Source organism: Mustelus asterias, chromosome 13 (genome assembly GCF_964213995.1).
Source record: "Mustelus asterias chromosome 13, sMusAst1.hap1.1, whole genome shotgun sequence".
Classification (NCBI taxonomy): domain Eukaryota; kingdom Metazoa; phylum Chordata; class Chondrichthyes; order Carcharhiniformes; family Triakidae; genus Mustelus; species Mustelus asterias.
Window position 1 is genome coordinate 2,828,271 of NC_135813.1, and position 69,690 is coordinate 2,897,960.

At 52.0% G+C, this 69,690-nt stretch overlaps 2 protein-coding genes across 3 annotated transcripts in view; both read right to left on the reverse strand.

Annotated features, from left to right (window-relative positions):
- Window positions 1–8,975: 8,975 nt before the first annotated feature.
- LOC144502361 (paired mesoderm homeobox protein 2-like) lies at window positions 8,976–36,099 on the reverse strand. The gene is made up of 4 exons (XM_078226202.1): window positions 35,658–36,099; window positions 14,165–14,349; window positions 11,237–11,415; window positions 8,976–9,669 (listed from the first exon to the last, which is right to left on the reverse strand). Exons 1-4 carry the CDS (start codon window positions 35,872–35,874, stop codon window positions 9,552–9,554), a joined length of 699 nt encoding a protein of 232 aa, XP_078082328.1. The 5' UTR covers window positions 35,875–36,099; the 3' UTR covers window positions 8,976–9,551.
- A 12,906-nt stretch (window positions 36,100–49,005) lies between these two features.
- Window positions 49,006–69,690, reverse strand: part of ntmt1 (N-terminal Xaa-Pro-Lys N-methyltransferase 1) — a 23,943-nt gene continuing 3,258 nt past the window's right edge. For both annotated transcript variants that reach the window (XM_078226177.1, XM_078226178.1), the window contains exons 3-5: window positions 57,527–57,739; window positions 54,870–55,122; window positions 49,006–50,227 (exon numbers count right to left, since the gene is read on the reverse strand). In XM_078226177.1, the coding sequence (XP_078082303.1) occupies window positions 49,971–50,227; window positions 54,870–55,122; window positions 57,527–57,739 (723 nt within the window). In that variant the 3' untranslated portion in view covers window positions 49,006–49,970. The remainder of the gene's footprint in view (window positions 50,228–54,869; window positions 55,123–57,526; window positions 57,740–69,690) is intronic.

The window sequence follows — 69,690 nt, forward strand, 5'->3', positions numbered from 1 at the left end:
GGGGGTTATAGTTTGAGGATAAGGGGTAAACCTTTTAGAACTGAGGTGAGGAGAAATTTCTTCACCTCGAGGGTGGTGAATGTGTGGAATTCACTCCCACAGAAAGTAGCTGAGGCCAAAATGTTGTCTGATTTCAAGAAGAAATTAGATATAGCTCTTGGGGCTAAAGGGATCAAGGGATATGGGTGGAGGGGGGGGGATGGCAGAGCAGGCTCAAAGGGCCGAATGGCCTCCTCCTGCTTCTAGTTTCTATGAATATAGACTGAATTTACTCAATCTCTCATCACAGGACAACCCCCTCCTCCCAGAGACCAATCAGGTGAACCTTTGCTCATTGCGCCGTCTCCATCGCAAGTTTATCCTTTCTGAAATGCGGAGATTAAAACTGGGCACAGTGTTCCAGCTGTGACTCTCACTGCAACACTGTGTAACTGCAGCAAGAACTCTTTATTAATGCACCCCAATGCCCTGGCAATGAAGGCTGCTGGGAGGATGTTGGTTACAGAACGGTGCCTCTTAAAGAAGACTCCATTCAGGTAAGTGTAAGTCTTCATTAACCAGCAGAAGTGTTGACACGTGGAGGGTTCAGGCTGGGATCCATTCTCCATGTCCAAGTCTTCACCCATCTCTGTCCAACACCTCACTGACCCTGGCTCTGGGTCATGTGACTCCTTACATCACGATGTGGTACTGTACCCGTTAACCCTCTGTGCGCCGGACCCTGACACCACAAAGATCACAATTCCGTTTACATTCTCTTCTTATTCCTGTCCATATATAATATACTATCCTTCACTATCCATGAGCCCTAGTTCCCTAATTAACTTTCTGTGGCTTCTTATCAAATTACTTCAGGAAATTGTCTGTCTTTCTCCATCTCTCTCTCTTTCCTTCTTTGCTTTTTATCCTTTCGTCTCAGTCTGATTTATTTTGGCTGGGACTTGTTCCTCACTCAGAATCCAGTGAGTAAACTCTGCAGGGCCGGTGCTGAGCAGCAGGTGGCAGTATTGTCAATGAAACGTTGCTGGCAGTGGGTAACTCAGAGTACCTCCTCCAGAAGCTCCCAGCCTCACAGAGTCTTCAGCCAATTCGATTCACTCCCTCTGATATCAAGAAACGGTTGGAGGCGCTGGATGCTGCAAAGGCAATGGGTCCTGATAACATTCCAGCAATAGTACTGAAGACTTGTGCTCCAGAACTTGCCGCTCTCCTCGCCAAGCTCTTCCAGTGCAGTTACAACACTGGCATCTACCCAACAATGTGGGAAATTGCCCAGGAATGTCCTGTACACAAAAAGCAGGACAAATCCAACCCGGCCAATTACCGCCCAGTCTACTCTCGATCATCAGTAAAGTGATGGAAGGGGTCATCGACAGCGCTATCAAGCAGCACCTGCTCAGCAATAACCTGCTCAGCGACGCCCAGTTTGGGTTCTGCCAGCGTCACTCAGCTCCTGACCTCGTTACAGCCTTGGTTCAAACATGGACAAAAGAGCTGAATTCCAGAGGTGAGGTGAGAGACAGTCCTCGACATCAAGGCCACATTCGACCGAGTGTGGCATCAAGGAGCCCGAGTGAAACTGGAATCAATGGGAATCAGGGGGAAAACTCTCCGCGGGTTGGAGTCACACTCGGCACAAAGGAAGGTGGTTGTGGTGGTTGGAGGGTCAAACATCTCAGCTCCAGGACATCACGGCCGGGGGCTGGAGTCACCTACAGTCCCAGACCCAGACAGACTGGACCAGGGCAGACCCAGACAGACCCAGAGCCAGACCAGACTGGGACCTGGACTCAGACCAGGACAGACTGGGCCTCGGACAAGAGGGCAGGTTCCTCCTCGAGGGGATTCACAGCCCAGCTGGATTTTTTAAGACAATTTGACAGATTCATTGTCACTTTGACTGAGGTTAAATTCTCGTGATCTCGGTTTCTGCTGTGTGGATTATTTATCCGAAACTCTCACTGATCCAGTCAGAAACCCACTGCCCTGTTTCCATTCGCCACTCGGGGCAGGATAGGCAGCTCGACTGTTAGATTGTGAGAAGATTAAATCCATGGGGGGAACAGAGATGGGAAACCTTTCATCCCAAAGAATAGAAATATCCAGGAATAGGAACTGGTTAATCAGGCAGGAGCAGCAGAGTTAGGAGGAAGAGGAGGAGAGGAGTGTGGGAATAAAGGAGGGAGTGAGGAGGGAGTGAGGAGGGGGAGGGAGTGAGGAGGGGGAGGGAGAGGAGGGGGAGGGATTGAGGAGGTGGAGGGAGAGGAGGGGGAGGGATTGAGGAGGTGGAGGGAGAGGAGGGGGAGGGAGAGGAGGGGGAGGGAGAGGGAGTGAGGAGGGGGAGGGAGAGGGAGTGAGGAGGGGGAGGGGGAGGGAGTGAGGAGGGAATGAGGAGGAGGAGGGAGTGAGGAAGGGGAGGGAGTGAGGAAGGGGAGGGAGTGAGGAAGGGGAGGGAGTGAGGAGAGGGAGGGAGTGAGGAGGGGAGGGAGTGAGGAGGGGAGGGAGTGAGGAGGGGAAGGAGTGAGGAGGGGAGGGAGTGAGGAGGGGAGGGAGTGAGGAGGGGAGGGAGTGAGGAGGGGAGGGAGGGAGGAGGGGAGGGAGGGAGCGAAATGGGGAGGGAGGGGAGGGAGTGAGGAGGGGGAGAGAGTGAGGAGGGGGAGGGAGTGAGGAGGAGGGGGAGGGAGAGGAGGGGGAGGGAGAGGAGGGGGAGGGAGTGAGGAGGGGGAGGGAGAGGAGGGGGAGGGAGAGGAGGGGGAGGGAGAGGAGGGGGAGGGAGAGAGGAGGGGGAGGGAGAGGAGGGGGAGGGAGAGGAGGGGGAGGGAGAGGAGGGGGAGGGAGTGAGGAGGGAGGAGGGGAGGAGGAGGGGGAGGGAGTGAGGAGGGGGAGGGAGTGAGGAGGGGGAGGGAGTGAGGAGGGGAAGGGAGAGGAGGGGAGGGAATGAGGAGGAGGAGGGAGTGAGGAGGGAGGGAGTGAGATGGGGAGGGAGTGAGGATGGGGAGGGAGTGAGGAGGGGGAGGGAGTGAGGAGGGGGAGGGAGTGCGGAGGGGAGGGAGTGAGGTGGGAGTGAGGAGGTGGAGGGAGGGGGAGGGAGGAGGGGAGGGGGAGGGAGGGGGAGGGGGAGGAGGGGGAGGGGGAGGGGGAGGAGGGGGAGGGGGAGGAGGGGGAGGAGGGGGAGGGGGAGGAGGGGGAGGGGGAGGAGGGGGAGGAGGGGGAGGGGGAGGGAGGCGGAGGGTGAGGAGGGGGGAAGGGGGGAGGGAGTGAGAGGGAGTGAGGGGGTGGAGGGAGGGGGAGGGAGGAGAGGGGGAGGGAGTGAGGAAGGGGGAGGGAGTGAGGATGGAGTGAGGGGGTGGAGGGAGGGGGAGGGAGAGGAGGGAACTAATCCATGAAACAGCTCTGGGAGAATGGGATTTATCTGCTTTCGTTGCTGTGAACACTGGCAGTCAGAGGGAGCAGAGCATTGGACGGGGTTAATGTCCCTCTCCTGTGGATTGGCTTTTGTTCTGCCCCCATGTGGTTCCGGGAAGTTGCTCTTATCCTTTACGCTTAGCTCCATTCTGGACATTTTCCCCCAATAATGATTTTTGAGAATTGTTTTGAGGGCCACGAGTTATTAAAATCTCAGTGCAAGGGAAGAGTGGCCAAATTAAACAGAGAGAGAGAGACAGTGAGGCCTACATCACAGGCTGAGGGACACGGAGAGAGAGCGAGAGAGCGAGGCCTACATCACAGGCTGAGGGACAGAGAGAGCGAGGCCTACATCACAGGCTGAGGGACAGAGAGAGAGCGAGGCCTACATCGCAGGCTGAGGGACAGAGAGAGAGCGAGGCCTACATCGCAGGCTGAGGGACACGGAGAGAGAGCGAGAGAGCGAGAGAGCGAGGCCTACATCACAGGCTGAGGGACAGAGAGAGAGAGCGAGAGAGCGAGGCCTACATCACAGGCTGAGGGACAGAGAGAGCGAGAGAGCGAGGCCTACATCACAGGCTGAGGGACACGGAGAGAGAGCGAGAGAGCGAGGCCTACATCACAGGCTGAGGGACAGAGAGAGCGAGGCCTACATCACAGGCTGAGGGACACGGAGAGAGAGCGAGAGAGCGAGGCCTACATCACAGGCTGAGGGACAGAGAGAGCGAGGCCTACATCACAGGCTGAGGGACACGGAGAGAGAGCGAGAGAGCGAGGCCTACATCACAGGCTGAGGGACACGGAGAGAGAGCGAGAGAGCGAGGCCTACATCACAGGCTGAGGGACAGAGAGAGAGAGCGAGAGAGCGAGGCCTACATCACAGGCTGAGGGACAGAGAGAGAGAGCGAGAGAGCGAGGCCTACATCACAGGCTGAGGGACAGAGAGAGCGAGGCCTACATCACAGGCTGAGGGACACGGAGAGAGAGCGAGAGAGCGAGGCCTACATCACAGGCTGAGGGACAGAGAGAGCGAGGCCTACATCACAGGCTGAGGGACACGGAGAGAGAGCGAGAGAGCGAGGCCTACATCACAGGCTGAGGGACACGGAGAGAGAGCGAGAGAGCGAGGCCTACATCACAGGCTGAGGGACAGAGCGAGAGAGCGAGGCCTACATCACAGGCTGAGGGACAGAGAGAGAGAGCGAGAGAGCGAGGCCTACATCACAGGCTGAGGGACAGAGAGAGCGAGGCCTACATCACAGGCTGAGGGACACGGAGAGAGAGCGAGAGAGCGAGGCCTACATCACAGGCTGAGGGACAGAGAGAGCGAGGCCTACATCACAGGCTGAGGGACACGGAGAGAGAGCGAGAGAGCGAGGCCTACATCACAGGCTGAGGGACACGGAGAGAGAGCGAGAGAGCGAGGCCTACATCACAGGCTGAGGGACAGAGAGAGAGAGCGAGAGAGCGAGGCCTACATCACAGGCTGAGGGACAGAGAGAGCGAGAAAGCGAGGCCTACATCACAGGCTGAGGGACAGAGAGAGCGAGAGAGCGAGGCCTACATCACAGGCTGAGGGACACGGAGAGAGAGCGAGAGAGCGAGGCCTACATCACAGGCTGAGGGACAGAGAGAGCGAGGCCTACATCACAGGCTGAGGGACAGAGAGAGCGAGGCCTACATCACAGGTTGAAGGACAGAGCGAGCAAGGCCTACATCACAGGTTGAGGGACCGAGAGAGCGAGGCCTACATCACAGGCTGAGGAACAGAGCGAGAGAGAATGAGGCCTACATCACAGGCTGAGGGACAGTGGGTGAAAGGGGAGGTGTACTCTCCAGCTGCTAGGTGTGTCTCAGCGATATAGCACAATAGGGAAGAATTCAATTAGTTTCTGATTTCAGGGAGATCCGTGCGCTGAACTGAGAGATTCTCATCCTTGTTTTCAAATCCCTCCAGGCTTCACCCCTCCCTATCTCTGTAACCTCCTCCAGCCCCCACACCCCTTCCCTATCTCTGTAACCTCCTCCAGCCGCTACAGCCCCTCCCTATCTCTGTAACCTCCTCCAGCCCCGACAGCCCCTCCCTATCTCTGTAACCTCCTCCAGCTCCTATACCTCTCCCTATCTCTGTAAACTCCTCCAGCCCCTCCCTATCTCTGTAATCTCCTCCAGCTCCTATACCTCTCCCTAACTCTGTAAACTCCTCCAGCCCCTACACCTTTCCCTATCTCTGTAACCTCCTCCAGCCCCTCCCTATCTCTGTAACCTCCTCCAGCTCCTATACCTCTCCCTATCTCTGTAAACTCCTCCAGCCCCGACACTTCTCCCTATCTCTGTAACCTCCTCCAGCCCCTGCACCCCCTCCCTATCTCTGTAACCTCCTCCAGTCCCTGCACCTCCCTTTCTATCTCTGTAACCTCCTCCAGCCCCTACACCCCCTCCCTATCTCTGTAACCTCCTCCAACTCCTACACCCCTGTGGGCAGCACGGTGGCACAGTGGTTAGCACTGCTGCCTCACAGCGCCAGGGACCCGAGTTCGATTCCCAGCTTGGGTCACTGTCTGTGCAGAGTCTGCATGTTCTCCTCGTGTCTGCGTGGGTTTCCTCCGGGTGCTCCAGTTTCCTCCCACATTCTGAAAGATGTGCTGGTTAGGGTGCATTGACCTGAACACGCACCGGAGTGTGGCGACTAGGGGAATTTCACAGTAACTTCATTGCAGTGTTAATGTAAGCCTTACTTGTGACTAATAAATAAAAACTTTCAACGTTCCTATCTCTGTAGCCCTCTCCAATCCTCTCAGATCTCTGCAATCCTCTAATTCCGGCCTCTTAAGCATCCCGATTTTATCACTGGCGGCCGTGCCTTCAGCTGTCTGGATCTTTCCGTTCTGGAATCCCCCCCCTCACCCACACACTATCTCGCTTAAAGACATAAGAAGCAGGGTCTGGAGGAGACTCCGCGCTTGCTTTCTGCGCTGTTTAATCCTCTCTCCGTGCTAATCTCTCACCCAATCCCGTCAGCCCCCTCCTATCTCTGCCTCCTTTAAAGTTCCCCTCAAAACCCGAGCTCGCTGCCCGACCTGACCCTGTCCCTCCTCACGTAGCTCAGGGTCAACACTCTTTGATAACTTCATTTCTGTAGCGCCCTGGGCCTTTCTATTGCATTGAAAGGCGCTATATAAATGCAAGTTGTTATAGTTGGTTTTGACAGATCGAGAATAGGGAACAATTATAGACCAATCAAATCTAAATACCGTGGATGCTGGAAATGTGAAATAAAAACAGAACGTTCTGGAAAGACTCCACAGTCGGCGTCTGTGGAGAGAGAAGCAGGGTTAATGTTTCCGGTCTGTAAGGCTCTCCTTCACAACACAATTACGGTCAGAAAGTTAAAAACAATGAACTGATTCCATCACAATGTCTTCAATCTGATATTTCACTTCAATTTATTTCATATTTTTCTTTGGAGAATTAAAAAAACAGAAGCAGCAAGTCGCTTTGTCCGAGAGTCAGACTTCCCGCACCATCCCAATCCAATAACTCCCAGAACACAAATTGCTATTTTTATTCTGGAACAGCCATGACCTTTCACCTGTGGGTTTGTGGATCCAACCTAAAGCTGCTGAATGGAGAGAATTATTTTTTTTATTCATTTGTGGGACATGGGTGTCGCTGGCTGGGCCAGCATTTATTGCCCATCCCTAGTTACCCTTGGAGGCAGTTGAGAGTCAACCACATTGCTGTGGCTCTGGAGTCACATGTAGGCCAGACCGGGTAAGGACGGCAGATTTCCTTCCCTAAAGGACATTAGTGAACCAGATGGGTTTTTCCGACAATCGATTCATGGTCATCAGTAGATTCTTAATTCCAGATGTTTTTTATAGAATTCAAATTCCACCATCTGCTGTGGCGGGATTCGAACCCGGGTCCCCAGAGCATTAGCTGCATTAATAGTCTAGCGATAATACCACTAGGCCATCGCCTTCCCTTGATGTAACAGAGGCCTGGAGAATCCGGTCTCAAATGGGATTGGGATAAAGTCACATCCCAGAAACTGAGAGATGGGAGTCTGATGGACAAAAGGTTTCGAAACAGGAAGTTGATGGAAACTGTCTCCAAACCTGAGGCAGGAACATTCAATGAAAGTTCTGTGCACAGGAGGATGATTAAAAACCAGGAAACATCATCAGGCAGAGTGGCAGAACCCGATTCAAGAGAAACCTCCAAAAACCAAAACAATGTGTATTCAGAGAGGTTTAATTTATGCATCAAATTCACCATCGGCCTTCTCCCTCTGACCCCTCCCAAAGGTCAAACTCACACCCAAAATAGAGGAGGAAAAAGGGTACAACACTCGCCGCACCGAACCCGTACCCCAGTGAGAGTCAGTGTGTGTGGGACCTGTACCCCAGTGAGAGTCAGTGTGTGTGGGACCCGTACCCCAGTGAGAGTCAGTGTGTGTGGGACCCGTACCCCAGTGAGAGTCAGTGTGTGTGGGACCCGTACCCCAGTGAGAGTCAGTGTGTGTGGGACCCGTACCCCAGTGAGAGTCAGTGTGTGTGGGACCCGTACCCCAGTGAGAGTCAGTGTGTGTGGAACCCGTACCCCAGTGAGAGTCAGTGTGTGTGGAACCCGTACCCCAGTGAGAGTCAGTGTGTGTGGGACCCGTACCCCAGTGAGAGTCAGTGTGTGTGGGACCCGTACCCCAGTGAGAGTCAGTGTGTGTGGAACCCGTACCCCAGTGAGAGTCAGTGTGTGGGACCCGTACCCCAGTGAGGGTCAGTGTGTATGGGACCCGTACCCCAGTGAGGGTCAGTGTGTGGGACCCGTACCCCAGTGAGAGTCAGTGTGTGTGGAACCCGTACCCCAGTGAGAGTCAGTGTGTGTGGGACCCGTACCCCAGTGAGAGTCACTGTGTGTGGGACCCGTACCCCAGTGAGAGTCAGTGTGTGTGGGACCCGTACCCCAGTGAGGGTCAGTGTGTGTGGGACCCGTACCCCAGTGAGAGTCAGTGTGTGTGGGACCCGTACCCCAGTGAGGGTCAGTGTGTGTGGAACCCGTACCCCAGTGAGAGTCAGTGTGTGTGGGACCCGTACCCCAGTGAGAGTCAGTGTGTGTGGGACCCGTACCCCAGTGAGAGTCACTGTGTGTGGGACCCGTACCCCAGTGAGAGTCAGTGTGTGTGGAACCCGTACCCCAGTGAGAGTCAGTGTGTGTGGGACCCGTACCCCAGTGACAGTCAGTGTGTGTGGGACCCGTACCCCAGTGAGAGTCACTGTGTGTGGGACCCGTACCCCAGTGAGAGTCAGTGTGTGTGGAACCCGTACCCCAGTGAGAGTCAGTGTGTGTGGGACCCGTACCCCAGTGAGAGTCAGTGTGTGTGGGACCCGTACCCCAGTGAGAGTCAGTGTGTGGGGGACCCGTACCCCAGTGAGAGTCAGTGTGTGTGGGACCCGTACCCCAGTGAGAGTCAGTGTGTGTGGAACCCATACCCCAGTGAGAGTCAGTGTGTGTGGGACCCGTACCCCAGTGAGAGTCAGTGTGTGTGAGACCCGTACCCCAGTGAGAGTCAGTGTGTGTGGGACCCGTACCCCAGTGAGAGTCAGTGTGTGTGTGGGACCCGTACCCCAGTGAGAGTCAGTGTGTGTGGAACCCGTACCCCAGTGAGAGTCAGTGTGTGTGGGACCTGTACCACAGTGAGAATTTCCATTTCTGCTTTGGTGAATTTGGGGTGTGTTGGTAAGTTTTCTTCTCCTCTGCCTCCAGGAACTCAATGTATCTTGGGACAGGATTCTGGTTTGCTAGAATTGGTGGTTGGGGTATTGGGGGGTGGGGGGGCGCGTGTCTATTACCGACCTCAGCTCTGCCGTAGACCGGTCCTGTATTGAACACCGAGTGCGCTGGTTGTAATGGATCTGTGTCCCACCGGTTAGCATTGAGCTTCATACATCTTCCTGCATTAGGCCAGGAAACGCCCTGAGAAGCACGAGGCCCAGGCGCAGCGAGCAGCGCCATTCCGGAGGCGGGTTGGTTCTGAGAGTGAGGCCGGCTCACCCACCGCATCCGGGTCAGACTGTCCTGCGCACTCAGCTTTGTCCCCGCGAGTCACCCCCAGGTCACCCTGGGCGGGTGCTGGGCCGGCCTGGTCAGTCAACAGGAGGCGCTTGGCTTCTCTGGAGGCTGAATTCCTTGGCTTTAAGCCGGAGCCTGGCGATACTGTTGGCCATTGTCACTCCAGGGCTGCTCGAGCTCGATCCAGTCGGGCTGGAAGGAGGCAATGAGCTATCAAAATGCAACTCACAGAATCTTCTTCACACAAATAGAAGCACAGTTATATTAAAAACAACCCCCCAGCAACCCCAACACACTCCCACACCATCCTGTTACACTGGGAAATCAAAACAGCCCATTTAAATCTCCCTGTACATCGTCCCATCAAACACTCCCAGGACAGGTACAGCACGGGGTTAGATACAGAGTAAAGCTCCCTCTACACTGTCCCCATCAAACACTCCCAGGACAGGTACAGCACGGGGTTAGATACAGAGTAAAGCTCCCTCTACACTGTCCCCCATCAAACACTCCCAGGACAGGTACAGCACGGGGTGAGATACAGAGTAAAGCTCCCTCTACACTGTCCCCCATCAAACACTCCCAGGACAGGTACAGCACGGCGTTAGATACAGAGTAAAACTCCCTCTACACTGTCCCCATCAAACACTCCCAGGACAGGTACAGCACGGGGTTAGATACAGAGTAAAGCTCCCTCTACACTGTCCCCCATCAAACTCTCCCAGGACAGGTACAGCACGGGGTTAGATACAGAGTAAAGCTCCCTCTACACTGTCCCCATCAAACACTCCCAGGACAGGTACAGCACGGGGTTAGATACAGAGTAAAGCTCCCTCTACACTGTCCCCCATCAAACACTCCCAGGACAGGTACAGCACGGGGTTAGATACAGAGTAAAGCTCCCTCTACACTGTCCCCCATCAAATACTCCCAGGACAGGTACAGCACGGGGTTAGATACAGAGTAAAGCTCCCTCTACACTGTCCCCCATCAAACACTCCCAGGACAGGTACAGCACGGGATTAGATACAGAGTAAAGCTCCCTCTACACTGTCCCCCATCAAACACTCCCAGGACAGGTACAGCACGGGGTTAGATACAGAGTAAAGCTCCCTCTACACTGTCCCCCATCAAACACTCCCAGGACAGGTACAGCACGGGGTTAGATACAGAGTAAAGCTCCCTCTACACTGTCCCCATCAAACACTCCCAGGACAGGTACAGCAACTGTGTGTGTATTAACCAGAAACACAGCGACTGTGTGTGTGTTACCCAGGGACACAGAGACTGTGTGTGTGTTACCCAGAGACACAGAGACTGTGCGTGTGTTACCCAGAGACACAGCGACTGTGTGTGTGTTACCCAGAGACAGAAAGACTGTGTGTGTGTTACCCAGGGACACAGAGACTGTGTGTGTTACCCAGGGACACAGAGACTGTGCGTGTGTTACCCAGAGACAGAAAGACTGTGTGTGTGTTACCCAGGGACACAGAGACTGTGTGTGTTACCCAGGGACACAGAGACTGTGTGTGTTACCCAGGGACACAGAGACTATGTGTGTGTTACCCAGGGACACGGAGACTGTGTGTGTGTTACCCAGGGACACAGAGACTCTCCCTGTTGCTCATCACTGGTTTACATTCAGTTGGATTCCAGTTTCAAAGCAGCTTCTATTGAAATTATTGCAACAAGAACATTGTGTGGGGAATTTCCACCTCACTGATAGTTAGTGTGAAGGGTTGGCTCTGGTGATGATTACCTGTAGGAGGGGTTTGTTGACCACGGGGGGTACTCTGTGCTGAGTGGGGTGTGTCGGGCAGCTACAGGCTGTTCGATGGCTGTTTCCACTCTGTACGATTTGAGGAGTGAGACTGTCCTCCCACTTAAAACCGCCCGTTCATTCCTGCGGAACTTGGCCCTCCGGTTCTGAAACCAGACCTGAGAGAGGGAGGGAGGTGAGGTTTTGAATGACATTGAAATTACAACACACAAACAGGCCATTCGGCCCAACTGCTGGTGTATATGCTCCACAGGGTCTCCTCGCAGCCCCCTCTTCATCTCATCCCATTAGCGTATCAAACAACAACTCATAGTCATCGAGTCACAGAGGTTTACAGCATGGAAACAGGCCCTTCGGCCCAACTTGTCCATGCCGCCTTTTTTTAAACCCCTAAGTTAATCCCAATTGCCCGCATTTGGCCCATATCCCTCTATACCCATCGTACCCATGTAACTATCTAAACGCTTTTTAAAAGACAAAATTGTACCCGCCTCTACTACTACCTCTGGCAGCTTGTTCCAGACACTCACCACCCTCTGTGTGAAAAAATTGCCCCTCTGGACACTATTATATCTCTCCCCTCTCACCTTAAACCTATGCCCTCTAGTTTTAGACACCCCTATATTTGGGAAAAGATATTGACTATCTCGCTGATCTATGCCCCTCATTATTTTATAGATCTCTATAAGATCACGCACCTGATGAAGGAGCAGCGCTCCGAAAGCTCGTGCTACCAAATAAACCTGTTGGACTTTAACTTGGTGTTGTGAGACTCCTTACTGTGCCCACCCCAGTCCAACGCCGGCAACTCCACATCACATTTATGTAGCACTTTTTATATAAGGGCAGCACGGTGGCACAGTGGTTAGCACTGCTGCCTCACAGTGCCAGAGACCCAGGTTCGATTCCCGGCTAGGGTCACTGTCTGTGCGGAGTCTGCACGTTCTCCCCGTGTCTGCGTGGGTTTCCTCCGGGTGCTCCGGTTTCCCCCCACAGTCCGAAAGACGTGCTGGTTCGGTGGATTGGCCGTGCTAAATTCTCCCTCAATGTACCCGAACAGGCGCCGCAGTGTGGCGACTAGGGGAATTTCATAGTAACTTCATTGCAGTGTTAATGTAAGCCGACTTGTGACACTAATAAATAAACTTGACTTTTCTTTAGTGGAGTGGAACACCTCAGGGTGCCTGATTGGAGCAATTATCAAATAAAGTTTGACATTGAATCACGAGAGGAGGCCATGGGTGACCAGGTGTTGGTCAGAGAGGTTGGTTTTATTTCCATTGTCCTGCGATGAGCATGTTCCTGGTCTGGGCTGTTCGCTGGGGTTAGAACAAAGAACAAAGAAGATTACAGAACAGGATCAGGCCCTATGGCCCTCCAAGCCTGCACCGACCATGCTGCCCGACTTAACTAAAATCCCTACCCTTCCGGGGACCATATCCCTCCATTCCCATCCTATTCATGTATTCGTCCAGACGCCCCTTAAAAGTCACTATCGTATCTACTTCCACTGCCTTCCCTGGCAGCGAGTTCATCCAGGCACAAATGGGACTCGTGCGGGATCTGTGTTGGTCTCTGTGGTGTCAGGGTCTGGTGGCTACCTGGTTGACTGTTAAATGAAACCTCCAAGTGGCTGGACAAACACTCCTCGGATGAGTGGGGGGTGTGGGGGAGAAGTGGGTGCTGTGCTGGAGGAGGAGATGGCGGTGTATCAGTAATGGCACTAGACTAGTAATCCCCACAGGCTAATGGATTGGGGACACGGGTTCAAATCCCACCCTGGCCCCTGGTGGAATTTAAATATCATCGATTGTTGTAAAACCCACCTGATTCACTAATGTCCTTTAGGGAAGGAAATCTGCCGTCCTTACCCGGTCTGGCCTACATGTGGCTCCAGAGCCACAGTTGACTCTAAAATGGCCGAGACATTCGGTTCAAGGGGCAATTGGGGATGGGAAATAAATGCTGGCCCAGCCCAATGGCACCCACATCCCATGGAAGAATTTTTAAACCTCTATCAGTCCTTCAGACACCCTGGGTAGAGTTTGCAGCTTCTCTCTCTGTCCAATTAGTGAACTGAAATCACCCAGGGAACGGGTTCAAGTTCACAGTTCAGATGTCTGAGGAAGGATGTTCTTGCTCTCGAGGGAGTGCAGTGAAGGTTTACCAGGCTGATTCCGGGGATTGCGGGACTGATGTACGAGGAGAGATTGACCAGGTTAGGATTGTTTTCGCTGGAGTTGAGATGAATGAGGGGGGATCTCACAGAGACTTATAAAATTCTAACAGGACTAGACAGGGTAGATGCAGGGAGGATGTTCCCGATGGTGGGGGGAGTCCAGAACCAGGGGGTCACAGTCTGAGGATTCGGGGTAGACCATTTAGGACGGAGATGAGGAGACATTTCTTCACCCAGAGAGTGGTGAGCCTGTGGAATTCATTACCACAGGAAGTAGTTGATGCCAAAACATTGAATGTATTCAAGAGGCGGCTGGATACAGCACTTGGGGCGAATGGGATCAAAGGTTATGGGGAGAAAGCAGGATTAGGCTACTGAGTTGGGCGATCAGCCATGATGGTGATGAATGGTGGAGCAGGCTCGAAGGGCCGAACGGCCTCCTCCTGCTCCTATGTTTCTATGTCAGGGAAAGGGTGAGTTGGCCAATCAGCTGATGAATGGCTGCAGTCGCTGGACGGAGTTGATGGGGGTGAGGGGGGTGTGGGGGAGGGGGGGGGGGTATTGATGTATTGAGGGGGGGGTGCAGTTGATGTGTGGATAGTGGGGAGGGTGGGAATCGGAGTGCGGGGAGGTTTATGTGAAGCTTAAAACATCGGCAATTCCCCATCCGAGACTCCGTGTGCACCCCACTCGCTGTCCCTGCCCGGATCGTGGCGGTTTGGACTGACCTGCACTCTGGCCTCGCTCAGGTTCACCCTCCTGGCCACTTCCTCACGCACGAATGCGTCTGGATAATGCGTCCTCTCAAACACCTTCTCCAGGGCCTGCAGCTGTGAGCTGTTAAAGGTAGTCCGATTTCGCCGCTGCTTCTGCCTTTGTTTCTGAAGGTTTGCAGACAGACCGTGTCCCAAAGCTAGAGCAGGGGAGAGGGAGAGAATCAGACAGCAGCAGCCTGACAGATCACTACATCCTCACCCGTAACAACACGAAAGAGCAGAGAAAGGGTGGCACGGTAGCACAGTGGTTAGCACTGCTGCTTCACAGCTCCAGGGACCTGGGTTCGATTCCCGGCTTGGGTCACTGTCTGTGTGGAGTTTGCACATTCTCCTCGTGTCTGCGTGGGTTTCCTCCCACAGTCCAAAGATGTGCGGGTTAGGTTGATTGGCCATGCTAAAAATTGCCCTTAGTGACCTGAGATGCGTAGGTTAGAGGGATTAGCGGGTAAATATGTAGGGATACGGGGATAGGGCCTGGGTGGGATTGTGGTCGGTGCAGACTCGATGGGCCGAATGGCCTCTTTCTGTGCTATAGTGTTTCTATGATAAAAATAATCAAAGCAAATTACTGCGGACCCTGCAATCTGAAACAGAAAATGCTGGGCAATCTCAGCGGGGCTGACAGCCTCTGGGGAGAATTGAGCCAACGAATCTGGACGACCCTTTGGGGGGGTACTGGGTAGATGGGGGGGGTGCTGGGGAGATGGGGGGGGTGCTGGGGAGATGGGGGGGGTGCTGGGGAGATGGGGGGTGCAGGGGAGATGGGGGGTGCTGGGGAGATGGGGGGGTGCTGGGGAGATGGGGGGGTGCTGGGGAGATGGGGGGGTGCTGGGGAGATGGGGGGGTGCTGGGGAGATGGGGGGGTGCTGGGGAGATGGGGGGGTGCTGGGGAGATGGGGGGGTGCTGGGGAGATGGGGGGGTGCTGGGGAGATGGGGGGGTGCTGGGGAGATGGGGGGGTACTGGGGAGATGGGGGGGTACTGGGTAGATGGGGGGGTGCTGGGGAGATGGGGGGGTGCTGCGGGGGTGGGGAGATGGGGGGGTGCTGCGGGGGTGGGGAGATGGGGGGGTGGTGCGGGGGTGGGGAGATGGGGGGGGGGGTGGTGCGGGGGTGGGGAGATGGGGGGGTGGTGCGGGGGTGGGGAGATGGGGGGGTGGTGCGGGGGTGGGGAGATGGGGGGGTGGTGCGGGGGTGGGGAGATGGGGGGGTACTGCGGGGGTGGGGAGATGGGGGGGTGCTGCGGGGGTGGGGAGATGGGGGGGTGCTGCGGGGTGGGGAGATGGGGGAGATGGGGGAGATGGGGGGTGGGGAGATGGGGGGTGGGGAGATGGGGGAGATGGGGGGTGGGGAGATGGGGGGTGGGGAGATGGGGGAGATGGGGGAGATGGGGGGTGGGGAGATGGGGGGTGGGGAGATGGGGGAGATGGGGGGTGGGGAGATGGGGGGTGGGGAGATGGGGGAGATGGGGGGTGGGGAGATGGGGGAGATGGGGGGTGGGGAGATGGGGGGGGTGCTGTGGGGGTGGGGAGATGGGGGGGTGTTGTGGGGGTGGGGAGATGGGGGGGTGTTGTGGGGGTGGGGAGATGGGGGGGTGTTGTGGGGGTGGGGAGATGGGGGGGTGCTGCGGGGGTGGGGAGATGGGGGGGTGCTGCGGGGGTGGGGAGATGGGGGGTGCTGCGGGGGTGGGGAGATGGGGGGTGCTGCGGGGGTGGGGAGATGGGGGGGTGCTGCGGGGGTGGGGAGATGGGGGGGTGGTGCGGGGGTGGGGAGATGGGGGGGTGGTGCGGGGGTGGGGAGATGGGGGGGTACTGCGGGGGTGGGGAGATGGGGGGGTGCTGCGGGGGTGGGGAGATGGGGGGGTGCTGCGGGGTGGGGAGATGGGGGAGATGGGGGAGATGGGGGGTGGGGAGATGGGGGGTGGGGAGATGGGGGAGATGGGGGAGATGGGGGGTGGGGAGATGGGGGGTGGGGAGATGGGGGAGATGGGGGGTGGGGAGATGGGGGAGATGGGGGGTGGGGAGATGGGGGGGGTGCTGTGGGGGTGGGGAGATGGGGGGGTGTTGTGGGGGTGGGGAGATGGGGGGGTGTTGTGGGGGTGGGGAGATGGGGGGGTGTTGTGGGGGTGGGGAGATGGGGGGGGTGCTGCGGGGGTGGGGAGATGGGGGGGTGCTGCGGGGGTGGGGAGATGGGGGGTGCTGCGGGGGTGGGGAGATGGGGGGTGCTGCGGGGGTGGGGAGATGGGGGGGTGCTGCGGGGGTGGGGAGATGGGGGGGTGCTGCGGGGGTGGGGAGATGGGGGGTGCTGCGGGGGTGGGGAGATGGGGGGTGCTGCGGGGGTGGGGTGATGGGGGGTGCTGCGGGGGTGGGGAGATGGGGAGGTGCTGCGGGGGTGGGGGAGTGGGGAGATGGGGGGTGACCATGGTGGGGAGATGGGGGGGGGGGTGCTGCGGGGGTGGGGAATCATAGAAACCCTACAGTACAGAAAGAGGCCATTCGGCCCATCGAATCTGCACCGACCACAATCCCACCAGGCCCTATCCCCATATCCCTATATATTTACCCACTAATCCGTCTAACCTACACATCCCAGGACACTAAGGGCAATTTTTAGCATGGCCAATCAACCTAACCCGCACATCTTTGGACTGTGGGAGGAAACCGGAGCACCTGGAGGAAACCCACGCAGACACGAGGAGAATGTGCAAACTCCACACAGACAGTGACCCAAGCCGGGAATCTAACCCAGGTCCCTGGAGCTGTGAAGCAGCAGTGCTAACCACCGTGCTACCGTGCCGGTGGGGAGATGGGGGGTGACCATGGTGGGGAGATGGGGGTGCTGCGGGGGTGGGGAGATGGGGGGGGTGCTGCGGGGGTGGGGAGATTGGGGGGGTGCTGCGGGGGTGGGGAGATGGTGGTGCTGCTGCGGGGGTGGGGAGATGGGGGGTGCTGCGGGGGTGGGGAGATGGGGGGGTGCTGTGGGGGTGGGGAGATGGGGGGGTGCTGCGGGGGTGGAGAGATGGGGGGGCTGCAGCGGGGGTGGGGAGATGGGGGGTGCTGCGGGGGTGGGGAGATGGGGGGGGTGCTGCGGGGGTGGGGAGATGGGGGGGTGCTGCGGGGGTGGGGAGATGGGGGGGGTGCTGCGGGGGTGGGGAGATGGGGGGGGTACTGCGGGGGTGGGGTGATGGGGGGGTACTGCGGGGGTGGGGAGATGGGGGGGTGCTGCGGGGGTGGGGAGATGGGGGGGGTGCTGCGGGGGTGGGGAGATGGGGGGGTACTGCGGGGGTGGGGAAATGGGGGGAGATGGGGGGTGCTGCGGGGGTGGGGAGATGGGGGAGGTGCTGCGGGGGTGGGGAGATGGGGGGGTGCTGCGGGGGTGGGGAGATGGGGGGGGTGCTGCGGGGGTGGGGAGATGGGGGAGGTGCTGCGGGGGTAGGGAGATGGGGGAGGTGCTGCGGGGATGGGGAGATGCTGCGGGGGTGGGGAGATGGGGGGGTGCTGCGGGGGTGGGGAGATGGGGGGGGGTGCTGCGGGGGTGGGGAGATGGGGGGTGCTGCGGGGGTGGGGAGATGGGGGGGGTTGGGGAGATGGGGGGGTGGGGAGATGGGGGGGGTGCTGCGGGGGTGGGGAGATGGGTGGGGTGCTGCGGGGGTGGGGAGATGGGGGGGTGCTGCGGGGGTGGGGAGATGGGGGGGGTGCTGTGGGGGTGGGGAGATGGGGGGGTGCTGCGGGGGTGGGGAGATGGGGGGTGCTGCAGGGATGGGGAGATGGGGGGGTGCTGCGGGGGTGGGGAGATGGGGGGGTGGGGAGATGGGGGGGGTGGGGAGTGGTGGAAAGCGAGATTTCAAAAAGGTGCAAAATAAATGATGGAAGAAATTAACTTTTTAGAAGATTTGATAAATATACACTTCAATAAATAAGATAAAATGAAATAAATGGAACTGGAGTGAAGGTGGAGGGGAGAGTTCACGCTCTGAAGTTGTTGAGCTCAATGTTCAGTCCGGAAAGGCTGTAAAGTGCCCAATGGGAAGATGAGCTGCTGTTCCTCCAGTTTGCGTTGGGGTTCACTGGAACATTGCAAAAGGCCCAGGACGGACATGTGGACAGGAGAGCAGGGTGGTGTTGAAGTGGCGACAGGAAGGTCTGGATCCCACTTGCGGACGGGCCGAAGGTGTTCAGCAAAGCAGTCACCCAGTCTGTGTTTGGTCTCTGCGATGTAGAGTAAACCGCACTGGGAACAGCGACTGCAATAGACCAGATTGAAGGAGGTGTGTGTGAAGCACTGCTTCACCTGGAAGGGGTGTTTAGGGCCTGGGATGGTGAGCAGGGAGGAGGGAAAGGGGCAGTGAGAGTCAGTGTGTGTGTGGTACCCGTACCTCAGTGAGAGTCAGTGTGTGTGGGACCTGTACCCCAGTGAGAGTCAGTGTGTGTGGGACCTGTACCCCAGTGAGAGTCAGTGTGTGTGGGACCCGTACCCCAGTGAGAGTCAGTGTGTGTGGGACCTGTACCCCAGTGAGAGTCAGTGTGTGTGGGACCTGTACCCCAGTGAGAGTCAGTGTGTGTGGGACCTGTACCCCAGTGAGAGTCAGTGTGTGTGGGACCTGTACCCCAGTGAGAGTCAGTGTGTGTGGGACCTGTACCCCAGTGAGAGTCAGTGTGTGTGGGACCCGTACCTCAGTGAGAGTCAGTGTGTGTGGGACCCGTACCCCAGTGAGAGTCAGTGTGTGTGGAACCCGTACCCCAGTGAGAGTCAGTGTGTGTGGGAGCCGTACCCCAGTGAGAGTCAGTGTGTGTGGGATCCGTATCCCAGTGAGAGTCAGTGTGTGTGGAACCCGTACCCCAGTGAGAGTCAGTGTGTGTGGGACCCGTACCCCAGTGAGAGTCAGTGTGTGTGGAACCCGTACCCCAGTGAGAGTCAGTGTGTGTGGAACCCGTACCCCAGTGAGAGTCAGTGTGTGTGGAACCCGTACCCCAGTGAGAGTCAGTGTGTGTGGAACCCGTACCCCAGTGAGAGTCAGTGTGTGTGGAACCCGTACCCCAGTTTAAAATTCAGGAAAGGAAGACAAAGGGATTGATTAAGAAGTGGAAGCACTGAGGGGGTTTGATAGGGTCGACAGAGTGAGGATGTTTCCCCTTGCAGGGGGGAGCAGCACTCGGATCCACCAATACAAACAGTCGCTAAAGAACCCCAGAGAAATGATTTGCAGCCTCAGGATTTTTATCAGTTGTTAAGTCTCTCCTCACTTTGCAATGTGAGCATGGCAACATTTCCATTGACCCTACATGTTAAGTAAAGTTTATGTATCAGTGTCACGAGTAAGGCTTACATTAACACTGCAATGAAGTTATTGTGAAATTCCCCTAGTCGCCACACTCCAGCACCTGTTCAGATCAATTCACCTAACCAGCACGCCTTTCAGAATGTGGGGGGAAACCGGAGCCCCCGGAGGAAACCCACGCAGACACGGGGAGAATGTGCAATCTCCACACAGACAGTGACCCAAGGCCGGGAATTGAACCCGGGTCCCTGGCGCTGTGAGGCAGCAGCGCCAACCACTGTGTCACCGTGCCATACTGAGAGGCTGTATGGGAGAGAGGCCCCATCACCTGTGAAAATTCACATTGCCCTCAATTCTTCAATTCCCAGAATCTGTACGGTGCAGTCGGAGGCCATTCGGCCCATCAAGTTTGCACTGGCTTTCTGAAAGAGCATTCTAGCCAATCCCACTCCCCTGCCTTATCCCCACTGCCTTGCACATTCTTTCTTTTCCGATAACAATCCAATCCCCTTTCGAATACCTCGCTCGAACCTGCCTCAGGAAATTCATCCTGCACCAAGGGCTTGGGATGTTACAGACGCTATATAAATCCAGGCTATCCTCTCCTACTCAGGGGCTTTCATTCCAGTTCTTGGAGGCACTGGTCATGAATTCATTTTTAAAAATCAATAAGTTTAAATAATCGTCTATTAATGTTCAGAATGCCGCCGTGAAACTGAACTGAATCAACACAGGTTTAAATTTGTTGCTCGCTCCGTCTCCCTCTCCCTCTCTCCCTATTTTTATCTCCCTCTCTCTCTCTTTCCTTCTCTTTGTCTCCATATTTCTGCCTCCCTTTCTCTTGTGTCTCTCTCTCTGCGCTCTCCTGCTCTCTCCGTCTCTCTTTTTCTGTCTCTCCCTCTATCTGTATCTCCCTCTCTCTCTGTCTCCCTCTCTCTCTCTCCCTGTCTCACCCTCTCTGTCTCCGTCTCCCTCTCTCTCTCTCTGTCTCACCCTCCGTCTCCCTCTCCCTGTCTCACCCTCTCTCTCTCCCTGTCTCCCTCTCTCTCTCCCCCGTCTCACCCTCTCTGTCTCCGTCTCCCTCTCTTTCTCTTCCTGTCTCACCCTCTCTGTTTCTATCTCCCTCTCTCTCTCCGTCTCCCTCTCTCTCCCTGTCTCCCTCTCTCTCTCTCCGTCTCACCCTCTCTCTCTCCCTGTCTCCCTCTCTCTGTCTCCCTGTCTCTCTCTCCATGTCTCACCCTCTCTGTCTCTCTCCGTGTCTCACCCTCTCTGTCTCTCTCTCCGTGTCTCACCCTCTCTGTCTCCCTCTCTCTCAAGGGCAAGACATCACAGGGAACAAGGGTTGGACGTGAGCTGAAAGAAGAGTGGCAGAGCACGAAGAAAAGGGGACACGTCCTCTCTCTCTCTCCCCCTCTCTCTGTTTCTCCCTCTCTCTCTCTCTCTTCCTCACTATCTCTCCCTCTCTCTGTTTCTCCCTCTCTCTCTCTGTCTCCCTCTCTCTCTCTCCCTCTGTCTATCCCTCTCCTGTCTCTCTCTCTCTCTGTGTCTCCCCCTCTCTCTCTGTCTCCCCCTCTCTCTCTCTCTCTATCTGTCCCGCTCTCTGTCTCTCCCTCTCCTCTGTCTCCCTCTCTCTGTGTCTCTCCATCTCTGTCTCCCCCTCTCTCTCTGTCTCTCCCTCTCCTCTGTCTCCCTCTCTCTGTGTCTCTCCCCCTGTCTCTCTCTCTCCCTCTCTGGCTCTCTGTCTCTCTCTCCCTCTCTGTGTCTCTCCCTCTGTCTCTCCCTCTCTCGGTCTCAGTTGGGCAATTCCTTTCTTGTCAGTTTATGCTAACAATGAAATCCTTCACCACCAAAATGTTTCTCATTAGATTTCCAGGGAGCTGCCGACCATTTCACATCTTGTGCCTTGTTTTGAAATGTAAATATCTCCGGCTGCCTGGATCACAATAGCTCAATAAACGCTGATCAGGAACTGAGTGCGGGATTGGCCTGAACAGCACTCACCCCGCTGACAAAACCCACCCTGCGCGTCTCAGTTCAGTCTGACCACCTCGCTCAGGATTCCCTTCGCCAGTCTGAGATTAATCTCCGGTTTGAGGCAACTGCATATTCCAACCTTCCAGAGACGCCCAGGCTGACAGCATAATGCACTGTCAGAGGGTCAGTACTGAGGGACTGCCGCACTGTCAGAGGGTCAGTACTGAGGGAGTGCCGCACTGTCAGAGGGTCAGTACTGAGGGACTGCCGCACTGTCAGAGGGTCAGTACTGAGGGAGTGCCGCACTGTTAGAGGGTCAGTGCTGAGGGAGTGCCGCACTGTTAGAGGGTCAGTGCTGAGGGAGTGCCGCACTGTTAGAGGGTCAGTGCTGAGGGAGTGCCGCACTGTTAGAGGGTCAGTACTGAGGGAGTGCCGCACTGTTAGAGGGTCAGTGCTGAGGGAGTGCCGCACTGTCAGAGGGTCAGTACTGAGGGAGTGCCGCACTGTCAGAGGGTCAGTACTGAGGGAGTGCCGCACTGTTAGAGGGTCAGTGCTGAGGGAGTGCCGCACTGTCAGAGGGTCAGTACTGAGGGACTGCCGCACTGTCAGAGGGTCAGTACTGAGGGAGTGTCGCACTGTCAGAGGGTCAGTACTGAGGGAGTGCCGCACTGTCAGAGGGTCAGTACTGAGGGAGTGCCGCACTGTCAGAGGGTCAGTACTGAGGGAGTGCCGCACTGTCAGAGGGTCAGTACTGAGGGAGTGCCGCACTGTCAGAGGGTCAGTACTGAGGGAGTGCCGCACTGTCAGAGGGTCAGTACTGAGGGAGTGCCGCACTGTCAGAGGGTCAGTGCTGAGGGAGTGCCGCACTGTCAGAGGGTCAGTACTGAGGGAGTGCCGCACTGTCAGAGGGTCAGTGCTGAGGGAGTGCCGCACTGTCAGAGGGTCAGTACTGAGGGAGTGCCGCACTGTCAGAGGGTCAGTGCTGAGGGAGTGCTGCACTGTCAGAGGGTCAGTACTGAGGGAGTGCCGCACTGTCAGAGGGTCAGTACTGAGGGAGTGCCGCACTGTCAGAGCGTCAGTGCTGAGGGAGTGCCGCACTGGACAGTACTGAGGGAGTGCCGCACTGTCAGAAGGTCAGTACTGAGCGAGTGCCGCACTGTCAGAGGGTCAGTACTGAGGGAATGCCGCACTGTCAGAGGTCAGTGCTGAGGGAGTGCCGCACTGTCAGAGGGTCAGTACTGAGGGAGTGCCGCACTGTCAGAGGATCAGTACTGAGGGAGTGCCGCACTGTCAGAGGTTCAGTACTGAGGGAGTGCCGCACTGTCAGAGGATCAGTGCTGAGGGAGTGCCGCACTGTCAGAGGATCAGTACTGAGGGAGTGCCGCACTGTCAGAGGATCAGTGCTGAGGGAGTGCCGCACTGTCAGAGGATCAGTGCTGAGGGAGTGCCGCACTGTCAGAGGATCAGTACTGAGGGAGTGCCGCACTGTCAGAGCGTCAGTACTTACTGTATTCTGCACTCTCTCATTTCCTTCTCTTTGAACGGTATGCTTTGTCTGTATAGCGCAAAAACAATACTTTTCACTGAATACTAATATATGTGACAATAATAAATCAAATCAAATCAGGTTCCACCAGCCATCCAGAGAGCTAACCAGTCTATGTTATTTGATGAGGAGATTCTTGTCTGTTAGTTTGAGAGGCTTTCCTTCTGATGGGCAATATTTTAATCAAGTGTTCAAATACTTTATTTTAACGTGTTAAGAGACATGGTGGCACAGTGTTTAGCGCTGCTGCCTCACAGCGCCAGGGACCCGGGTTCGATTCCCGGCTTGGGTCACTGTCTGTTTGGAGTCTGCACATTCTCCCCGTGTCTGCGTGGGTTTCCTCCGGGTGCTCCGGTTTCCTCCCACTGTTGAAAAGATGTGCTGGTTAGGTGCATTGGCTATGCTAAATTCTCCCTCAGGGGAGAACTCTCCATCTATCTAATGAAGGGTGCCAAAAGCTTACAGACAACGGAATCAACAGAAGAACTCCAAAGGTTTTCCAAAGGCAAAACATTTGGTTGTATATTTTTCCTGAGAGTAACTAAAGTCTGTTATTATTTTTTCAACTTTGACAAAGGGTCAGCTGGACTCGAAACGTCAGCTCTTTTCTCTCCTTACAGACGCTGCCAGACCTGCTGAGATTTTCCAGCGTTTTCCCTTTTGGTTTCGGATTCCAGCATCTGCAGTAATTTGCTTTTATCTGTTATTATTTTTTTTAGGTAATGAATGGACCTTGTGTTTATTTGAATAGCATTCCAATACTTTAAGCGATATGTTACTTGTTTAGTTAAAGCTCCCGGTTGGTTAAATAAATAACTCACTAATTGTTCACTTAAAGTGAGTGTCAGGTTTCTATGTTAATGAACCTCTAAATATTAATGAGGAACAGTTCACACACCTTCCCACACACTTTGAACAGATTACGAAGCGAGGGATTCCTCTTTGGGGGATTCGCTGTGGCTTCTCACAAGGGGATCAACTTGTGACACTAATAAACTGAACTAAAGGGTTGGTCATCTTCCAGTGAACCTAGCTGACATTTTTGAGGAAGTCACGAATGTGAATGAAAGAATACATTCCTTATGGTATTGGAGGTCAAAGGGCAATGTAAACGAGGTGCGAAATGATAAGGTCAGGTCGATAGGGAGGAACTATTTCCTCTGGGGAAGGTGGGGGGGGGGGGGTCACGTGGGGTCCAGAACAAGAGGGAGGGGGGCAGAATATTCAAATTAGAACCAGGCAGTTCAGGAATGATTTCAGGAAACGTTTCCTCGCACAGATTGGGGGGGGGGGGGTAAATCTGGAACCCCCGCTCCCCCCAAAAACTGCCAAGGTCGGGGGCCAATTGAAAATGTCAACACTAATTGATAGATTGGGTAACAGGATTAAGGGTTACAGAAATTAGTCAGGTTGTTGGAGTTAAAATACAGATCAACCATGACAGAACAGGCTCGAGGGGCCGAATGGCCTCCTCCTGTTCCTATGTCCATCTGAAGACAGGTCCTGAAGGAGTTATCGTGCAGAGACAGAGATACTGTTAAAGGTTTAGACGGGATAGTTTGTAAAATGTGTTCAGGAGAATTTTCTACATCAGTATATAGAGGTGCCAACTAGAGAGGATGCGATAATGGATCTCCTATTGGGAAATGAGTTAGGGCAGGTGATGGATGTGAGTGTGAGGGAACACTTTGGATCCAGTGATCATAATGCCATTAGTTTCAACCTGATCGTGGATAAGGATAGATCTGGTCCTCGGGTTGAAGTTCTGAACTGGAAAAAGGCCAAATTTGATGAAATGAGAAGGGATCTGGGAAGTGTGGATTGGCACAGGCTGTTCTCTGGTAAGAAGTAAATGGAAAGTGGGAGGCCTTCAAAGGAGAAATTTTGAGAGTGCAGAGTTTGTATGTTCCTGTCAGGATTAAAGGCAAAGTAAATAGGAATAAGGAACCTTGGTTCTCGAGGGAGATTGTAACACTGATTAAGAGGAAGAGAGAGTTGTATGAAATGTACAGGCAGCAAGGAACAGATCAGATGCTCGAGGAGTATAAAAGTGCAAGAAGCTACTTAAGAGAGAAATCAGGAGGGCTAAAAGACATGAGGTTGCTTTGGCAGACAGAGTGAAGGAAAATCCAAAGAGCTTCTATAGGTATGTTAGGAGCAAAAGGATAGTGAGGGATAAAATTGGTCCTCTTGGAGACCAGAGTGGTAGACTGTGTATGGAACCAAAAGAGATGGGGGAGATACTAAATGGTTTTTTTGCATCCGTATTTACGGAGGAAACGGGCATGGAGTCTACGGAAATAGGGCAAACTGGTAGGGAGGTCATGGAACCTTTAGAGATTAAAGGGGAGGAAGTGCTCGCTGTCTTGAGGCAAATCAGAGTGGATAAAATCCCCAGGACCGGACAGGGTATTCCCACGGACCTTGAGGGAAGCTAGTGTTGAACTTGCAGGGGCCCTGGCAGACATATTTAAAATGTCAGTATTCACGGGGGAGGTGCCGGATGATTGGAGGGTGGCTCATGTTGTTCCGTTGTTTAAAAAAGGTTCCAAAAGAAATCCGGGAAATTATTGGCCAGTAAGTTTGACGTCGGTGGTGGGCAAGTTATTGGAAGGTGTGATAAGGGATAGGATCTACAAATATTTGGATAGACAGGGACTTATTAGGGAGAGTCAATATGGCTTTGTGCGTGGTAGGTCTTGTTTGACCAATCTATTAGAGTTTTTCGAGGAGGTTACCAGGAAAGTGGTTGAAGGGAAGGCGGTGGATGTTGTCTACCTGGATTTCAGCAAGGCCTTTGACAAGGTCCCTCATGGGAGGTTAGTTAGGAAGGTTCAGTCGCTGGGTATACATGGGGAGGTAGTAAATTGGATTAGACACTGGGCTCAATGGAAGAAGCCAGAGAGTGGTTGTGGAGGATTGCTTCTCTGAGTGGAGGCCTGTGACTAGTGGTGTGCCGCAGGGACCGGTGTTGGGTCCATTGTTGTTTGTCATCTATATCAATGATCTGGATGATAATGTGGTAAATTGGATCAGCAAATTTGCTGATGATACAAAGATTGGAGGTGTAGTGGACAGTGAGGAAGGTTTTCAAAGCTTGCAGAGGGATTTGGACCAACTAGAAAAATGGGCTGAAAAATGGCAAATGGAATTTACCGCAGACAAGTGTGAGATATTGCACTTTGGAAGGACAAACTAAAGAAGAACGTACAGGGTAAATGGTAGGAGTCTGAAGAGTGCAGTTGAACAGAGGGATCTGGGAATACAGGTACAGAATTCCCTAAAAGTGACGTCACAGGTGGATAGGGTCGTAAAGAGTGCCTTTGGTACATTGGCCTTTATAAATCGGAGTATCGAGTATAAAAGTTGGAGTGTTATGGTAAGGTTATATAAGGCATTGGTGAGGCCAAATTTAGAGTACTGTGTACAGTTTTGGTCACCTTGTTACAGGAAGGATGTAAATAAGGTTGAAAGAGTGCAGAGAAGGTTCACAAGGATGTTGCCGGGACTTGAGAAGCTGAGTTACAGAGAGAGATTGAATAGGTTGGGACTTGATTCCCTGGAGCGTAGAAGATTGAGGGGAGATTTGATAGAGGTGTATAAGATTTTGATGGGTATAGGTAGAGTGAATGCAAGCAGGCTTTTTCCGCTGAGGCTAGGGGAGAAAAAAACCAGAGGGAATGGGTTAAGGGTGAAAGGAGAAAAGTTTAAAGGGAATATTAGGGGGGGCTTCTTCACGCAGAGAGTGGTGGGAGTGTGGAATGAGCTGCTGGATAAAGTGGTAAATGCGGGGTCACTTTTAACATTTAAGAAAAACTTGGACGGGTTGATGGATGAGAGGGGTGTGGAGGGATATGGTCCAAGTGCAGGTCAGTGGGACTAGGCATAAAATGGTTCGGCACAGACAAGAAGGGCCAAAAGGCCTGTTTCTGAGCTGTAATTTTCTACGGTTCTAAAGAGTGGGTGGAAAGCTGGGGTGGAAAGCTGGGGTGGGGGGGGGGGGGGAGATGGGTGAAATGGGGACAGATGAGAGAGAAGGAATGAGGATGAGTGGGAGGGAGATGGTGGGGGAGTGGAGAGGAAAGAGCAGTTTACCAGATATATTCTCCAGCGTGCAAAAGGGTTAACAACCAAAGGAAAAGAAACCAGCCGGCACGCAGCCTGGCTCAGGGCAGAGCCAGGAGCTGGATCAACATCCGCCGTGGGAGTCTGCCTTGGAGCGAGTCAGCGGGAACATGTGGGGCCTCACACACACACTCACACACACACACACACACACACAGACAGAGAGGCACACACACACAGACTCTCACACACACACACATACAGACAGACAGACACACACATACAGACAGACAGACAGAGAGACACACACACACAGACACACACACACTCACACACATACAGACAGACAGACACACACACACAGTCACACACACAGACACACACACACACAGTGTCAGACACACACACACAGACAGACAGACACACAGGCACACACATACAGACAGACAGAGAGACACACACACACAGACACACAGTGTCACACACACACACTCTCACACACACACACTCACACACACACACACTCACGCACACAGACACACACGCACACACAGACACACACGCACACAGTGTCACACACACACACACACAGTGTCAGACACACACACACACACACACACAGTGTCAGACACACACACACTCACACACACAGACAGACAGACACACAGGCACACACATACAGACAGACAGAGAGACACACACACACAGACACACAGTGTCACACACACACACTCTCACACACACACTCTCACACACACACACTCACACACACACACTCACACACACACACACACACACACGCACACAGACACACACGCACACACAGACACACACGCACACACAGACACACACGCACACAGTGTCACACACACACACACACACACAGTGTCAGACACACACACAGACACACACACAGTGTCAGACACACAGGCACATAGTGTCAGACACACACACACAGACACATAAACACGCAGTGTCAGACACACAGTGTCACACACTCACACAGACACACACACAGTGTCACACACACAGACTCACAGAAACACACTCACACACGGTTCCAGTCTCCATCTGCTGAACCCACACATTTCTCACTGCTGTGACACCCACTCCAGACCCTCCAACAGCTTCTCCCGACAGCAAACCATTCCAAATCGCCTTTGGAGAGTTGATCAGAAATCCCCTCACGATCCATCAGACAGCATGCTGGGAAAACACATCAAATCAGATCCTGTGACCGGAATATCAGCGCTGGCAGCAGAAACCCATCTCTCCACACATTGGCCGACAGCTTCAAACATTTACAATAATCCACCAATCAAACACCATTATAAACTATAGAACCTCCCTAAAGTGCTGACTCTCACTGGGGTACGGGTCCCACACACACTGACTCTCACTGGGGTACGGGTTCCACACACACTGACTCTCACTGGGGTACGGGTCCCACACACACTGACTCTCACTGGGGTACGGGTTCCACACACACTGACTCTCACTGGGGTACGGGTCCCACACACACTGACTCTCACTGGGGTACGGGTCCCACACACACTGACTCTCACTGGGGTACGGGTTCCACACACACTGACTCTCACTGGGGTACGGGTCCCACACACACTGACTCTCACTGGGGTACGGGTCCCACACACACTGACTCTCACTGGGGTACGGGTCCCACACACACTGACTCTCACTGGGGTACGGGTCCCACACACACTGACTCTCACTGGGGTACGGGTCCCACACACACTGACTCTCACTGGGGTACGGGTTCCACACACACTGACTCTCACTGGGGTACGGGTCCCACACACACTGACTCTCACTGGGGTACGGGTCCCACACACACTGACTCTCACTGGGGTACGGGTTCCACACACACTGACTCTCACTGGGGTACGGGTCCCACACACACTGACTCTCACTGGGGTACGGGTCCCACACACACTGACTCTCACTGGGGTACGGGTCCCACACACACTGACTCTCACTGGGGTACGGGTTCCACACACACTGACTCTCACTGGGGTACGGGTCCCACACACACTGACTCTCACTGGGGTACGGGTCCCACACACACTGACTCTCACTGGGGTATGGGTCCCACACACACTGACTCTCACTGGGGTACGGGTTCCACACACACTGACTCTCACTGGGGTACGGGTCCCACACACACTGACTCTCACTGGGGTACGGGTCCCACACACACTGACTCTCACTGGGGTATGGGTTCTACACACACTGACTCTCACTGGGGTACAGGTCCCACACACACTGACTCTCACTGGGGTACGGGTTCCACACACACTGACTCTCACTGGGGTACAGTTCCACACACACTGACTCTCACTGGGGTACGGGTTCCACACACACTGACTCTCACTGGGGTACGGGTCCCACACACACTGACTCTCACTGGGGTATGGGTCCCACACACACTGACTCTCGCTGGGGTACGGGTCCCACACACACTGACTCTCACTGGGGTACGGGTCCCACACACACTGACTCTCACTGGGGTACGGGTCCCACACACACTGACTCTCACTGGGGTACGGGTCCCACACACACTGACTCTCACTGGGGTACGGGTCCCACACACACTGACTCTCACTGGGGTACGGGTCCCACACACACTGACTCTCACTGGGGTACGGGTCCCACACACACTGACTCTCACTGGGGTACGGGTCCCACACACACTGACTCTCACTGGGGTACGGGTCCCACACACACTGACCCTCACTGGGGTACGGGTCCCACACACACTGACTCTCACTGGGGTACGGGTCCCACACACACTGTCTCTCACTGGGGTTGGGGACAATCTAAAACTGGGTCATTCTGCTCCGTTCTCCTCTCTTTATCTTTGGTGGTTTGACATGAAGCCACAGAAGGAAATATTGGGACATATTTTCGGGGGAGCGGAGGGAGGAATTCCTGTGATGAACCTTCCCTCCCATATTTCCAGCACTGTCATTAATCACAGCCCTGCCCTGTGATACGCAAAGAAAGGGTGGCACTTTGTAACCTCTTTCCATAATCCCAAAACATCCTGAAATATTTTACAGTCAAAATCTATCCATTATTGCCAATGGGAAGCACAGCAGCAAATTTATGCACAGCAAGATCCCAGTGAAAGCAACCTGATCAACATGTCCAAGACAACCTGAGTGACTGAAAACTGTTGGTCAGGTGGACGGGGTTTGGGTGATGTCGGGGTTGCGGGGGGGGGGGGGCGGTGGGTAATTCCTTGTTGACTAATTGCCAGGGATCTTTTAAACCCACCCGAGAGGGCAGACTGTCCAATCACTCAGTAATACTCCTCTGATCGTGTGGCACTCTCTCAGTACTGACCCTCTGACAGCGCGACACTCCCTCAGCACTGTCCCACTGACAGTGCGGCACTCCCTCAGTACTGACCCTCTGACAGTGCGACACTCCCTCAGTACTGTCCCACTGACAGTGCGGCACTCCCTCAGCACTGACCCTCTGACAGTGCGGCACTCCCTCAGTACTGTCCCACTGACAGTGCAGCACTCCCTCAGTACTGACCCTCTGACAGTGCGGCACTCCCTCAGTACTGACCCTCTGACAGTGCGACACTCCCTCAGCACTGACCCTCTGACAGTGCGACACTCCCTCAGTACTGACCCTCTGACAGTGCGACACTCCCTCAGTACTGACCCTCTGACAGTGCGACACTCCCTCAGTACTGACCCTCTGACAGTGCGGCACTCCCTCAGCACTGCCCCTCTGACAGTGCAGCACTCCCTCAGCACTGACCCTCTGACAGTGCGACACTCCCTCAGCACTGACCCTCTGACAGTGCGACACTCCCTCAGCACTGACCCTCTGACAGTGCGGCACTCCCTCAGCACTGACCCTCTGACACTGCGGCACTCCCTCAGCACTGACCCTCTGACAGTCCAGTGCTGTGTTGGTTAAGTACTGGAATTTGTTTGGAAATGGGTACTAAGGGTGATGGTTCCCTGGTGGGTGAATGGAGTGAAGGTACAGATGAGCCGGGGTCTAATTGAATGTTGGAGCAGGCTGGATGGTGACAGGATCAGTCTCAGCTTTAAAAGCTTCAATTAACCCCCGGCCTCTACTTCTTTGGGACAGAGAGTGGCAGATTTCCCCTCTGCTCTGTGTGAGAAAACACTTCACGAGATCAGGGTGGCACGGTGGCACAGTGGTTCGCATTGCTGCCTCACAGCGCCAGGGACCTGGCTTCGATTCCCGGCTTGGGTGGAGTTTGCACATTCTCCCCGTGTCTGCATGGATTTCCTCCGGGTGCTCCGGTTTCCTCCCACAGTCCAAAGATGTGCGGGTTTGGTGGATTGGCCGTGCTAAATTGTCCCTTAGTGTCAGGGGGATTAGTAGGTAAATGTGTGGGGCTGCAGGAATAGGGCCTGGGTGGGATTGTGGTCAGTGCAGACTCAATGGGCTGAATGGCCTCTTTCTGCACTGTAGGATTCTATGATTCTATATTCTTGTTATTATTCATTCTGGGGTGTGGGCCGAATGGCCTCCTTTGTACTGTAGGGATTTTATGATCACCCCTGAACATCCTTGGTTGAATTTTAAGGTTCTGCGCCCCTTGTTCTGGTCCCTCTCCCACTGCCCCCCACCCCTGCCAGAGACAATCATTTCTCTCTCTCACCCCAATCAAAATCTTTCATCATCTTAAACACCTCGTTTAGATCACCCCTTCACCTTCCCTACTCAAGGCAATCCCAGGATAATACAACCCGCCCTCATCATTTAACCCCTTTGAACCCTGGGCTCAGTTTGGTGAATCTCAGCCGTTCTCCCCCAAGGGTAACATCTCCATCCTGAAACCTGAACCTAAATCTCCAGACCGGGTCTAACTGAGCTTCATATAAACTGGAACGTAACATCCAGCCCTCTGAGGTAAAGGCCAACATTCCAAAGTCTTTCCAATCATTTTGCGTTGCTGCCCACTCGCTGTTAGCACTGAGCCATTCGGCCCACACCCCAGCATGAATAATAACAAGATCATAGAATCCTACAGTGCAGAAGGAGGCCATTCAGCCCATTGAGTCTGCACCGATCACAATCCCACCCAGGCCCTATCCCCGTAGCCCCATGCATTTACCCTAGCTAGTCCCCCTGACACTAAGGGGCAACTTAGCATGGCAAATCCACCTAACCCACACATCTTTCAGACTGTGGGAGGGAATTGGAGCACCCGGAGGAAACCCACGCAGACACGGGGAGAACGTGCAGACTCCACACAGACAGTGACCCAAGCTGGGAATCGAACCCGGGTCCCCGGCGCTGTGAGGCAGCAGTGCTAACCACTGTGCTACCATGCCACTCTCTGGGAGGGGTCTTGTGTGTTTTATTATTTCTATCATAGCCCGTTCAGTACAATTGGATGGTTTACGCAATCAGACTTACATTTCCCCCCGCTTTGCTCTTTCTGAAACCCTCCCTCTCACCTCACTGAGAATATTTTGGAAAAGACGCAATGAACTTATTCAATGCAAGAGAACTCCCCCAATCTGAAATGACAAGAGATTGGTTTGCCATTCTTTGTCTGATGGGCTGAATGACCTTGCCTCTGGTCTCTCAGTCTCGGATTGAGTCAGTGCCAGTGGAACTCATGAATGCTGTTCCCTTAGTGGTGCTACTCCCTCCCTGGCCTGCAAACAGAATTCCCGGGCCCAGGGGCAGACATGAGGGTGGGGAATGAGACAGAGGAGAACAATCTGATTTCCAGAACTATCCAAAGGGACTGGGTGCTGCAAAGGCTCTGGGCCTCAGATAACTTTGTGGCTCTAAAATACAAGACTTGTGCTCCTGAGGTATCAGCACTCAGACTGAGTGAGTGAGTGAGAGAGAGAGAGAGAGAGAGAGCGTGTGATGGGCGAGTGAGTGGGTAAGTGGGTAAGCGGGTGAGTGGGTAAGCGAGTGGGTGAGTGAGTGTGACAGTGAGTGAGTGAGCGAGCGAGTGAGTGGATGAGTGAGTGAGTCAGTGGATGGGTGAGTGAGTGAGTGTGACAGAGTGAGTGAGTCAGTGTGAGTGGGTGTGACAGAGTGAGTGAGTGAGTGGAATGGGTGAGTGAGTGGAATGGGTGAGTGGGTGGGTGAGTGAGGTGAGTGAGGGGTGAGTGAGTGAGTGAGCGAGCGAGCGTGCGAGTGATTGTGTGAGCGTGTGAGTGACAGGTTTGATAGACTAGGTGCTGGGAGAATGTTTCCTGTCCTGGCGAGGAGTGTATCTAAAGACCATCACATTATCTGGTCATTATCATATTGTTTGTGGGATCTTCCTGTGCGCAGATTAGCTGCAGTATTTCCTGTGATACAGCAGGGACCAGGCTTCAGAAGCACGTCACCAAAGGCAGTGAACTGGTTTTGTTTGAGAGGTTTTTGAGGAAGTTAGTCATATTAAAAAAAGTTTTAGAATTGTTTCAATGTTTTGATTCCTTTGAGACGAATGATTCTAAACTTTTAAAATCACCATCTCTGCTTTTCTAATTTGACTGCTGCCCTCTGAGTAAATGAGCAAAGACACTCCATGATCAAGAAGTATTTATCCCAACTCCGACAAGTTAATCTTCACAGCACACTGCTTATAATTAAAATTGTGAGGTTTGGAAATGATAGATTGAAGAGAATTGAGAGTTTCCCAGTACAGACACACTGGGATGTGTTTAACCCAATTCCCACTGTTTATTCTTCATCTAGCTTTTTTAATCCAATCTTTTCCTTAATTCTTGGGGAGATTATTCCAATTTCACTTCCGGTTAACCCAGTTGCTGTCGGTTTGTGTTCTCAGTTTCTGCTGAGATTATCCCAGTTTTCTCGGTTTATCCAAATTGCCTCCATTTTTATCCTCGATATTTGCTACAATTCCCAGTTTTTACCCAGTCTTCTTCCTGATCACAATTCGCTCAGATTCTTATTTTGGTTCTTAATTTTTCTGGAAAATGCTGGAAATGCTCAGCCGGACTGGCGGATTCCGTGGAGAAAGAAGCCATTCCAACGGAAGGATGACCAGAGTCGGTGAGAGTGGGAGCCAGGGGGGAGAGAGAGACAGCGCAGCAGGGCTGAGAGTGAGCAAGTGAGGAACAGGACAAGGGGAGAGAGTGGGAGAGGGACACAGCAGGGGGATAGGATGGGGAGGGGGAGGGGGAAGGGGAGGGGGGAGGGGGAAGGGGAGGGGGAAGGGGGTAGGGGAGCGGGAAGGGGAGGGGGAGGGGGAAGGGGAGGGGGAAGGGGAGGGGGAGGGGGGAGGGGGAAGGGGAGGGGGAGGGGGAAGGGGAGGGGGAGGGGGAAGGGGAGGGGGAAGGGGAGGGGGAGGGGGAAGGGGAGGGGGAGGGGGAAGGGGAGGGGGAGGGGGAGGGGGAAGGGGAGGGGGAGGGGGAGGGGGAGGGGGAGGGGGAAGGGGAGGGGGAGGGGGAGGGGGAAGGGGAGGGGGAAGGGGGTCGGGGAGGGGGAAGGGGGTCGATACAGACAGAATGGGTGGGATTTTATGGCCTCGCTCGAGCAAGACCGGAAATTCCCGCCTGTTATCCGCCCCTCGCCCGCTCCGATTCCATGGCGGGCAAGGCAGTAGGATTCCAGCGAATGGGGAAGAGAGTGAACAGAAATCATCCCCCAAAAATCCAGCCAGAAATTCTGAGAAAACATCTCCCAGAGTGGTGAGAATGTGGAGGTCGCTGCCTCGGGGGGGGTGCTCGAAGCTCCCTCTGTCCCTCCAACACTCCCTCTTTATCTCTCTCCCTCTCACGGCGACAAGGTGGCACAGTGGTTAGCATTGCTGCCTCAAAGCGCCAGGGACCCGGGTTCGATTCCAGCCTCGGGTTACTGTCTGTGTGGAGTCTGCAAATTCTCCTCGTGTCTGTGTGGGTTTCCTTTGGGTGGGGAGACGGTGCAGACTCAATGGGCCAAATGGCCTGTTTCTGCACTGTAGGCACTCTATGGTTCTGTCCCTCTATCTCTCTTTCTCTATATATGCTGTATCTCCCTCTCCTCTCTCTCTATCCAGTATATCTCTCTATATATATCTCCCCCTCTATCCTCTCAAACCTGCATCTTTCTATCTCTCCCCCTCTCTCTCTATCATGCATCTCTCTGTATCTCTATCCTCTCCCCCTCTCTCTCTCTCTATCCTGTACCTCTATCTCCAACTATCCTCTCGCTGTTCTAAGGCCATAAGACATAGGAGCAGAATTAGGCCACTCGGCCCATCGAGTCTGCTCCGCCATTCAATCATGGATGATAGTTTTCTTATCCCCATCTTCCTGCCTTTTCCCCATAACCCCTGATCCCCTTATTCATCCTCTCTGTCTTCTCTCTCTCTCTATCCTTTCTCTCTCCATATTTCTATGCTCTCTATATCTCTATCCATTTCTCTATCTATCCTCTCTCTCCTGTATCTCTCTATCCTCTCCATCTCCCTCTCTCTATCTCTCCCCCCTCTCTATCCTCTCTCTCTCAATCTCTCCTCTTCCCTCTATCCTCTATCACTCCCCCTCTATCCTCTCTCTCTCTATCTTCTTCCTCTCTCTCTATCACTCCCTCTCTCTTCCTCTCTATCACTCACCGTGTTGTGGAGCCGCTCCTCCTCCACAGTTGTTGCTGAGGCCGGGCTGATCCTTCACTCTCCTGCCGGCCTCCCTGTCCCCCACAGCCGGTTCGCTCTCCCGGTTCATGCCGCCCGCTCGCCGCAGGTCCAGCAGATGATTGACCGAGAAACTCTTCTTGTTGTGGGCAGCTTCTGGCGAGTCCAGCCGGGCCGATTGCGCGGAGCTCTTCTCCATCCGTTTGGCAAACTAAACCTGTACCCCTCCCCAAATCCTCCCTGGAGCCTTCCCCAGCCTGAAAGCAGCAGAAACAGCTGCAGAAAACCACTACAAACTTCCCCCAAACTGCTGGGAAACTTTTCCCAAACTTCTGGGAAACTTTTCCCTTTCTTTCAAACACTCAGGATCCAATCTGGCTGACGTACGTGGAAGAAATCCTTTCAAGGTTCTGGCAGTTGCACTCCTCCCAGCTCAGTCTCTCCCCCGGGACACTAAAACAACTTGGAGAAAAAAGCCTTTTTACAGAAAGATTCAAACAGCATTGGCTTTTACACAGAGTACAAGTCTCCAAATCTACACACCCCTCCCAGCAACAGCTAACTTCCTTTCCACCCTCACATTCCCACTCTGAAAGAATAAATAAAAACACCCAGAAACTGGGATGCCCAGAGGTTTGGGAAAAGTTGCCTGTTCTGGCCCAGTGAAACCTGCCCTGGGATCACGGCCCAGTCCAAAGCGCAAACCGACCCCCCCCGCCAAACTTTCACACTCTTACCATTCCCCTCGGGATGGAGGGGTTATATATAAAATAACAGATACCCGGGAGTGAGTTACAGACTGGAATCTAATCGAGGGGTTCGGGGTGGTTTATATATAAAATAACAGATACCCGGGAGTGAGTTACAGACTGGAATCTAATCGAGGGGTTCGGGGTGGTTTATATATAAAATAACAGATACCCGGGAGTGAGTTACAAACTGGAATCTAATCGAGGGGTTCGGGGTGGTTTATATATAAAATAACAGATACCCGGGAGTGAGTTACAAACTGGAATCTAATCGAGGGGTTCGGGGTGGTTTATATATAAAATAACAGATACCCGGGAGTGAGTTACAGACTGGAATCTAATCGAGGGGTTCGGGGTGGTTTATATATAGAATAACAGATACCCGGGAGTGAGTTACTGACTGGAATCTAATCAAGGGTCTCGGAGTGGTTTATATATAGAATAACAGATACCCGGGAGTGAGTTACTGACTGGAATCTAAGCGAGGGGTTCGGGGTGGTTTATGTATAAAATAACAGATACCCGGGAGTGAATTACAGACCGGAATCTAATCAAGGGGTTCGGGGTGATTTATATATAAAATAACAGATACCCGGGAGTGAGTTACTGATTGGAATCTAATCGAGGGGTTCGGGGTGGTTTATATATAGAATAACAGATACCCAGGAGTGAGTTACAGACTGGAATCTAATCAAGGGGCTCGGAGTGGTTTATATACAGAATAGCGGATACCCGGGAGTGAGTTACAGACTGGAATCTAATCGAGGGGTTCGGGGTGGTTTATATATAAAATAACAGATACCCGGGAGTGAGTTACTGATTGGAATCTAATCGAGGGGTTCGGGGTGGTTTATATATAGAATAACAGATACCCGGGAGTGAGTTACGGACTGGAATCTAATCAAGGGTCTCGGAGTGGTTTATATATAGAATAACAGATACCCGGGAGTGAGTTACTGACTGGAATCGAATCGAGGGGTTCCGGGTGGTTTATATATAGAATAACAGATACCCGGGAGTGAGTTACTGACTGGAATCTAATCGAGGGGTTTGGGATGGTTTATATATAGAATAACAGATACCCGGGAGTGAGTTACAGACTGGAATCTAATCGAGGGGTTCAGGGTGGTTTATATATAGAATAGCAGATACCCGGGAGTGAGTTACAGACTGGAATCTAATCGAGGGGTTCCGGGTGGTTTATATATAGAATAACAGATACCTGGGAGTGAGTTACAGACTGCAATCTAATCGAGGGGTTCAGGGTGGTTTATATATATAATAACAGATACCCGGGAGTGAGTTACTGACTGGAATCTAATCGAGGGGTTAGGGGTGGTTTATATATAGAATAACAGATACCCGGGAGTGAGTTACAGACTGGAATCTAATCGAGGGGTTCGGGGTGGTTTATATATAGAGTAACAGATACCCGAGAGTTAGTTATAGACTGGAATCTAAATGAGGGGTTCGGGGTGGTTTATATATAGAATAACAGATACCCGGGAGTGAGTTACAGACTGGAATCTAATCGAGGGGTTCGGGGTGGTTTATATATAAAATAACAGATACCCGGGAGTGAGTTACAGACTGGAATCTAATTGAGAGGTTCGGGGTGGTTTATATATAACAGATACTCGGGAATGAGTTACAGACTGGAATCTAAGCAAGGGGTTTGAGGTAGTTTAAATATATAAGATACCTGGGAGTGAGTTACAGACTAGAATCTAATCGAGGGGTTTGGGGTGGTTTATATATAGAATAACAGATACCCGAGAGTGAGTTACAGACTGGTATCTAATCAAGGGGTTTGGGATGGTTTATATATAGAACTACAGATACCCGGGAGTGAGTTCTTAGAAATCTTAGAAACCCTACAGCACAGAAAGAGGCCATTCGGCTCATCGTGTCTGCACCGACCACAATCCCACCCAGACCCTACCCCCATATTCCCACATATTTTACCCACTAATCCCTCTAACCTACGCATCCCAGGACACTGAGGGCAATTTTAGCATGGCCAATCAACCTAACCCGCACATCTTTTGGTCTGTGGGAGGAAACCGGAGCACCCGGAGGAAACCCACGCAGACACGAGGAGAATGTGCAAACTCCACACAGAGTGACCCAAGCTGGGAATCGAACCCAGGTCCCTGGAGCTGAGAAGCAGCAGTGCTAACCACTGTGCCACCGTGCCAGTCATTGGTGTTTGTGATGCACATTAGATCTGATTTGATTTATTATTGTCACATGTATTAGCACACAGTGAAAAGTATTGTTTCTTGCGCGCTATACAGACGAAGCATACCGATCATAGAGAAGGAAAGGAGAGAATGCAGAATGTAGTGTTACAGTCATAGCTTGGGTGTTGAGAAAGATCAACTTAATGCGAGGTAACTCCGTTCAAAGGTCTGACAGCAGCAGGGAAGAAGCTGTTCTTGAGTCGGTTGGTACATGACCTCAGACTTTTGTATCTTTTCCCTGATGGAAGAAGGTGGAAGAGAGAATGTCCGGGGTACGTGGCGTCCTTAATTATGCTGGCTGCTTTGCCGAGGCAGTGGGAAGTGTAGACAGAGTCAATGGATGGGAGGCTGGGTTTGCGTGATGGATTGGGCTTCATTCACGACCTTTTATAGTTCCTTGCGGTCTTGGGCAGAGCAGGAGCCATACCAAGCTGTGATACAACCAGAAAGAATGCTTTCTATGGTGCATCTGTAAAAGTTGCTGAGAGTCGTAGCTGACATGCCAAATTTCCTTAGTCTTCTGAGAAAGTAGAGGCGTTGAGACCGTGGCTGTTCAGTACTTGAACTTCCCTCTTCCTTCTGATCCAATATCCTAAGGAGCCATTGGACCTCCATTGGATTGGTGCATGATTATACTCGGCAAAGTGCCGCAGTGGTTTACCGTTGCTTTCTGCAACTCTCCTGCTCTTACCATCTGCCCTCAGTCCTATTGGAAAGATTTACAAGCCGATATTTAGTCCGCCTGTTTGCTGCGTTCTGAATGTGGTGAGCCGGTTTCCTGAACCGATTCAGGATTGTGTGGTCAAGGTTGGTACAGTGTGGTTTGGTCAGGAATTCCGGGATTGTGACTCACCACTCACTGTGTGAAAGAATTGCCCCTCTGGACCCTTTCGTATCTCCCCCCTCTCACCTTAAACCTACACCTCCTAGTTTTAGACTCCCCTAAATTTGGGAAAAGATATTGACTATCTAGCTGATCTGTGCCCCTTATTATTTTATAGGCCTCTATAAGATCACCCCTCAGCCTCCTACGCTCCAAGGAAAAAAGTTCCAGTTTATCCAGCCTCTCCTTATAACTCAAATCATCAAGTTCCGGTAATATTGGCCATGCTAAATTAGCCCTAGTGTCAGGGGGACTGCTGGGGTAAATATGAGGGGTTATGGGAATAGAGCCTGGGTGGGATTGTTGTTGGTGCAGACTCGATGGGCCGAATGGCCTCCTTTTTCACTGCAGGTTATTCTACGCATTCTATAGAACATAGAACAGTACAGCACAGTACAGACCCTTCGGCCCTCGATGTTGTGCCGAACCTTTTCCGAAACCAAAATCAAGCTATCCCACTCCCTATCATCCTGGTGTGCTCCATGTGCCTATCCAATAACCGCTTGAAAGTTTCTAAAGTGTCCGACTCCACCATCACAGCAGGCAGTCCATTCCACACCCCAACCACTCTCTGAGTAAAGAACCTACCTTGTACATCCCTCCTATATCTCCCACCATGAACCTTATAGTTATGCCCCCTAGTAACAGCTACATCCACCTGAGGAAATAGTCTCTGAACATCCACTCTATCTATCCCCCTCACCATCTTATAAACCTCTATTAAGTCACCTTTCAACCTCCTCCGCTCGAAAGAGAAAAGCCCTAGCTCCCTCAACCTTTCCTCATAAGACCTACCCTCCAAACCAGGCAGCATCCTGGTAAATCTCCTCTGCACTCTTTCCAGTGCTTCCACATCCTTCTCATAGTGAGGTGACAAGAACTGCACACAGTATTCCAAATGTGGTCTCACCAAGGTCCTGTACAGTTGCAGCATAACCCCACGGCTCTTAAACTCAAACCCCCTGTTAATAAATGCTAACACACTATAGGCCTTCTTCATGGCTCTATCCACTTGAGTGGCAACCTTCAGAGATCTGTGGATATGAACCCCAAGATCTCTCTGTTCCTCCACATTCCTCGGGACCCTACCTTTGACCCTGTAATCCGCATTCAAATTTGTCCTACCAAAATGAATCACCTCGCACTTATCAGGGTTGAACTCCATCTGCCATTTTTCGGCCCAGCTCTGCATCCTATCAATGTCTCTTTGCAGCCTACAACAGCCCTCCACCTCATCCACTACTCCACCAATCTTGGTGTCATCCGCAAATTTACTGATCCACCCTTCAGCCCCCTCCTCCAAGTCATTGATAAAAATCACAAATAGCAGAGGACCCAGCACTGATCCTTGTGGTACACCGCTGGTAACTGGTCTCCAGTCTGAAAATTTTCCATCCACCACCACCCTCTGTCTTCTATGAGCTAGTAAGAAGTCTCACAACACCAGGTTAAAGTCCAACAGGTTTATTTGGTAGCAAATAAAAGACTTCTTACTGTGCTTACCCCAGTCCAACGCCGGCATCTCCACTTCTATGAGCTAGCCAGTTACTTATCCAATCGGCCAAATTTCCCTCTATCCCACACCTCCTTACTTTCTTCATGAGCCAACCATGGGGGACCTTATCAAACGCCTTACTAAAATCTATGTATATGACATCAACTGCTCTACCTTCATCGACACACTTAGTTACCTCCTCAAAAAATTCAATCAAATTTGTGAGGCAAGACTTACCCTTCACGAATCCGTGTTGACTTTCCCGGATTAAGCTGCATCTTTCTAAATGGTCGTAAATCCTATCCCTCAGGACCTTTTCCATTAACTTAATGACCACCGAAGTAAGACTAACCGGCCTATAATTACCAGGGTCATTCCTATTTCCTTTCTTGAACAGAGGAACAACATTCGCCACTCTCCAGTCCTCTGGCACTATCTCAGTGGACAGTGAGGACCCAAAGATCAAAGCCAAAGGCTCTGCAATCTCATCCCTTGCCTCCCAAAGAATCCGAGAATATATCTCATCTGGCCCAGGGGACTTATCGACCCTCAGATTGTTCAAAATTGCTCATACATCTTCCCTCAGAACATTTACCTCCTCCAGCCTATCAGCCTGTATCACACTCGCATCCTCAAAAACATGGTGAACACTGAAGAAAAGTATTCATTCATCGCCTCTCCTATCTCTTCTGACTCCATGCACAAGTTCCCACTACTATCCTTGACCGGCCCTAACCTCACCCTGGTCATTCTTTTATTCCTCACATAAGAGTAAAAAGCCTTGGGGTTTTCTTTGATCCGACCCGCCAAGGACTTCTCATGCCCCCTCCTAGCTCTTCTAAGCCCTTTTTCTAGCTCATTTCTTACTACCTTGTAACCCTCAATGGACCCAACTGAACCTTGTTTTCTCATCCTTACATACGCTTCCTCCTACCTCTTGACAAGACATTCAACCTCTTTTGTGAACCATGGTTCCCTCACTCGGCCATTTCCTCCCTGCCTGACAGGGACATACCTATCAAGGACACGCAGTATTTGTTCCTTGAAAAAGTTCCACTTTTCATTTGAGCCTTTCCCTGACAGTTTCTGTTCCCATCTTATGCTCCCTAATTCTTGCCTAATCGCATCATAATTACCCCTCCCCTAATTATAATATGGTAGACAAGCGCTAGGGGCATATTTTGCAATTTCATTTTCCATGTCGGATTGAGTTAACCGAGGGCCATGATCATCATGTGGTTATCATGCAGCTGGTTCCAACTAGGTTAAAGATCGCCCCTACATTCCTGCCCCCCTTCCCCCACCCACCCACCCCCGCTCTATCGTTACAATTCTGCAACATCAGCAGCTGGTTTGAATCTCTTCACATCTGTAATAAATGATTTTTAGCCACTTTCCCATCGGCCGGGATGCCATTGAAGAACGCGAGAGGGGAGGGACAGCTGAGGCAGCGGCTAAACAAGTTACAACAAAGAGCAAACCCATCCACTGCTCGCACACTGTCCTGGATTCGAATCCTGGCAACGAGCGACAGTAACTTCAGTCTAGAAAAACCACTTCACGGTGCAGGGACCCCCAGTGCAAGGACCCCCGGTGCAGGGACCCCCAGTACAGAGACCCCGGTGCAGCGATCCCCGGTGCAGCGATCCCCGGTGCAGGGACCCCTGGTACACGGAGGGTCCCTGCACTGGGGGCCCCTGTACCAGGGGTCCCTGCACCGGGGGTCCCTGCACCGGGGGTCCCTGTACCAGGACCCCCGGTGCAGGGACCCCCGGTGCAGGGACCCCCAATGCAGGGATCCCCCGGTGCACGGATCCCCAGTACAGCGGCCCCCAGTGCAGGGACTCCCAGTAGGTGACCTCCCAGTGCAGGGACCCTCCGTGCAGTGACCCCTGGTGCAGGGACCCCCAGTGCAGGGATCCCCAATGCAGAGACCTTCAGTGTCGGGATCCCCAGTGCAGGGACCCCCTGTAGAGGACCTCCAGTGCAGGGACCTCCAGTAGATGACCTCTCAGTGCAGGGACCCCTAGCAGAGGACCCCCAGTGCAGGAACCCCCGGTATGTGACCTCCCAGTGCAGGGACCCCCAGTAGGTGACCTCCCAGTGCAGGGACCCCTAGTAGAAGACCCCAGTGCAGGGACCCCCAGTAGGTGACCTCCAAGTGAAAGGACACCCGGTAGAAGACCCCCAATGCAGGGACCCCAGTAGAGGACCCCCAGTGCAGGGACCCCCTGTAGGTGACCTCCCACTGCAGGGGACCCTGGTAGAGGACCCTCAGTGCAGGGACTCCCAGTAGGGAACTCCCAGTAGGGGACCCCCCAGTGCAGGGACTCCCAGTAGAGGATCCCCAGTAGGGGACCCCGGTGGGGGCCCCCAGTAGGTGACCCCCTGGTGCAGGGACCCCCAGTAGCGGATTCTCAAATCAACCTCCCAATCTTCAAATAGCCAGATAAAACACAGCAGGAAAATGAGTCACAGAATCCAGATTTTATTTTTGCTCATTCCACAGATTTCATCAAGTGAAGCAACTGAGGCCATCTTCTTCTGTCAGAGGGTCCCACAAACAATGTGCATTTGTGTAGCACCTTTATAACATCCCAAGCTCCTTCACAGGAGGTGTTATCAAACAAAAACCTGAGACTGAGCCACACGGGAAGATGTTGGGCCAGAGCACCTTGAAAGGAGAAAAGATACAGACAGGGAACGAGGCTTGAAGAGGGGAATCCAGAGTTTCAGGTCCAGGCAGCTGCAGACACTCCTGCCAGTAATGGAGCGATTAAAATGGGGGAAGCTCAGGAGGCCATATCCAGAGGAAGCTCGGGATTGTGGGGCTGGAGAAGGAAAGAGGAGGGAGTGTATCTGATGCCCCTTGTTAACTTAGTCCTCCACCCTGGGAACGTGGTAACAATCCAGCTCTCACCTTATAATCCCCACAGATCCTCCGGTACAGTCTGGTTTCAGGGCGGGTACGATGGGTGTGGCCCATTCTGAAAACTGTCCAGGCTTGATGGTGCCCAGGTCTTCCAGCCTTTTCAGTTGGACCTTACTTTCTGATATAACGCGCATGGTAAAAGAGCAAGCACAGGGTTCAAATAAATTTAGCTTTGACCCCTTTTATTTGACCAAGTTCCCTTTTGAACATCTCCCGGGATTTACAGAAGAACTCGGAGCAGGAGTAGGCCATCTGGCCCCTCAAGCCTGCTCCGCCATTCAATAAGATCATGGCTCATATTTTCACTGTCTCAGCTCCACTTACCCGCCCGCTCACCATAACCCTCAATTCCTTTACTGTTCAAAAATATATCTATCCTTGCCTTAAAAACATTCAATGAGGTAGCCTCAACTGCTTCACTGGGCAGGGAATTCCACAGATTCACAACCCTTTGTGTGAAGAAGTTCCTCCTCAACTCAGTCCTAAATCTGGAGTTCTTGAGATCCTCCATCCTGGTCCTTGAATATTTCCAGCCAGTTCAGTTTTATTGGTTTTAACCAGTCCCATCCCATGAGACTGAGCCGCTGTCCTTCAATCACCGTAATGGGCAGCAGAGCAGATTGGATCCTATACAATACCAGCACAGAGATTGTCCTGTGACGGTATTGTGCCTTTATGAAATGCATTTCAATCATGTAGCATTTTATTGGTGCTGTGATGTCTGTAACTGGTGTCCTGTATTTGTTACTGAGGCAGATTAAATGTCATCGTGTTTAATCTGGCCTAATGCAGTGTCCTGTGGTTTTATGGTTCTTTGGGGATTGCTGAGTGGAGCATGATTGACAGGTCAGCTGACATGCCTGTGGACAGCTTTTTAAAATACAGCATTCCAAGTTTTTAGCTTCGTTTCAGTGGCTGTGAGAAGTTGGTGGAAGGAGGCAGTGTCTCTGTCTCTCTCCAGAAACTTTCTGGAAATTCCAGGACTGGGGAGCATCAGAGATTTAACCCAGCATTCAAAGGACCAATTCACAGCAGGTGTTAAAAAGCTGCAAGCCCGGCATCACGTCGGCATACTCGCTTCTGTGCCAACTCTGAAGGGTGTGTGAGATGCTGTTTGATTTGGAACAACAGAGATAGCTAGCTGTTAGGGGTTATACTGTGTAATGTTTAAATCTTGTAATTGGTAAAAGTTATGATAATTCTGTGTTATATTCTAAGTATATTCTTAAATAAACTTAGTTTGATAAAAGCACCCTAGTGGGTCACTTGAATCATAGCTGGAGTGAAACATCTTATGCTCACCTGTGTCAAATCCAAATGTCATCATGAAAGGGACTCACCTGAGGAAGGAGCAGCGCTCCAAAAGCTCGTGATTCCAAATCATCCTGTTGGACTTTAACCGTGAGTTGTGAGATTTCTTACTGACTTCACCAAACACCTTGGAGTTTCTGGCCTGGGCCTTAACGGTGCCCAATATTCTTAAATGTTTCTCCAGTTTATGTCACCAAGGTAGGCTGAGGCTTAAGGGCTATAACCCCTTCGGGAGATGTTTGAATGTCTTTTCCCCAACGACAGTGGCCACCGTGCCAGTATCAACCTCCCTCTTCAGGGGCCGGCTGTTTACCATTCGGACAATCTCTACAAGTGGCACCTTGCTGAGTTGGACTTGATTGCTTGATTGTGTGTGTAAGCCTTGGATTCCTCCTCTGGTTCCTCCACCAGTTTATTCACAGGGGTTGTAACTATGGTATCTTTCTTTTTTATGGAATATTTTATGCAGCCTGCCTGACTTGACACCTCGCGTGCTAGTGACCCTTCTTTTGACAATTAAAATAAACATAATTTCAGCATCAGCATGCCCTTCGAGGGGAGTTTCCTCCAAACATAAAGTGTGTCTAAAACCCAGATACTGAGTGACTTTTCTCAGACTCCGCTGTGCCCTCCCTCGGGGTGTTCCTCACTGCAGCCGCTTCCCAACACAACTGGTTCCCTCATTCTGCACGCCTGGTGCGCACAGACCCCTGGTGACCTGCACACGCCAGACAACTCGCATATGCCTGGTAGCTCACACACGCCTCATTTGGTCGCTTGGGCCATTTTGACTGCTTTCTCCAGCGAGACTTTTGTTTCAGCTTCTTTTGCGTGTTGGGGTTTGATCCTGCATAATAAACAGTCTCTCAACATATCTCCCAGTGCAGCTGCAAACTCGGTGTGCTCTGCCAGCCATCGAAGTCTGGTCACAAAGCTTGAGACTGTCTCTCCTGGCTCTCTAACCACAGAATTAATCTTATACCCTTGCGTTATTACAGAAGGCCGAGGGTTGTAATGCTCCTTCACCAAATTAACTAGCTCATCAAACAATTCAGCACCCGCAGCTTTTGGTGATGTTAAGCTCCTCACCAGGCTGTAAGTCTGTGGGCCTCAGACTGTGGGTGATATCACCCCGTTTCGCCTCGGCTGCTATTTCATGAACGCCGCAACCATTCGATATACCGCCCCCAACTCTCAATCTCTGGGTCAAATAGCTCTATCTTCCTAAACAATAGCACGATGGACTCGCTACCTTCTTCTGTTCTTTAACTTCAAGTGATCAGTCTCCTCCCTTTCTAGTTTCAGTTCAGTTGCTGTGAGAAGCTGGAGGTGGCACGGTGGCACAGTGGTTAGCACTGCTGCCTCACAGCGCCAGGAACCCAGGTTCAATTCCCAGCTTGGGTCACTGTCTGTGAGGAGTCTGCACGTTCTCCCCATGTCTGCGTGGGTTTCCTCCAGGTGCTCCAGTTTCCTTCCACAGTCTGAAAGACGTGCTGGTTAGGGTGCATTGGCTATGCTAAATTCTCCCTCAATGTACCCGGACTGTGGCGAGTAGGGGATGTTCACAGTAACTTCATTGCAGTGTTAATGTAAGCCTACTTGTGACACTAATAAACATTAACTTTAAAACTGAGGTTCTTACGGGTGATCCGATTTTCCTCGTCGCCAGTGGAATAACTCGAGGCGACGCAATGTGGCAACAATAATTAAAAGGATTCATTAATGATATCAACTATATGCACAAAGGGTAATAGCATGATTAATACAAGTCTACTCCTAACAACACCCTGACGCCAACTGAAACCCTCCAGCCCTGGCACTGCACTCCCTCACTCCCGATTGCACACAAACCTGAGCCACTCATTCCACTGGCTCGATCCCGATCATGTGGCCAGTGAAGGATTGCCCCCTTAAAGGGGCCACACTACCATATACTGCAGGTGCGGGAATCTGGAACAGAAAATGCTGGAAAATCTCAGCAGGTCTGACAGCATCTGTGGAGAGAGAATAGAGCCAACGTTGAGAGTCTGGATGACTGTCAGAATCGCTGCATACGTGGTTCTGAGCAGAAAGCTACTGGGTATCCATGGAATCTGTACACGAGCAGCTCATTGATTCTTGGAAGCTCAGGGTTTATGAACTTCCATCCTGTTTAATACAAAGCATACAGGGAATAAAAAAAGCGGTTTCTCCACTCCTGCCTTTCAATCTCATCATTCCGCTATCTCACCCAAGGGGTTGTGTTCGCGCTCAATTCACATTAAGAAGTCTCACAACACCAGGTTAAAGTCCAATAGATTTATTTGGAATCACAAGCTTTCAGAGCAGCACTCCTCTGGTTCATCACTTTTTTTTTGACGACCTGATGACCTTATCAGTCTCTTCCTTGAATCAAACGCAATTTTTAAACTTCTTCTAGCTTAACTAAATTTCATGTTAGTTTACAGGAACCCAAAGAATTCACTACGTTTCCCGCAAGTTAAGTGATTCTCAGGATGTGGGTGTTTCAGTGAGGTTGGCATTTATGGTCTGTCTGGAGTTGCGTTGAGAAGGTGATGATGAACTATCTTCAGCTGCTGCAGACCAGCTGCTGCAGGCGCTCCGACAATCCTGATAGTTAAGGAGCTACAGGATTTGAAAACTCCAAACCCATTTAGAGGGATTTCAGTGATGTGGAAATCCCAGCTGAACAGGTGACATTCTACAGGAAAACTGATAGACTCTTAAATCTGCAAACTTGAGGCATCGAAGGTCAGTTTTATTGATGTTGGTTGAGGGATAAATACTCACCAAATATTCAAAACAGCAGCTGTGGTATCTTTACACAAGGGAGATGGTGGACCGGTTTAACATCTCGTTTGAAAGAGTGTATGTTTAACAGCGCCGCTCCCCAGGCTGCCCAGTGCCCCCTCAGACTGCGTGGCGCTCCCTCAGCGTCGTCCGCGCCCCAGACTGCACAGCCCCCCCCCCATCAGACTGTGTAGCGCCCCCAGACTGCGCGCCATCCATACCCCAGACTGCGCAGCACCTCCCCAGCGCCGTCCCCCAGTCTGCACCGTCCCCCCTCAGACCGCGCGACGCCCCCTCTGCACCATCCCCCCCCTCAGACCACGCGGCGCCCCCTCTGCACCATCCCCCCCCCCTCACTGCGTGGCACCCCCTCTACGCCATACGTCCCCCAGACTGCGCGACGCCCCGTTGGTGCCATCCCCCCACCCCCTCAGACTGTGCGACACCCCCCCCGCAGCATCCCCCAGACTGTACAGCGTCTCCTGCCTGCACCATCCCCCCTCAGACCGCGCGGTGCCCCCTCTGTGCCTCCCCCCTCGGACAACACGGTGCACCCCTCTGCACCGCACCCCCTCAGACAGTGCGGCGCCCCCTCTGCGCCGTCCCCCCCTCAGACCGCACAGTAACCCCTCTGCATCGTTCCTGGGAGTCTCAGGCCAGATTTTACGTTCAAGCCACAAGGGTAGAATTCAAACCCATTATCATCTGATTCAAAAAGTGAGAGAAGCAACTTATCCTCTGGGGCCGGTCAGGTTTATAAATATCAATCATGGAGTTGGTGCATTGAGCAGAATAATCACACAGACTAGCAATCCTGGATTATTCCTGCAGGCGTTAAGCGCAGTAACAGAGACCTGTTGGAGAGAATTCCTGCTGTGCTGGTCTGCACCGTCAGCAGTGATACTTTCAAATGACAAAACACACACATTTCACACAAAAATAATCCATTTATTTAATAAATTATGATATCTGATAAATTGCATTGTTTAAAAATTGAACCAAGTTTCTTGGGCCTCAACCTGTTGTGGGATCTGAATGCGTTTTCTCCAAACTTCAACGGCACACAAGACTGGGAGGTCGAGAGCGAGAGAGAGAAACGGAGAGAGAGAGTGCAGAGGCAGAGACTGGAAGGCTCCAATGGTGAGAATTCCCCAGGGTGAGTCATCGGTTAAAAAAGGCCAAAGCCATGGAAATACTTGCAGCCCGAGATTCACACCGGGCCAACATTAGCAAGGAAGCACTGCCCGTAAGTAACGCCCCAAAGCTCTGAGGCAACTGGGGAAGCCATGTTGCTCAGAGTGAGGTTTCTCAAGGGGGTTTAACGCAGTGGGTGGACAGATAATGCCGTCTGAGGAAGAAACTCCGGCCAAATTGGGCCTCTGGTTACAAGACGTGACCTTGAAGGGTGCAGCATTCCCTCATTGCTGGACTGAACTCTCACCCAGATCAGAAGCTTCAGTCCTGACGGGGACTTGTTGTTCGCCAGCTAATAGCTTCTGGTGAATGGAAAAAATAACCAGTCGATTCCAGCTCATTCTGCATGACAAATACAAAATACCCCAGTATCCCACCTCTTCCCTGGAAACTCTGCTCCGAAGAAATGCAGTGATGATCCAAGTGTAGTCAGAATCCAGAAAAGGGCATGAAACTGCTTACCCCGTCTCTCGGCATCCTGTTCAATGCTTCCCTCAGATTTATCCACTGGGGGAAAAGGTGGTTCCAGGTCATTCCAGGATGAAGTCTGATTCAGTTGTGCTCTGTGTTGTGCTTCAGGTTTCTTTTAGATCACACCCAGTGCGCCGGAGCTGTGCTTCATTCTCTTCTCTTTACCTCTCTCACTCTCCCCCTCTCCCCTGACGACACCCCTACCTCGCACAGGGGGTCAGTGAGCTTCACCTCAGGGCCAGACTGTACACCTGGTAAATCTCATCTGGGAAGTTGTCCTGTTTCTCCTCTGCTATCAGGTGAAGACCCGCTAGCCGCACGATGGCCCGCAGGGAGGACAGGTCCCGACAGACACTGCTGTCCACCTCGTCCTCAATCACCCCATCCTGGCTCACATTGTCCTTCACACAGATGATCCCGTTGGGGCGAAGACCCTTTTGGCACCTCTTCAGGAACTGGGTGAGGTGGGTGTCAGTCAAGTGCCCTGAAACAATGTCAAGAGAGACTCGGTGACTCCCTTATGGAAACTACAGGAGGCCGTCAAGACTGTCGAACATAATTCATACCTTGGCCTACATTCATAGAATTGTAAAAATTACAATGCAGGAAGCAGCTATTCTGCCCATCGCACCGGTGCTGTCTCTTTGAAAGAGCTATTCAATTAGTCCCACTCTTTCCTACAGCCTGGCAAATTTCTCCAGTGAGGATCCAATTTCCCCTTTGAAAGTTCCTCTTGAATCTGCTTCCATCACCTTCCAGATCACAGCAACTTGCTGGGTCAAATCTAACTCTCCACATCTCCCCCGCTGGTTCTTTTCCCAATTGTCTCCAATCTGTGTCCCTCTGGCTACCCACCCTCCTCCCACTTCCAGTAAATCTCCCCCTTAACCATCACTGTGCTTCAGGAGAACAATCCCAGCTTCTCCATGTATCTGAACTCCCTGTTCCCTGGAACACCCCCTCCCCAAGGCCTTGACATCTTCCCTAAAGTGCAAGGCCCACAGTCAGACATTATGTGCCAGGTGACCAATGATTTATGAAGATTTAGTTTAATCTCTCTTGCTTTTGTATTCTCTGCCTCCATTTATAAATCTTGCGAATTGTCTCGTTGAATTGACAGCAGAAATTTATACAAGAGCCTCTTGTGAGCTGAATATTGTGCTGACTGGTCCATTGCTAACTTCATTCTCCATTGTGCCAAGTCACTCACAACAAGAGTGTTCTGTACACGGACTCCAGCATGTGGTGGGGGTGAGGGCCACTAAAAACAGTCCCTATCTACGGTGTCTGCAGGATTACTGGGCTGCAGGGCTGGCAGCTTGGGTCCTGCTGCTGCTCACTATCCCTGCGGAACTGCACCTCGAGGCACCAGGCCTGGACAGCTTGTCGTTAGCCTCCAACGCTGCTCAATGCAAGGTCAACCCCCAGTGTTGTGTTTGAGGTGAGGTACTGGGGAGGGAAGGAGGGGCGTCAGGGCTAATGGTACCCCAGCCCCTGGTATTGGGGTGAGGGGGCAGAGATACTGGTATCCCAGCGTGACAGCGTGATTCAGCACCCAAAGATCAGAGTGAATCTCCAGGGTGGGAAATCCCCCGACGGGTAACTGTTGTTAGATCTCAGAGGTGTCACTGCTGCCCTGAGTGGTATGGGGCTGTCACAGGCACACGGGGAGGAGGGGGGGGGCTGTCACAGGCACACGGGGAGGAGGGGGGGGGGCTGTCACAGGCACACGGGGGGGGGGGGGCTGTCACAGGCACACGGGGAGGGGGGGGGGGCTGTCACAGGCACACGGGGAGGGGGGGGGGGGCTGTCACAGGCACACGGGGAGGGGGGGGGGGCTGTCACAGGCACACGGGGGGGGGGGGGCTGTCACAGGCACACGGGGAGGGGGGGGGGCTGTCACAGGCACACGGGGGGGGGGGGGGGTGCTGTCACAGGCACACGGGGGGGGGCTGTCACAGGCACACGGGGAGGGGGGGGGCTGTCACAGGCACACGGGGAGGGGGGGGGCTGTCACAGGCACACGGGGAGGGGGGGGGGCTGTCACAGGCACACGGGGAGGGGGGGGGCTGTCACAGGCACACGGGGGGGGGGGGCTGTCACAGGCACACGGGGAGGAGGGGGGGGCTGTCACAGGCACACGGGGGGGGGGGGGCTGTCACAGGCACACGGGGAGGGGGGGGGCTGTCACAGGCACACGGGGAGGAGGGGGGGGCTGTCACAGGCACACGGGGGGGGGGGGGCTGTCACAGGCACACGGGGGGAGGGGGGGGGCGCGCACTGACAGCAGAGGCTCATTAAAGACTGGCTGAACTTCACAATGACAAGACAGCAGTAACCCTTAGAGAACAGCTCATTTCACAGGGTAAGTATCATTAGTTTCTGGTCTGTGTTGTACTGGGTAAATGTGCACAGCCCAGGGCAGCTGTCGATGCTCTGTGCTCAGTACGTAGCCCAAAGTGCTTCGATTCTCAGCTGCATTGCTCTCAGATGGAATGATGGGTAGGGGGTAGAAAAGGGCCCCAGGGCCAATGGGGGTTGGGGAAAATCAGCTGTTTTGTTTTTATTCATTTGTGGGACATGGGCGTCGCTGGCTGGCCAGCATTTATTGCCCATCCCTGGTTGCCCTTGAGAAGGTGGTGGTGAGCTGCCTTGAATCGCTGCAGTCCATGTGCTGTGGGTTGACCCACAATGCCGTAAGGGAGGGAATTCCAGGACTTTGACCCAGCGACTGCGAAGGAATGGCGATATATTTCCAAGTCAGGATGGTGAGTGGCTTGGAGGGAAACTTGCAGGTGGTGGTGTTCCCAGGTATCTGCACCCCTCGTCCTTCTAGATGGAAGTGGTCGTGGGTTTGGAAGGTGCGGTCTGAGGATCTTTGGTGAGTTGCTGCAGTGCATCTTGTAGATAGTACACACTGCTGCTATGGAGTGTCAGTGCTGGAGGGAGTGGAGGTTTGTAGATGTGGTGCCAATCAAGCGGGGCTGCTTTGTCCTGGATGGTGTTGAGCTTCTTGAGCGTTGTTGGAGCTGCACCCATCCAGGCAAGTGGAGAGTGTTCCATCACACCCGACTTGTGCTGGTGCCCCCATTCCTTACCTCAAACCAATGCTCTGATGTCATAGAGTCAGAGATTTACAGCATGGAAACAGGCCCTTCGGCCCATCTTGCCCATGTACATAAACGTTAGCATGAACAGTGGGGCTGAATGGCTTGTCTCTGCTGCACATTCTATGACTGCCTGAGTGAACACTAACTGAGAACAAGCCTGGGCCTGACTATTTAAGGCAACCGGCAAGAGAACCAAAGACATTATGTGGAATAAATAATTACATGCAGCAAGTGGCTAGAATGTGGAATGCACAGCCTGAAAGGCTGGTTAATTGTGTCCTGTTACAGGGGATTAGATAAGCATCTGAATGGAAAGAGCAAAGAGTGGGACTAACTAAACTGCTCTATTGAGAGCTGGCATGGACTCGATGGGTAGAATGGCCTCCATCTGTGCATAACCATTCTCTGGTTCTCTCAAAGTCAGCTAACTCATCAATACAGTTGCCATCATGAATATCAGGCACCACACACAATGAGCAGTGTAACTGTACATTAATACAAACTGACGGACATTATTGAAGACCATCACCTTTGCTACTGCAAACTATAACCCCAAACCAGTTATGGGGGAGTGAAAGTACTAAAGCTAATGTAATTGGATCTGAAAGTGCTGCTATTTTCTTGAGTGGTTTTGCTTCAAGTGCGCCTTAAGGAGGGGTGAACAGTGAGCAAACACAGCTGTCTCTATGTGAAGTACACAGAGCAGCATCAAGACCTAATGACCGAGGATTTGGGAGCGTCACTGCAGTAAATAGCTAATGGTTTTCAATGTGGCGTTGATGCAGGCCACGGCCCATTTTAAACGCAGATGTTTTAGGCAGTGGGGTTTGTACAGCGTTAGGCTCACCCAGTAAACAGAGTGACTTCAGATATCGGTGCCTGTGCGATGTACCTCAACAAGCGATAAGAGTTTCCGGAGGTTGGGGAAAAGAGGCAGAATCGCTGCAGAGTGCATTAAAAATCTTACACCTGTGCTTCCTTCTTTTATATTCCTCTGCCCGAGTTTATAGTGGAAACTGCCTATGTAAACCTGTCACGCTTCAGATTTACAGCTATCAGCCCCACTGTCTGCCCGACAGAGAAGGCCACCTGCCGTAACTAACTGCTTCTCTCTGCCTCAAACTGCCAGAACGTTTTGCTATTTCAGTTTAAATTATCAGGTGAAAAGTATTTTGTCAAACTGAAGATAGAAAGGAGGATTTTAAATTGGGCATTGAATGAGGCCTGTTATTAGTTATTGCCAGCTGGTTTCACCTGGAGATCACACTTGGTCTCGAGACCCTGAAGCACAACTTGATTTCTTAAACTCAGTGAAATATATTATCTTATGTCTACATGAACATTCTGTCAATTTACTCCACTACAAATGTGGACATACTTATTTCAAATCCTGTAACTGGCAGCACAGTGGTTAGCGCTGCTGCCTCACAGCGCCAGGGACCTGGGTTCGATTCCCGGCTCGGGTCACTGTCTGTGTGGAGTTTGCACATTCTCCCCGTGTCTGCGTGGGTTTCCTCCGCGTGCTCCGGTTTCCTACCACAGTCCAAAGACGTGCAGGTTAGGTTGATTGGCCGTGCTAAATTGCCCCTTAGTGTCCTGGGATGGTAGGTTAGAGGGATTAGCGGGGTAAATTTGTGGGGGTAGGGCCTGGGTGGGATTGTGGTCGGTGCAGACTCAATTGGCTGAATGGCTTCTTTCTGCACTGTAGGGATTCTATGATCTGCATTTATAATGGAAACTTCCCATGTAAACATGTCACGTTAATACACGCTTCCATGATGAGGAGTTCAGTGCGACCACAGGTGGGAGTGTGTAATGGGGTGAGGGGTTTACATGGGCAAATACTATTATAAATGAGGATGCAGTAAGGACTGAATATAACGCAGTCTTCATTTTAAAATTCTATGTTCACGCCCTGGTCTCTGATTCCCCGCCCTCTAACCCTGCTCCATCTGCACTTGGTCTCAATACGTGTACAGACTCACTGACTAACAGCAATTCCACTCCGTGCCTTACCTATCACCCACTGGATCCAGATAACATCATATCTCTGGGGCTGTGGGATGAAGTCTTGCAGGCCACAGCAGTAGTAGTTGCCCACACGGCTGCCTTCCTCCCCCAGATGCGCCTTCGCTTTAGCTAAGAAGCTCTCCGTCACATCCACCATGTCGACAATTTTAAACAGAGGCAGCAGCAGCCTCTTGGTGATCCTGCCAATCCCAGCACCGCAGTCCAGTGCGCAGCCCGCGCTGGCTTTCCCCGAACCTTCCTGTCGACAACGAAAGATGGTGTAAAGGTGTTGCCAGACAGCGCAGTCACTCTCCAGCGTCCTGGTACGATTAGGTCTGTATCGGTTACTGGGCAGGCACCAAAATTCAGTCACTTCCCAAAAAGAGGGAGGCCATGGATTGGGATAATCCCATTTACAGCGGGATGAATTAAACCGCCCCTTGCTCTCATGCTTAAACACATCAAACCATTTTTACTGGAATGGGAGAGAGGGAAGAAACAATTCTGATCTATTTGTTGTGAATATCTGGCTCATAATTCATTTATGTGTTAGAATACAACTTTTAGCTTAAGGAAATAAAGATTTAAACTGTAGAAAAATGCGAGCATCTGGTGTGAACCTGGTAAAAACTCTGATGCAAATGCAATTGAAACAAGCCTGGGTTTAAGACACTCAGAAGGCAGCCTGTGTTTGTTGTCCAAGATCAGAGTTTCCACCACAGCGGAAATAAAAAATTTGAACAAATGATCAATCACTAAACGTGTCAAGGGATCAGGGAGTCTGGAGAGGGGCAATTTTATCCATTACGAAGATAAACTATTCTTTTGGGTTGCAGAATCAAAGGATTGCGTTGAAGGCGGAATTATTTGTTTGCAGTTCTGCTTGAATAAACCCAAAGCTTTTCTTGATTCATTTATGGGATGTGGGTGTCACCGGCTAGGCCAGCATTTATTGCCCATCCCTAATTGCCCCTTCAGAAGGTGATGGTGAGCTGCCTTCTTGAACCCGCTGCAGTCTGAGGTGTAGGTACACCCACAGTGCTGTTAGGGAGGGAATTCCAGGATTTTGACCCAGTGACAGTGAAGGAACGGCGATATATTTCCAAGTCAGGATGGTGAGTGACTTGGAGGGGAACCTCCAGGTGGTGATGTTCCACATTGCCATAGAGATAGTGATTTAGAGTAGAGCCTTGGGTAGAAGGTTCTTTTATTTTAATTTATCTGTGCTTGCTGACAGAAGCAGGTAGTTCAGTTTGGGATTTGAGGGGGAAAAGCAACAGGAAGATTTGCTTAGTTTGCAGCTAATGGAAGAGAACTACAGTGGTCCTCACAAAGCCTCGAGTCAGAAAGCAGTCAGCTTGGAAGAGCATTTTGGTAGATTGAACCAGAGTACGACTTACTCAGTTAATGGTAGGGTGTTGGGGAGAGTTATAGAACAAAGAGATCTAGGGGTACATGTTCATAGCTCCTTGAAAGTGGAGTCACAGGTGGACAGAGTGGTGAAGAAGGTATTCAGCATGCTTGGTTTCATCGGTCAGAACATTGAATACAGGAGTTGGGATGTTTTGTTGAAGTTGTACAAGACATTGGTAAGGCCACACTTGGAATGCTGTGTACAGTTCTGGTCACCCTATTATAGAAAGGATACTATTAAACTAGAAAGAGTGCAGAAAAGATTTACTAGGATGCTATCGGGACTTGAGGGATTGAGTTATAAGGAGAGGCTGAATAGACTGGGACTTTTCTCTCTGGAGCGTAGGAGGCTGAGGGGTGACCTTATAGAGGTCTATAAAATAATGTGGGGCATAGACAAGGTAGATAGTCAATATCTTTTCCCAAAGGTAGGGGAGTCTAAAACTAGAGGGCATAGGTTTAAGGTGAGAGGGGAGAGATACAAGAGTGTCCAGAGGGGCAATTTTTTCACATAGAGGGTGGTGAGCGTCTGGAACAAGCTGCCAGAGGTAGTAGTGGAGGCGGGTACAATTTTGTCTTTTAAAAAGCATTTAGACAGTTACATGGGTAAGATGGGTATAGAGGGATATGGGCCAAATGTGGGCAATTGGGATTAGCTCAGGGGTTTTAAAAAAATAGGGCGGCATGGACAAGTTGGGCCAAAGGGCCTGTTTCCATGCTGTAAACCTCTATGACTCTAGTCCCTCAACAGGATCGAACTCATTAGAATCCTATTCTAAGTGAGAATTTACCTGAAGAGGAAGAATTTGCAGGATTTGGGGAAAAGGCAGGGGAGTTGCACTTGGTGAATTACTCTTGCAGAAAATGAGCAAAACAAACAGGTGTAAGTGCCCCTGCTGTGCGACGGTTCTATTTGCTTAGATTAGCTAATTGTGCTGGTTCAAAGAAAATTTTACACTTGTACTTATGATGATGAATTTTAGCAGACGTTTGAGGTGTAACTTCAGCACCAGTGGCCAAAGCACTTACAACCCAATATCTGTTAGCCTGTTCCCCACTGCCTGCCCCACCACCCAGTCACAGGCCCCACCATTCTTATACCCCTAGGGGCACATTAAACCCACCACCTTTGTCATTCGGTTAGACCTGAAGATGCTGAGGTTAGTCTGGGATCACAAAAAATAAAAGCGTTTCAGGGGCAGGATTGAATAAGTGTTGGAAAGAACCCCAGTAATGAGAAAGAGACTCACCCCAATAAACCTCTGCAGAAACTTCTTGGAGGAGTTGATGTCGATGCTGGAGATGTGTCCGTAACCCCCCAACATGCCGTCCACTGTGGGTGGGATATTCTTCCAGTACTTCTTGGCTTTGGAGTAGAATCCATCTTCATCAGGAATCAGCTCCGTAGTCATTGTGCTGATATCCAGCCCAATCGGGGGAACAGAGGTAGAACTAGGGGTCAACTAGAGAGAAACAAGAAATAAATCCCACATGTACACACTAACAGATTCACTGGACAGATTACATCACAGAGAATAACCAGGGGACAGCGGAATTTACAGCGCAGGAACAGCTCACACGTTCCAACAGGTCTGTGTTGGTGTTGATGCTCCACGCGAGCCCCCACCCCCCCACTCTGTGCGAGCCCCCGCCCCATGCCCGCCATCCCCTCACCTTGTGCCCCGCGCGAGCCCCCCCCACCCTGTGCCCCGCGCGAGCCCCCACCCTGTGCCCCACGTGAGACCCCCCCCAACCTTGTGCCCCGCGCGTGCCTCCCCCTCACCCTGTGTCGCGCGCGAGCCCTCCCCCCAACTCTGTGACCCGCACAAGCCCCACCCACCCCACCTCTACGCTCCAGACAAGCCCCCCAGTCACACACACTGGAAAATTAAACCGAGAAGAATCTCCATCGAGGAAACTGCTCACCTCATGTTAGAGTCACACTGTGGGGGCAGGACAATCAGTAGCTGTACGAGAATATACCTCAATGATACCATCACCAGTACTGTACCCCAGTGTTATACAGTGACAGACCATCCCCACCAGTACTGTACCCCAGTGTTATACAGTGACAGACCTGTCTCCACCAGTACTGTACCCCAGTGTTATACAGTGACAGACCTGTCTCCACCAGTACTGTACCCCAGTGTTATACAGTGACAGACCTGTCTCCACCAGTACTGTACCCCAGTGTTATACAGTGACAGACCCGTCCCCACCAGCACTGTACCCCAGTGTTAGTGACACATCCCCACCATTACTGTACCAGTGTTATAGTGACAGACCTGTCCCCACCAGAACTGTACCCCAGTGTTATACAGCGACAGACCCGTCCCCACCAGAACTGTACCCGTGTTATACAGTGACAGACCCGTCCCCACCAGTACTGTACCCCAGTGTTATACAGTGACAGACCCGTCCCCACCAGTACTGTACCCCAGTGTTACACAGTGGCAGACCCGGCGCCACCAACACTGTACCCCAGTGTTATACAGTGACAGACCCGTCCCCACCAGTACTGTACACCAGTGTTATACAATGACAGACCCGTCCCCACCAGTACTGTACCCCAGTGTTATACAGCGACAGACCCGTCCTCACCAGTACTGCACCCCAGTGTTATACAGTGACAGACCCGTTCCCACCAGTACTGTACCCCAGTGTTATACAGCGACAGACCCGTTCCCACCAGTACTGTACCCCAGTGTTACACAGTGGCAGACCCGTCGCCACCAACACTGTACCCCAGTGTTATACAGTGACAGACCCGACCCCACCAGTACTGTACCCCAGTGTTATACAGCGACAGACCCGTCCCCACCAGTACTGCACCCCAGTGTTATACAATGACAGGCCCAACCCCACCAGTACTGTACCCCAGTGTTATACAGCGACAGACCCGTTCCCACCAGTACTGTACCCCAGTGTTATACAGTGACAGACCCGTCCCCACCAGTACTGTACCCCAGTGTTATACAATGGCAGACCCGTCCCCACCAGTACTGTACCCCAGTGTTATACAGTGACAGACCCGTCCTCACCAGTACTGTACCCCAGTGTTATACAGTGACAGACCCGTTCCCACCAGTACTGTACCCCAGTGTTATACAGTGACAGACCCGTCCCCACCAGTTCTGTACCCCAGTGTTATACAGTGACAGACCCGTCCCCACCAGTACTGTTCCCGTGTTACACAGTGACAGACCCGCCCCCACCAGTACTGTACCCCAGTGTTATACAGTGACAGACCCGTCCCCATCAGTACTGTGCCCCAGTGTTATACAGTGACAGACCCGTCCCCACCAGTACTGTGCCCGTGTTATACAGTGACAGACCCGTCCCCACCAGTGCTGTACCCCAGTGTTATACAGTGACAGACCCGTCCCCACCAGTACTGTGCCCCAGTGTTATACAGTGACAGACCCATCCCCACCAGTACTGTACCCCAGTGTTATACAGTGACAGACCCATCCCCATCAGTACTGTGCCCCAGTGTTATACAGTGACAGACCCATCCCCACCAGTACTGTACCCCAGTGTTATACAGTGACAGACCCGTCCCCACCAGTACTGTACCCCAGTGTTATACAGTGACAGACCCGTCCCCACCAGTACTGTACCCCAGTGTTATACAGCGACAGACCCGTCCCCACCAGTACTGTACCCCAGTGTTATACAGTGACAGACCCGTCCCCACCAGTACTGTACCCCAGTGTTATACAGTGACAGACCCATCCCCACCAGTACTGTACCCCAGTGTTATACAGTGACAGACCCGTCCCCACCAGTACTGTACCCCAGTGTTATACAGTGACAGACCCATCCCCACCAGTACTGTACCCCAGTGTTATACAGTGACAGACCCGTCCCCACCAGTACTGTACCCCAGTGTTATACAGTGACAGACTCGTCCCCACCAGTACTGTACCCCAGTGTTATACAGTGACAGACCAGTTCCCACCAGTACTGTACCCCAGTGTTATACAGTGACAGACCCGTCCCCACCAGTACTGTACCCCAGTGTTATACAGTGACAGACCCGTCCCCACCAGTACTGTACCCCAGTGTTATACAGTGACAGACCCGTCCCCACCAGTACTGTACCCCAGTGTTATACAGTGACAGACCCATCCCCACCAGTACTGTACCCCAGTGTTATACAGTGACAGACCCGTCCCCACCAGTACTGTACCCCAGTGTTATACAGTGACAGACTCGTCCCCACCAGTACTGTACCCCAGTGTTATACAGCGACAGACCCGTCCCCACCAGTACTGTACCCCAGTGTTATACAGTGACAGACCAGTTCCCACCAGTCATGTACCCCAGTGTTACATAGTGACAGACCGGATGTTCCGGTTTCCTCCCACAATCTGAAAGACGTACTGGTTAGGGTGCATTGACCCGAACAGGCGCCGGAGTGTGACGACTAGGGGAATTTCACAGTAACTTCGTTGCAATGTTAATGTAAGCCTTGTGATTAATAAATAAACTTTACTTTACCCATCCCCCACCAGTACTGTACCCCAGTTATACAGTGACAGACCCATCCCCACCAGTACTGTACCCCAGTGTTGTACACTGACAGACCCGTCCCCACCAGTACTGTACCCCAGTGTTGTACACTGACAGACCCGTCCCCACCAGTACTGTACCCCAGTGTTGTACACTGACAGACCCGTCCCCACCAGTACTGAACCCCAGTGTTATACACTGACAGACCCGTCCCCACCAGTACTGTACCCCAGTGTTGTACACTGACAGACCCGTCCCCACCAGTACTGTACCCCAGTGTTGTACACTGACAGACCCGTCCCCACCAGTACTGTACCCCAGTGTTGTACACTGACAGACCCGTCCCCACCAGTACTGTACCCCAGTGTTATACACTGACAGACCCGTCCCCACCAGTACTGTACCCCAGTGTTATACAGTGACAGACCCGACCCCACCAGTACTGTACCCCAGTGTTATACAGCGACAGACCCGTCCCCACCAGTACTGCACCCCAGTGTTATACAATGACAGGCCCAACCCCACCAGTACTGTACCCCAGTGTTATACAGCGACAGACCCGTTCCCACCAGTACTGTACCCCAGTGTTATACAGTGACAGACCCGTCCCCACCAGTACTGTACCCCAGTGTTATACAATGGCAGACCCGTCCCCACCAGTACTGTACCCCAGTGTTATACAGTGACAGACCCGTCCTCACCAGTACTGTACCCCAGTGTTATACAGTGACAGACCCGTTCCCACCAGTACTGTACCCCAGTGTTATACAGTGACAGACCCGTCCCCACCAGTTCTGTACCCCAGTGTTATACAGTGACAGACCCGTCCCCACCAGTACTGTTCCCGTGTTACACAGTGACAGACCCGCCCCCACCAGTACTGTACCCCAGTGTTATACAGTGACAGACCCGTCCCCATCAGTACTGTGCCCCAGTGTTATACAGTGACAGACCCGTCCCCACCAGTACTGTGCCCGTGTTATACAGTGACAGACCCGTCCCCACCAGTACTGTACCCCAGTGTTATACAGTGACAGACCCGTCCCCACCAGTACTGTGCCCCAGTGTTATACAGTGACAGACCCATCCCCACCAGTACTGTACCCCAGTGTTATACAGTGACAGACCCATCCCCATCAGTACTGTGCCCCAGTGTTATACAGTGACAGACCCATCCCCACCAGTACTGTACCCCAGTGTTATACAGTGACAGACCCGTCCCCACCAGTACTGTTCCCGTGTTATACAGTGACAGACCCGCCCCCACCAGTACTGTACCCCAGTGTTATACAGTGACAGACCCGCCCCCACCAGTACTGTACCCCAGTGTTATACAGTGACAGACCCGCCCCCACCAGTACTGCACCCCAGTGTTATACAGTGACAGACTCGTCCCCACCAGTACTGTACCCCAGTGTTATACAGTGACAGACCAGTTCCCACCAGTACTGTACCCCAGTGTTATACAGTGACAGACCAGTTCCCACCAGTCATGTACCCCAGTGTTACATAGTGACAGACCGGATGTTCCGGTTTCCTCCCACAATCTGAAAGACGTACTGGTTAGGGTGCATTGACCCGAACAGGCGCCGGAGTGTGACGACTAGGGGAATTTCACAGTAACTTCGTTGCAATGTTAATGTAAGCCTTGTGATTAATAAATAAACTTTACTTTACCCATCCCCCACCAGTACTGTACCCCAGTTATACAGTGACAGACCCATCCCCACCAGTACTGTACCCCAGTGTTGTACACGGACAGACCCGTCCCCACCAGTACTGTACCCCAGTGTTGTACACTGACAGACCCGTCCCCACCAGTACTGAACCCCAGTGTTATACACTGACAGACCCGTCCCCACCAGTACTGTACCCCAGTGTTGTACACTGACAGACCCGTCCCCACCAGTACTGAACCCCAGTGTTATACACTGACAGACCCATCCCCACCAGTACTGTACCCCAGTGTTGTACACTGACAGACCCGTCCCCACCAGTACTGTACCCCAGTGTTGTACACTGACAGACCCGTCCCCACCAGTACTGTACCCCAGTGTTGTACACTGACAGACCCGTCCCCACCAGTACTGTACCCCAGTGTTGTACACTGACAGACCCATCCCCACCAGTACTGTACCCCAGTGTTGTACACTGACAGACCCGTCCCCACCAGTACTGTACCCCAGTGTTGTACACTGACAGACCCGTTCCCACCAGTACTGTACCCCAGTGTTGTACACTGACAGACCCGTCCCCACCAGTACTGTACCCCAGTGTTGTACACTGACAGACCCGTCCCCACCAGTACTGAACCCCAGTGTTATACACTGACAGACCTGTACCCACCAGTTTTGTACCCATTACAGTGATGCAGCTAATGGCGAGATGTGAGCACAGCTAAGGAGACCTGTTACTAAATGCACCGGGTTCAGGCTGCTGAACCCGTGTCAGTGTGAGCCTCTGAGAATGTTCACTCAATGACAGGAATATCCAGTTTCTGACCGTACCATGTTGGGAGTCGCATCGTCACACTGTGGCTTAAAGTGTCAGCTTAAGTTGTCTTGTAAGATCCAGAAAGCTGACAAACCTGTTCATCGCCAATTCCAAAAGGACTATTTTGCAAAGAGCCAGAATCATTCTTCCCCTGTAAAGCACAGGTCAGTCTCCCGCTCTCTGTCACAAGTACATCAGGTGGAGAAAGCTGATCCCACTTTCTCAGCTGCGACAGGGGTACGAGGAAGAAGATTGTTCAGATACTGAGCAGTGAATCAGTGCTCCCTCTATTGCTCTTTACCTCAGCTACAGACCACGAGGTCTACGCTCTGCATGGGGACATGGTAGAAGCATCAGCCAGAAATCTGAGATCCAGATTCTCATTAATCTGCAGATGGATCCTAAACTGCAACTGGTAGAAGTTGGCCATCAATAAGGCAACTGCGCCAAGAACAAGCTCACACTTATACAGTGTGTTTCATATCCCCTGGGTATTGCAAAGTGATTAATTTGGAAGTGTAATCATTGCTGTAATGTAGAAACGACAGCAGCCAATTTGTACACAGCAGGAGAATGGCCAGGTACTCTCTCCCAGCTACTGGCTGAAGGGTAAACTCTGTCCCAGCTACTGGCTGAAGGGTAAACTCTGTCCCAGCTACTGGCTGAAGTGCACTAGAAAGCTTTAGATTGGCTAAGAGGGAGTTGAAGAGCGAGCTTAGAAGGGCTAAAAGGGGACATGAGAAGACTTTGGCGGATAGGGTTAAAGAGAATCCTAAGGCGTTCTATAGGTATGTCAAGAACAGAAGGTTGGTTAGGGCAAGTTTAGGGCCAGTTATAGATGGCAGAGGGAAGTTATGTGTGGAACCGGAGGAGATTGGTGAAGCATTGAACCAATATTTCTCTTCGGTGTTCACGCAAGGGGACATGAATATAGCTGAGGAGGACACTGGGTTGCAAGGGAGTAGAATAGACAGTATTACAGTTGATAAGGAGGATGTGCAGGATATTCTGGAGGGTCTGAAAATAGATAAATCCCCTGGTCCGGATGGGATTTATCCAAGGATTCTCTGGGAGGCAAGAGAAGTGATTGCAGAGCCTCTGGCTCTGATCTTCAGGTCGTCGTTGGCCTCTGGTATAGTACCAGAAGATTGGAGGTTAGCGAATGTTGTCCCATTGTTTAAGAAGGGGAACAGAGACTTCCCCGGGAATTATAGACCGGTGAGTCTCACTTCTGTTGTCGGCAAGATGTTGGAAAAAATTATAAGGGATAGGATTTATAGTTATTTGGAGAGTAATGAATTGATAGGTGATAGTCAGCATGGTTTTGTGGCAGGTAGGTCGTGCCTTACTAACCTTATTGAGTTTTTTGAGAAAGTGACCAAGGAGGTGGATGGGGGCAAGGCAGTGGACGTGGTATATATGGATTTTAGTAAGGCGTTTGATAAGGTTCACCATGGTAGGCTTCTGCAGAAAATGCAGATGTATGGGATTGGGGGTGATCTAGGAAATTGGATCAGGAATTGGCTAGCGGATAGGAAACAGAGGGTGGTGGTTGATAGTAAATATTCATCATGGAGTGCGGTTACAAGTGGTGTACCTCAGGGATCTGTTTTGGGGCCACTGCTGTTTGTAATATTTATTAATGATCTGGATGAGGGTATAGTTGGGTGGATTAGCAAATTTGCTGATGACACCAAAGTCGGTGGTGTGGTAGACAGTGAGGAAGGGTGTCGTAGTTTGCAGGAAGACTTAGACAGGTTGCAAAGTTGGGCCGAGAGGTGGCGGATGGAGTTTAATGCGGAGAAGTGTGAGGTAATTCACTTTGGTAGGAATAACAGATGTGTTGAGTATAGGGCTAACGGGAGGACTTTGAATAGTGTGGAGGAGCAGAGGGATCTAGGTGTATGTGTGCATAGATCCCTGAAAGTTGGGAATCAAGTAGATAAGGTTGTTAAGAAGGCATATGGTGTCTTGGCGTTTATTGGTAGGGGGATTGAATTTAGGAGTCGTAGCGTTATGTTGCAACTGTACACAACTCTGGTGCGGCCGCACTTGGAGTACTGTGTGCAGTTCTGGTCCCCACATTACAGGAAGGATGTGGAGGCTTTGGAGAGGGTGCAGAGGAGGTTTACCAGGATGTTGCCTGGTATGGAGGGGAGATCCTATGAGGAGAGGCTGAGGGATTTGGGATTGTTTTCGCTGGAAAGGCGGCGGCTAAGAGGGGATCTTATTGAAACATATAAGATGATTAGAGGTTTAGATAGGGTGGATAGTGATAGCCTTTTTCCTCTGATGGAGAAATCCAGCACGAGGGGGCATGGCTTTAAATTGAGGGGGGGTAGTTATAGAACCGATGTCAGGGGTAGGTTCTTTACCCAGAGGGTGGTGAGGGATTGGAATGCCCTGCCAGCATCAGTTGTAAATGCGCCTAGTTTGGGGGCGTTTAAGAGATCCGTAGATAGGTTCATGGACGAAAAGAAATTGGTTTAGGTTGGAGGGTCACAGTTTTTTTTTAACTGGTCGGTGCAACATCGTGGGCCGAAGGGCCTGTTCTGCGCTGTAATGTTCTATGTTCTATGTTCTATGAAGGGTAAACTCTGTCCCAGCTACTGGCTGAAGGGTAAACTCTGTCCCAGCTACTGGCTGAAGGGTAAACTCTGTCCCAGCTACTGGCTGAAGGGTAAACTCTGTCCCAGCTACTGGCTGAAGGGTAAACTCTGTCCCAGCTACTGGCTGAAGGGTAAACTCTGTCCCAGCTACTGGCTGAAGGGTAAACTCTGTCCCAGCTACTGGCTGAAGGGTAAACTCTGTCCAGGACATGGGGAGAAATTCTCTGCGCTTTTTCAATAGCACGGTCTTTTATATCCACCTGAATAAGCAGACTCAGTTTAACATCTCATCCAACAGACAGCAACTATGCAGCACTCCCTCAGCACAGCACTGTCAGCCCAGATTACATGAACTCAAAATTCCTAAAATGGGGCTTCAGTCCACGACCGGATCCAGAGGAGGGAGAAGGCTTCTTGGTGCAGAGAATTCAAACAGGATAAACTTTACAAAAACAGGGAAGCCATGTTGGGGTTGTATAGAACTTTGGTGAGGCCACAGCTGGAGCACTGTGTGCAGTTCTGGTCACCACATTATGAGAAGGATGTGATTGGACTGGAGGGGGTGCAGAGGAGATTCACCAGGATGCTGCCTGGGACGGAGCATTGAAGTTATGAAGAGAGGTTGGATAGGTTTGGGTTGTTTTCATTGGAGCAGAGAAGACTGAGGGGCGACCTGATTGAGGTGTTCAAGATTATGAGGGAGACGGACAGAGTGGATAAGGAGCAGCTGTTCCCCTTAGTTGAAGGGTCAGTCACGAGGGGATGTAGTTTCAAGGCAAGGGGCAGGAGGTTTAAGGGGGGGGGGGGGATGTGAGGAAAAACCCTTTTTACCCAGAGGGTGGTGAGGGTCTGGAATGCGCTGCCTGGGAGGGTGGTAGAGGGCGGGTTGCCTCACATCCTTTAAAAAATACCTGGGTGAGCACTTGGCTCATCATCACATTCAGGGCTATGGGCCAAGGACTGGTGGATGGGATTCGGTGGGAGTTCAGGTGTTTCTAATGTGTCAGTGCAGACTCGATGGGCCGAAGGGCCTCTTCCGCACTGTGGGATTCTGTGAAGGTAGCAAGATGAAAGTTAAACACAAGAGCGTGTTGTGCGTCGGGTGCTGTTTGGATATTGTTGGCCTTCAATCAGGTGATAGAAAGGTTACCAGACACAGTTCAATCAGGAAGCTGAACATTGCTGAAATGGTAACATTCCACACAGAGTGCACAGGGACGGGAAGGGGGGGGAGTGAGTGGGGGTATTGTTTGGAAGTACAGCAGACAGCACAGAGAGAAAACCACAGAGAGCCACAAAAGGCAGAGAATTCCCGGTCTGGTAGACGTTTGGAATACAAAAGAAAAGACAGGCTTGCAATTATACAGCACTTTTCACAACCACCTAACCTCTCAAATCCCGTTACAGCCGGTGAGTACTCACTGAAATGTGGCCACATAGGAAATGTAAGGAGGTTAACAACAGGCTGCAGTTAGAGCACCGCGCACAGGTTTTACAGCCCATTCCTCAAATTGACATTAATAGAATAGGTGTGGTACAGATCTGAGGGGGGTCTGACAGGGGCTTACAGTTGTGAAGAGAGACGTGAGAACCTGGGCCTTTTCACACAAGATGGGAGATGTTTAAGGGGTGAACTGGCAGATTAGCAGAGTTTACAAAAACAGAAAATGCTGGAAAATCTCAGCAGGTCTGACAGCATCTGTGCAGTGAGAATAGAGCCAACGTTTCGAGTCTGGATGACATTTTGCCAGAGTTCCTTATTGTAAACTATTAAAATTTACAATAAGGTAAAGAGATAAACTGTTTTCACAGGTGAGGGGGGCTGCAATTCAATAAATCTGTACACTTTCAGGCTGTACTATATCCATCACACAGACCGGAATGAAGTGATTGCATTGTTGGCTCATGGAGGGTAATCAGAGGCTGAGAAGAGGGTGTCAGCTGGAACAGCAGAACTGAGCAGGTCCAGGGTATTTTTTGGACTGTGATCAGTGCAGTGATGGGACTAACCATAAGAATCAGGAACAGGCCATTCAGCCCTTCAAGCTTATGCCACTATTTAATAAAGTCATAGCTGATCTGACACTCACCAAGTCCACTTTCCTGCCTTCTCTTGGTAACCCTTAATTCCCCAACTGATTAAAAAATTATCCATCTCAGCCTTGAGAACGTTCCAGGACGTGGCTTCCACAGCTTCCTGGGGTAAAGAATTCCAAAGATTCACCAGTCTTTGAAAGAAGAAATTCTTCCTCAAATCCACCTTAAATGAGCTCACCCTTATTCTGCGACTATCATGGAATCCCTACAGCGCAGAAACGGCCCATGGAGTCTGCACCGAATCGCCAACAGAGCATCTTACCCAGGAACCCCCCACCCTGTCCCCATAACCCCATGCATTTACCCCGTTATTCCCCCTAACCTTCACGTCTTGCGACACTAAGGGGCAATTTATCATGGCCAATCCACCTAACCTGCACATCTTTGGACTGTGGGAGGAAACCGGAGCACCCGGAGGAAACCCACAACCCACGCAGACACAGGACAACGTGCAAACTCCACAGAGTCACCCGAGGCTGGAATCGAACCCGTGTCCCTGGCGCTGAGGGGCAGCAATGCTAACCACCATGCCACCCCTCTGCTCCAACACTCTCTCATGAACGGAAATATCCCAACATTAAAATTTGGAAAACAAGGGAAAAAAACAAGGAAATTTGGCATGTCAGCTACGACTCTCACCAACTTTTACAGATGCACCATAGAAAGCATTCTTTCTGGTTGTATCACAGCTTGGAATGGCTCCTGCTCTGCCCAAGGCCGCAAGGACCTACAAAAGGTCGTGAATGTAGCCCAATCCATCACGCAAACCAGCCTCCCATCCATTGACTCTGTCTACACTTCCCGCTGCCTCGGCAAAGCAGCCAGCATAATTAAGGACGCCACACACCCCGGACATTCTCTCTTCTGCCTTCTTCCATCGGGAAAAAGATACAAAAGTCGGAGGTCACGTACCAACTGACTCAAGAACAGCTTCTTCCCTGCTGCCGTCAGACTTTTGAATGGACCTACCTCGCACTAAGTTGATCTTTCTCTACACCCTAGCTATGACTGCAACACTACATTCTGCACTCTCTCCTTTCCTTCTCTATGAACGGTATGCTTTGTCTGTATAGCGCGCAAGAAACAATAGTTTTCACTGTTAATACACATGACAGTAATAAATCAAATCAAATTATTCATCCTGTCTAACCCCCTAAGAATCTTATACGTTCAATTATATCACCTCACAGTCTTCTGAACTCCAAGGGATACAGACCCAAGCTGTTTAATCTTTCCTCATATGGCAGTCCCCCCATACCCGGAATCATCCGAGTAAACCACCTCTGTACTGCCTCCAATAATATATCTTTCCTTAAATAAGGGGACCAAAACTGTACACAATATTCTAAATGTGGCCTCACTCGTACCTTGTACAGTTGCAGCAACACCTCTTTACTTTTATACTCCAGCCAGCCTTGAAATAAAAGCTAGCATTTAATTTGCCTTCCCTATTACCTCCTGCCCAAGTCCCTTTGTGCTCCAGCTTTCTGCAGTCTCTCTCCATTTAAATAATAATCTGCCTTCTCATTCTTTCTTCCAAAATGAACGAGCTCACATGTTCCCCACATTGAATTCCATTTGCCAATTTTCTGCTCACTCACCAACCTGTCAGTATCTCTCTGTAAACTATATCCTCCTCACAACCTGCCTTCCCTCCCACCTTTGTATCATCCACAAATTGCCCATAGTACACTGTCCCT

What these genes read in the sequence shown, in the direction of transcription:
- LOC144502361 (XM_078226202.1), bottom strand. Translation starts at nt 35,874, where the DNA reads ATGGAGAAGAGCTCCGCGCAATCGGCCCGGCTGGACTCGCCAGAAGCT. An exon ending in TGAGCGAGGCCAGAGTGCAG is followed by an intron (nt 11,416 to 14,164) that starts GTCAGTCCAAAC and finishes TCCCTCTCTCAG; the next exon opens with GTCTGGTTTCAGAACCGGAG. An exon ending in TCAACAAACCCCTCCTACAG is followed by an intron (nt 9,670 to 11,236) that starts GTAATCATCACC and finishes GCCTCCTTCCAG; the next exon opens with CCCGACTGGATCGAGCTCGA.